This window comes from Amblyomma americanum, chromosome 4 (genome assembly GCF_052857255.1).
Source record: "Amblyomma americanum isolate KBUSLIRL-KWMA chromosome 4, ASM5285725v1, whole genome shotgun sequence".
In the NCBI taxonomy this organism is placed as follows: domain Eukaryota; kingdom Metazoa; phylum Arthropoda; class Arachnida; order Ixodida; family Ixodidae; genus Amblyomma; species Amblyomma americanum.
The window spans coordinates 79,371,970-79,443,735 of NC_135500.1; the positions used below are offsets into that span (position 1 = coordinate 79,371,970).

General features: G+C 47.3%; 8 non-coding genes across 8 annotated transcripts; all 8 read left to right on the forward strand.

Moving 5' to 3' along the window:
* Window positions 1-20,478: 20,478 nt before the first annotated feature.
* Window positions 20,479-20,549, forward strand: TRNAG-GCC (transfer RNA glycine (anticodon GCC)). The gene has a single exon. It is a non-coding gene; the product is annotated as a tRNA-Gly (tRNA).
* A 7,144-nt stretch (window positions 20,550-27,693) lies between these two features.
* On the forward strand, window positions 27,694-27,764 carry TRNAG-GCC (transfer RNA glycine (anticodon GCC)). Its single transcript has one exon. It is a non-coding gene; the product is annotated as a tRNA-Gly (tRNA).
* A 4,046-nt stretch (window positions 27,765-31,810) lies between these two features.
* TRNAG-GCC (transfer RNA glycine (anticodon GCC)) lies at window positions 31,811-31,881 on the forward strand. The gene has a single exon. It is a non-coding gene; the product is annotated as a tRNA-Gly (tRNA).
* A 4,047-nt stretch (window positions 31,882-35,928) lies between these two features.
* TRNAG-GCC (transfer RNA glycine (anticodon GCC)) lies at window positions 35,929-35,999 on the forward strand. The gene has a single exon. It is a non-coding gene; the product is annotated as a tRNA-Gly (tRNA).
* Window positions 36,000-40,046: 4,047 nt separating this feature from the next.
* On the forward strand, window positions 40,047-40,117 carry TRNAG-GCC (transfer RNA glycine (anticodon GCC)). Its single transcript has one exon. It is a non-coding gene; the product is annotated as a tRNA-Gly (tRNA).
* Window positions 40,118-44,164: 4,047 nt separating this feature from the next.
* TRNAG-GCC (transfer RNA glycine (anticodon GCC)) lies at window positions 44,165-44,235 on the forward strand. Its single transcript has one exon. It is a non-coding gene; the product is annotated as a tRNA-Gly (tRNA).
* Window positions 44,236-55,902: 11,667 nt separating this feature from the next.
* TRNAG-GCC (transfer RNA glycine (anticodon GCC)) lies at window positions 55,903-55,973 on the forward strand. Its single transcript has one exon. It is a non-coding gene; the product is annotated as a tRNA-Gly (tRNA).
* Window positions 55,974-59,028: 3,055 nt separating this feature from the next.
* Window positions 59,029-59,099, forward strand: TRNAG-GCC (transfer RNA glycine (anticodon GCC)). The gene has a single exon. It is a non-coding gene; the product is annotated as a tRNA-Gly (tRNA).
* The last annotated feature ends 12,667 nt before the right edge of the window (window positions 59,100-71,766 follow it).

The window sequence follows — 71,766 nt, forward strand, 5'->3', positions numbered from 1 at the left end:
ACTAAGAAATAAGCACTTTACGAAGTTTTATAATGAATACATTCCTTTACACCCAGCGCTGCTTTTAGGCGAAAATGCCATTGTTAACATATCTTCCGTTTTTAGCTTTTTAAAAGAAGCAGATGTTCTTCAGAAACTGTAAACTTTGATTCACAGCTTTGCTTTAAAATAAGATGCATTTCAGCCATTTTCTGATTCCATGAGAAGAGGGCTGAGGTGGTTATTTGAATGGTTGGGAGCTTCAGGATCCTTGCCCAGCCAAGGATGGCTACTGAGGTTATCTGACCTTCTTGAAAGCGTTTATTTTTAGCCATTTATAAAATTTCTTCTTTCTCTTATTACTACCAGAACGAAATAGCAATTTAAGTCCTCTACACAACCATGTTTCCTCCCACCTACAGAAACGTGTTCATATACCTTGAGCCTGGCGCATGATAGCCTTAGCTGCTTATGTGCCATTAAACCCAACACAACACAACACAAACTCTCCGCCCATCTTAGCCCATTTTGACCCGTCGTCTCCCACAGAGGTTCGCACCGACGCCTCCGGATATGGGATCAGCGCCGTGCTAGCCCAACGTCAACAGGGACAAGATCGCGTCATCGCTTATGCCAGCCGCCTACTTTCCGCCGCAGAGCAAAATTACTCCATTACGGAGCGCGAATGTCTCGCTCTTGTCTGGGTTGTAGCTAAATTCCGCCCGTACCTGTTCGGCCGCTCATTCCCTGTTGTCACTGATCACCACGCTCTATGTTGGCTGTCTTCACTAAAAGATCCAACCGGTCGCCTTGGTCGCTGGGCTTTGCGACTCCAAGAATATTAATACTCTGTAGTGTACAAGTCCGGTCGTCGCCACCAGGACGCTGGCTGTTTATCCCGGTACCCTGTGGAGCCACCTGACCTAGAAGACGCTGAGACCCTGCCCTGCCTCTTAGCTATCACTCCTCTCACCGATATCGCCAACGAACAGCGCCACGACTCATCTTTACGCCCTATCTTTGATGGCCTCCGATCTGCAAACCGATCTTCGTCTCTGCAAATTTATGTGCTCCAGAATGGCATTTTATATCACCGCAACCTACGCTCCGATGGTCCTCCATTGCTGCTCGTCATACCCCAACATCTACGCTCTTCTGTCCTTGAAGAATTGCATGATCTGCCGACAGCAGGCCACCTTGGCGTGTCCCGCACGTACGCTCCAGTGCGGCACCGCTTCTTTTGGCCTGGCCTGCATCGTTCCGTCAAGCGTTACGTTGCCGCTTGCGACCTGTGTCAACGTCGGAAAAGGCCCTCCACTTTGCCTGCCGGCCTCTTACAACCCATCGACGTACCTCCAGAACCTTTTCATCGTGTTGGCATCGAACTTCTTGGCCCTTTTCCCACGTCCCTCTCCGGCAACAAGTGGATTGCGGTCGCAACTGATTATACGACTCGGTACGCCATCACGCGTGCTTTGCCTACCAGCTGCGCTACCGATGTCGCCTTTCTTCTCCAAAACGGCATTCTTCACCATCGCGCCTCTCGTCAACTGCTCACCGACCGTGGTCGTTATTTTCTGTTCCGAGTGATTAATGACATTCTTCGTTCGTGTGCCACGCAGCACCAGCTCGCGACAGCTTACCATCCACAAACCAACGGGCTTACGGAGCGGTTCAATCGCACGCTCACCGGCATGTTAGCAATGTACGTCTCCCCAGACCACCGAGATTGGGACGCTGCCTTGCCTTATGTGACTTTGGCATATGACTCTTCACGGCATGACACAACCGGTTATTCCCCTTTCTACCTTTTGTTTGGTCGGCACCCCGTCTTGCCTTTGGACACACTCATGCCGTCTTCTTCAGTCGCCACCACTGCTTACGCTCAGGACGCCATCGCCCAGGCCTCGCTGGCGCGCCAAATAGCCCGTAGTCGGCTCCGTGCCTCACAAGCTTCCCAGAAGTCCGCTTACGACCGCCATCACCAGGCGGTCGAATATGAACCCGGATCACTCGTCCTCCTCTGGACGCCGTCACGCAGAGTCGGTCTCCCCGAAAAGCTCCTTTCTCACTACCGGGACCCTTACCGTGGGGTGCGCCGTGTCACCGACGTGAACTATGAAATTGCACCCCTTGCGTGCTCGCCGTCGTCCTCCGGCCCCTCCACCGACGTCGTCCATGTCTGCCGCCTAAAACCTTATCACGACGTTCATACGGCGCCACTCTAACGCCGAGACGGCGTCTCATCAGCCGGGGGTCCTGAAGCGGGAAGACGACGACGAGATTGAGCGAGTGAACGGGTGGACGAAGACGACAACGAAGTTCTGACTGTGTTCTGAGTGCCGCTCTTTGCTGTTCCTTCGCTGGTGTACATAGCTGTAAATACATTCTTTCCGGCAACAATATGAAAAGGCTTGTTTGCCGTGGGTCCATATAGGAATATCGGGTAGCAGTGCCAAGCATATATCGGGTGCCACGCGAGTGGGGATCGAGCTGGAATATTAGCCTTCACTATGTTCCTTCCGAATATAGGAGGGTTTCTTGTACAGCACGGAGGCCACAGTGAGACAACGGTTGCAGAGTGTCATGTCTCGCGTTTTTTAAAGCGTGAGATCTTTTTGCTAGTTCCTTAGTTTTAAGCCGTTGGCGACGCTGTCACAGCACAGAACTTGAAACGCGCCAAATAGCTGCGCCGCGATCACAGGAGTGGCGTGCTTGATGGCGTGTTCCAATCGGCGATCAGGTGCAGCTCTCGAAATCCGTTAAGCACAAAGGTAACTGTTGTTCGGTCTAAAGAGGTCTCGAGATATGATTCCAAAACGACCTTTCAAGCTTTCTCTTCTGTTTCGTGAAGCGAGAAAAATTGTTCCGGGTCACCGACTGAAATGCACCATAGGTTTTAGCGTGACACACAGGGATCCAGTAGCTGCAAGGCGTGTTTATGAAAAGTTCTTTCCTTTGACGTCACAGTTAAAGTTCAATTCGCATTACGCACTGTAGCCGTCCTGTCAGCATTTATTTGTGCTTTGATCGCGATTGGACGTATGATTAAAAAATTACTGCTCTGGCACAACAGAGCTAAATTGAATGACATAGCGCAACAAAAACAAAACTGTACACGAGCTTTAACCACAACGAATTTTCCATATACCTAATAAGCATGATGGTGAAGGATAATAGAAGATAAACGTTTTTGCCTTATCTTCATATTCCACTCGAAATTTCCAGAAGCACCAATGGCCAGTGAGAGAGCAATAATGAAGAAACTGCGAGCGTACTAAATACAGATTCATTTGAGCCACTAATTAATATGCACTTTCAACACAAACTGAGTCACTGGTGCCGTTTGCAGGCAGTCTGTCACGCGGGCCCGCGGCAATGATTTGGGGTGTGCTTTGCTACTTTACTCTAACGGTACCGATGGACACTGTTTGCCACCCGGCAGTCATCGCATGTAGTTTCGGATGTTTATGACCGCAATTAGGCTCCTGGCATCCGCTTATATTGCTGTCTGCTTTATGTGTGTCATATGCGATACTTCTTAGATAACTCGCGTAAAAGCATTGCCGAGATTTTTCCGGCTTAATATTTTTCCATCACTTGTACCATAGCGCTTGGACAGACCAGGGCAAGAAAGAGCCAAAAAATGCAACGTCCACCAGTGCTTGTTTTCCCCTTCGTTCTTCTTTTCACGTTGTTCAGCAAGTTGTGCAAATCTGTGCGGAACGTTTACTCTGTGAGTAACTCGTATAAGGACAAATGGATTACCGCCTGCTGCTGGTTGTGTAAAAGCAGCGTTACGTAATTTTCATTTTGGAGACGGGGGTTTGGATCGGAGCGTGTAGTAGCTAGCGAATATGTATTAGAAGATGTAAAGAGAACTGGAGCGTGGTATTTTAGGCCGACAGGGATGCGGTGCCTGCCATGACTGAGAATACCAACACAACTGCACTGTTCGGTTCGCGGAATAAGTGAATTTTCTGGTCTAGGGCTGCACAGGTGTAGGTGCTGTTGTCAGATTAGGAAGCTTGAGGAGACAGGGCTACCACGACTGGCACTAGGTCCTGTTTATTGGAGCTTTTTCGGGGTGGCCTCTGTGCTACGGCAGATTTAGATATAAAGGTTGATAATGACAATAACATTAACGCTGTGCATTTACCTTTGGTTGATGGAACCGTAGCTTGCAGTACCTTCGGAGTTAGATGCGACGTGTTCGTTGTGAGCAGATTTTGACTGCAGGAAGCCGGAAGGTTTTCTGGCTAGCAAGAGGATCGGAGTGGAGTGCATCGTAATACCACCGAAGACAAGCATTACTCCAGCGAACCCGTAAGTGTCGAGGAGGCCGGTGAGCACAACCGGGCTAATTATATAACTTGATCCCATAGCGGTAAGCATCAAAGATGATGCTATGGAACGGTATTTGTCGAAGAAAAGCGAAAGGTATATGATACCTGATGTTAGAAATAGGCCGTTCCCGAGACCTGCAAAGAGATCAAATTGTGTACACATTATTCCTGAATTCTCATCAATGCTTTGCTTGCCTTCTGAAAACATGTGCCCATTCTCTCAGAGCAGTGTTTTGACACCCACGTTCAGTACACGGTGCAGAAGACGAGGACGTAGATAAAGATGAACAAAGAGGAGTGTCTATGATTTTTTTATTCTACATTGAAATCTCGGCAGCCCTAATGCAATGCAGCCGTCGCGGCTGAAATTGGAGGCATCTAAATCGCAGTAAGCACCCCGAGGCTACAGCCACTGAGCGAGTTTGAAGAGTCCTACTCAGGGGAGTCTCCCCGGGCCCGTTCCCCCGGCGATGGGTCGCTTGTAGCACTTCCCCCCCTTTCTTTTATTTTTCCACCTACGGGTGGCAAAACGATGGATTGCCTTCGGGCCTTTTCATTTATTTTACGATTGGGTCAAGCCCTGTTATACGTCACTGGTGCAGGCAGGAGCTTATTGGTTTACATTCTTTTTATGGCAGCTCCACCATACTATATATATGTCCCTAAAACATGTGCCGAATAGTAAGGTAGTTATATGCAGCCATCATAACAAATCTGCAGAGGGGCAGAGGTTCAAGTACGTTTATATTTGTGCAGGTATTCAATATTATATTCTGTAATTTGCGACTGCTTCCGTCACGGACCGCTGCGCGAGGGGATGACAACGATGACGACTATGCTCTCTGTCCTCATGTTTACAATGGATGAGTGAAAGCTTAAAGCGATTACAAATGTCAAAAGGGCACGTGAAGAAAAGAACCGGCAGAACTGGACGGGACGAGCCTTACTCTCAAGGCCATTTGTGCAGAGAGTTTTCGGTAAACAGCCCGCCTGCACTGTCGCATTCAGTAACGACTTTCACAACGTAATCACCAAAGACCAGTAATAAGACGTAAAAAATAAAAGTAAAAACAAAAATCCAGCATACAGTATAAAGAATGCGGCTGCATTGATGCATCACTTGATATGACATCATAGCGCGTGCCAGAACCACCAAAATTTTATTTTCGCATAAACCGCTGTTATTTCTGCTGCAGTGTCAAAGGATTATGTGTAGAGACTTTTCATTTGGGACTGCCTTCAACGATTAGTCTTGTGCAGTTCAGGGAAGCATCCGCGGTGGTTATTACAACTGAGTGAAAAATTCTTTCCGCTAAGGCGGAGGACGCGGTAGTAAACAGCTTGAGAGAAAAATTGGAAACGTCGCTTATTTATGCCTCAGGTGAGAAATACGTGAACGAAGCCTCTGTGAGACTGATTAAAAGAACAACTTCTGTTTCTGTGGAAGTAAGATTTGGCGGTTCTGGTACGCAATTTGGAGTCCTATCAAACGATGTTCGCGCGTAGCATCGTTCTGTACTGTGGGGTGGTGGTGGTGGTGGTGTATATGTGCAGGCGGGATTAGCCGTACAGTGGCCTGTCGGCCATTGATCCGTTCGAGTCACTGATTTAAGCGATTGCGTCTGTGACACTGTTCCAAAGGCCTATATCCTCTAAAAATTTCAAGAGGAACCGTGTCACACATCGCGGCACAGTTCGGGAGCCCTCAGGGTACATGATGCGATACACGTCGCCGAAGGGAACTTTCATGCTCTGCATGTTTTCCAGGAGTGTGTCAACTCGGCACAAAAACGCTGGCCCGCTAAAACGAAATGGTTCACGTCCCCCACAACATCACAGTGTACGCGCATAGGTGAGGTGGCACGGTGAATGTTGTGCATCCATACCGGCGTATGGGCAGAGTTCGTGCGCAGTCGATACAAAACAGTAGCTCTATTGGGCGACAAGCCTCACGTAACGCTAGGGAGGTGTAAAGGTGACTGCAGTGCAGAAAAGTATTGCACCACCAGCTGCCTACCAAAGATCTTCTTTGGGGGCAAAGGGGGGCACATGAGCATTCATTGTATAAATGCAAAAGCGAAGGGAAATAGTGTTGTCGTCCTCTTTTTCACAAGCGCAAAGTCCTTTACGGGAACAACTGTCAAATTACGCGAGAAATTGTTGAGCCTTTGGAGATAGCGCGAGCTGGCGATAATTGCGTAAGTGCTCCGTCAATTCTGCTGTCACAAAACGAGATGTCCTATCTTACATCGTTCAAGTGTGACGCTCGATGACTTATCTATCTTTCACCACTCTGTGGTAATGCCTTGAATACATTATCGAGAGTATAAAATTACGTTTCTTGCATGAAATAAATCAGTTGGAAGTAAGCGCTCGTTTTGTCTGTCTTATTCTATGTCCTTGCTTCTTGCGCTTTTACGTGCAGCATGGAAAACCAACTCGCCCAAACGCGGCCATTATTAAAGCGTGCTCGGCGGTCGTCGAACAGTATCCGCGCCGCTCTCGGGCGTGCTCAATTTAAAGCTAATAGCCAACTTTTATGATACGGCGTGCAAAGTTACTGCAACACTCTGGAACAACGTGGAATCGACACCGCCTGAATGCGATAAGTCGAGATAAATCTGGTCGTGCCTTGCACCACAAACAAAGCGATAAAGCGGCGTGCTGGCAGCTTTGAAGAATGAACAAACAAACACTACGAATATTCGCGGCAATATGATAGGACTGCTGCAAGCAACCGGGTCCCTAGAAGACGTGCCAGAACTCCTTCAGGGGACGACATTATCAAGCCACGTTCAACACATTCCCAATATGCTGAACCAATAACGAGGCTTCACTGGCTCCTAGCCTCATTATGGGTTGGCGACCATTCTTGACAGTGAAATGTTTCACCGCAATCTGGGTATTTCCAGCACGCACTGTTGTTGACACTGTATCAAAACACGTTATGACACCGCCTTTATACGCCGGGAGCACTGTGCCCGTCGGGCGTAGTTAGCAGACGGCACCTTTCGATAGACTGAAAACGGCAAAAAGCTTGCTTGCGACCCCATGCCTATTCTGAAGGTGATTTCCTGATCATTTATTTGAGCTTTTACACTTTACTCATTCGTGCTTCCACCTTTAGCGCTGACATCGAGGGCGTCAAAGTCGTTCTCTTCAAGTCTGTCAACTTCGCTCACTTTTTTGAGTTCCTACAGATATAGCGAAGTGATTAAAACCTTTGCACACGTACTACGTTTTACCCAATGCTGTGCACTGCATCTGTCTGCTCTTGCGGTTGCACCTTCTGCACTGCAGCTGTTCCCCGCCGACCTTGCCCTCATTTGTACGCCTTGAAATGGCACAAACGCTGCCGTCTGCTCTGCGCCACACCTCATTTTTTTGTGCGTCTGGCTGCAATTTTTCTTATTTCTTCCGCTTTTAGAACGTCGACCCTTTCTCACAAAGCAGTTTTTCGTGTAGCCTAGGGCTGTTGGTACCAAAGGCGACGTGGTCCCTTACCGAGAAGTCGTGCAACGTCCCAAAGTTACATTGCGATGCTTGCTTTTTGAAGTCACGCAGAAATTTCTCGAACGGTTCTCCTTCCGCTCAGTTTCTTGTGGGGAACAGGAATCATTCATGCACATAGTTGCTCACGCCTGTGCAATATGCGTCGAACTTTCGCATTCCAGAGCTGCAGTCATCCTTGCTCTCGTTGCGCTCCAACATGAATTTGTTGAACACTTGGAGCGCCTCATCAGCGGCGATGCTTAGCAGAATCAACAAAAGGGCAGCTTTCGAAGCCCCGCTTTCCGGCTGGCCCTCAACTGCCGATGCTTGCAGGAACAGCTAAATCCTTTTCTCGAAACACTTCCGCGACGCCGAGACGTTTTCTTGCTAGACACAGTGGTTCCGGTGTCTTCAGCATTTCTATGCTTCGTAGTACATGGCTGTGAAAACTACACCTTTGCAGCCACTTTTTACGCCATGTATCCGAGCCGCAAAGGAAGTGACCACACCTTGATAACAGGAACAAGAATAAAGAAAGTTTTCTGGCAAGTGTTGCTTATAGTGTAGCCCACCAAGTGGTAACGAGCCGGTCGCACTGCGTTTGTGAGCGACAGAGGCATGCGTTCATGCACGCCGCGGCAGTAAAATTTCGATGGGGGCGAAATTCTAGGCACTCGTGTATTGAGCGATGTTAGTGCACTTCAAATAACTCCGGACGGTAGAAATTATCGCGCGGCCTCCACTACGGCGTCCCTCATTTCCTTAGTATATTTGGGACGTTCAATCCCATAAACAATCATTAACACCCCGACTACTTTGGCTACTGTATAGCTGAGAGGGAGAGAGAGAGTAACCTTTTATAAAAAAGGAGACACATATCTGATTTTAGCCTATACCTGGTTTCCTCTTGATCGCTTTCAGGCTACCTCCGTTCTTTAGAGCATGCTAGCGTGCATACATCCTTACGCAGGTTACCTTGCGCCTATTGATTAGATTTTACAGCTAAGCCAGTTCTATTCTGTCTGTGCGGTTAAAGACCTTCATCATTTGGCGTTTCTTAATGAGGTCTTTCGCCTCTTCAGCTGGCTTGCCGGCATCCTGCCCAACCATCCTACCACCTACTTCTACTGCACACTCCTCAATGTTAGATGTGCGATTATTGTTTATTGTTTAAACACTGAGGCTTTCGTCCTCGGTTCAAGCTAATTGGTATCCTGAATGCCTCTACTTTCCCCCGTACCGCTAACTCGTTGATGGGCTTCTTCTTGACTACAGTGACGACGTCACATACTACGCAAGTCCGCACGGGACATAGAGTCATACAGACACCGCTAGACTCATTTGGACCAAAGAGATGTATTCAAGAAAATTTTCATTTCATTTATTGAACCCTCAGGGCCAAAGGCATTAAAAAGGGGAGTGGTTGCAACACAAAAATACATAAATAGATACAATGCATATTACAGAACAAGTATTATCATCATCCGGTTATACAATGTTAGCTAGTGCAGAACGAAAATGCTGGTCGTCAATTATGTCGACGATACCTGCAGGAAGGCGGTTCCATTCACGTGATGTACGAGGCAAGAAAGACTGAAATGCCGTTTTAGTGTTACATATGTTTCAATGCCAACTTTGTGACGATGATCAATGCGATTTGACACGTATCTGGGGGACGAAATGAGGGTATCGCGTAGCGTGGGGTGATGGTATAGTTTATGAAAAAGGCTCAAACGAATTGTCTGCCGGCGGGATGCTAAAAGAGGTAAAGAAAGATTAGCCTTCATGCTTGTTACACTAGCGGTACGGTTAAAGTTGGACAGGAAAAAAAGAGCAGCGTTATTTTGAACCAGCTGAAGCAAAGTTATCAGTTTTTCATGAAGCGGATCCCATATCGCTGCGGCATATTCTAGCTTAGAACGTATTAGTGTTTTATAAAGCAATAATTTTAAAGAATATGGAGTTTTGGAAAAGTTACAGCGCACGTATCCCAAAATGCGGTTAGCTTTGTTAGTAATGTACTGTATATGGCGCGTCCAGTTAAGGTCAGCAGAAATATGACTACCCAGGTATTTATTTATTTATTTAAATATCCTAAAGGCCCAAGTGGGCATTACATAGGGGGGGAGGGCATGAAAACAACACAATACAGATTATTGGCACACAGTAATTAACAAATACAAAGAATAACTACATATACAAATTGCAAGTACACATCACTGCAGTCGCTGAAAGATACATAGGTTGAGCGTATAAGACTTGATGCTTCAACAATACTGAAAATATCACGGTGAATTTTGTAGGCCAAGGTGCGATGAAAGTGTTGTTTGGAAATGTGATAGCTCAGTTTCAGAAACTATGTCAGCCGGTAACGAGTTCCACTGTGCCATAGATAATAGTAAGGGTGATGTTTGATATTTCAGTGTTCGTGCGAAGATGGGTTGCACTTTGTGGGAATGATCAGACCGGGATCATGAAACCGAAGAACAACGTGCCGTTAGCCTAGAGAATAGGCGTAAGAGTGACGCGACCCCTTCAATCCTTGGATAGCCTCGGTGCAGAAATCAAACATGGAGGCACATGTAATAGTGGACGTTTATGCCTGTGCTTCATACGTTGTGGAATGTGTGAACAAGGCCAACCGGGGAGTTTCACACTTGCTTTCGCTACACATATCCTGGCATAGCCGAGCTAAGCCACTGCCATTTTTTTTCTTATCGAGTTGAAAAGTGTCACGGACGGGCGGACATACGGACACCGCGAGTATGAGCCATTAAAGGCTTTCGCCGTAAAAGAGGTGGGCGTCCGCAGCACAGAAGCGGCCACTCGCCGCCATGTGACCCACAAAGCGAGGGAATTGCGTAGGAACACTCGCTACGCACGCATTGCGCTCAGCGAACTGGTCTATGGGCGTCGGTGGTTCAGTGGTAGAATGCTCGCCGGCCACGCGGGTGGCCCGGGTTCGATTCTCAGCCGAAGCCGTTAATTTTTATGTAATTCGTTCTCTCCTAAACGTATTCCTCCTCAGAACTCATACATTGCAATCCGGACAATCCTTTAAGGGTGCTCCTGTTTCCAGCTTTCGCTTGAACGAGGAGTATGCTTAAAGGATTACACAGATAGATACGAGTCTTTCGCTACAACAGGCAGTGCATTGCACAGCCGGCGGAGCAACTGTTGCACCGCGCTCCTAAAGATTGCTGCCGCCCAACGCTTGGGAATCGACAAACGGAAGAACATATTCTGAGCGATAAGAAGCGCGCTTGGCTATTTACATTTCTTCTTTATGTGCTCTAGGCTCTCGATGTAGTCAAGATGGAGGCTGGTAGCGAAGCTTTCATAGGCGCCTATGCGTTCTAGACATGGCGGCTCATGGGGCTCACCAGCAACCCTGGGTGATGGAAAAGGGGGACAGTTAATATGTGACGTCACGACTGGAATGGATTATAAAGCATTTTTCAGGGTTCGCAGCGTCCCCGTCCGACTTCAGGAATGTTGCTTTTCATCGCACGGCAACCTTTGCCGCTCAAATGTGTGTGGGTCGCCGCAATCTGTGTACAGTCGTCTCCCAAAGAAAGCGACTAGCAAAGAAAGCGGCTCAGAAAAGCCGCAATCATTCAAGAGAGAGCTTGAGCAGAGCATAAGCAGCCACACCTGTTCGTAAGCACTGCGCATCAAGCCCTGCAAATTCGCGCAACCAATGCAGACACCGTCATAACAAGGAGCTCATAAGAATGCTACAATGAAATTACAAAATTCAACATAGTGTTCATTCGTAAGACAAAGTATGTAAGTATTTAATCATGTTTCGTTTGTCCGCAGTGTTATAATTAGTATTTCAATCAGTTTATACAATGGGTGTTTCGCACCCCTATACCTAGACTTTCTGTAGTCGTTCTATAGACCTCATTTGAGCCTCACCTATGGCACCGGTTTTAACTCGCAGCCGGACGCCATGTGTGGCTTCGACAGAACGCGCTACCTGATGCCTATAACAGCAGGTAGGAGATGTGGCAAATGCACTTAAGCACTGCGGCTCCACCTCAAAAATGCCTGCACATGTCGCTACGCTGCGTGTTACAAACCTCCGAACTACACGAGAAACTTCACAGTATGCTGCCCAGAGCCCACTGGCGCTTGCTCAAGCAGCCCCTGGGAGTATGTCGGTCTCCTTGCTCAAAGTCAGTGTCAGTGACGCCACAGTATCTTCCCAGTGTCGTCAACGTTAGCCTGAGGAATCCGTACGTATCTCGGAGGTAGAAGGCGGTGTGAATGTGGTGAGAAAGAAAGCACTGCCTCAACGAAAAGAATGGCGTCCACAGTACAAACGGCTTTCTTTCCGCCCCTTTGGGTCCGCAGGAGCGGCTGCAGTAGCTGCTCAACACAACAGATACAAAAGAGAAATGCAAATGTGCGAGAGAGGCTCTACGGTGAACTTTTCCGTATTAAATTCAGCCGCGCAAGTTTCGTTAATCAGTACTTAAATCTCAGTTCAGGCACGTTCTGCCGTTCGCCTCTTCCCTATTGCAGCCGCTTCAGCCGGAACGAAGGACGGCACGGAATGGCGTCTCACGGAACCAGTCGGTGTTTTTTTTTTTAGTTTCAAGGTCGGGGACAGTGCCAAGGTAAAAAAGAGCATTCAAAGCAGTGAAATGTAAGCGGCGCGCCAAAGCCGTTATTGACAGCGGCAGGCGACAGCGGACGCCAATTTTTCGAAAGCTGTATTGTTACTGCCTCCCAATCCGAGCTTCTAGGAATTGCTGAGCTGCAGTACGGTGTTTAACGGAAGTAAACTATTTAGGTGCGCAAAGATGACCTATTTCTCAATTTGGATGCTGCCCCGCTAACCCGACCGATAACCGTTCTCTACTTTCGGTTACCGTTATCACGAACACAAAGTAAACATGACAACAACCTCGATGTTGCTTCGAAGTCGCCAAAAAGCGAAAGAGAATGCGTTCTTCTTTGCGGTCGTCTGCATTAAAATCCCACCCGTATTGTTATACCGCGTTCAGACTACGTGTGCTACGAACGGATCGTTGGTAAGGATCGTAAGCGTAAATGCAAAAAACGCAATGAGTTTGTTCAGACGAGTGTTGCATTGAGCGAAAGCTACGCAAAGTATGCTGTCAGCGCGGACGTAAATGTCGGTGGACCCGCGACCTTTACGACAAGCACAGATGCAACTGTTACCCCTCGGCCAACGCGTACATGAGTTTCAGTTTTCATTTTCTGATGACGGGGCTTACGGTGTTCCTAAATTTCGCGCTCAAAACGACGCTCCATCGGACACGTGCCGACACTGCCACATTGTCTCGGCTCGCTTGTGTTGTGTCACCGTGGCCTGCCCGCAGCTTCACCATGATCAATGTGGAAGGTCCTTCTATATCGTTTGATGAGCTGCTTATAGAAGAAGTGCGGCAGAGGCCGCTTCTGTACGACCAGCGACTCAAAACATACAGGGACAAGCAGCTCCAAAACGACGCCTGGCTCCAAATAGCAAACGCAGTGAATGAAAGCAGTAAGTGCTTTTCGTTTTTTGTGCCACCTGCGGACAAACTCGCAACGGTAAAATGTTTTCCCTCGTCTAGAAAAGTGCGATTATGGCGCTGGGCGAGCGTTGAAAATATTGTCTGCGGTGCGCTGCCCATTCGGTCTTGTGCATTCTTGCAGCTCGTAAGCCTGCGTAACATCAAGCGACGTGTCTACAACGGTGACCGTCGAGGCGTTTTCCTGGTGTTGTTGTTTCGCTGTCACGCTAGGTGAAGCGGCGATTTCTAGGGAAAAGATTGTGGGCCCCGGAATTGACGCACAAGTGCGTGACTGATTGCGTTGAAATCTACGTGAGTTGTAGCACAGAATTGCTAGTCGCAACTTTCGCCAGCCGTCGCTTCGGAGTCGAACTGTATACCAACACACGCAAGGTTGTCTATGAGAGTGGGTCACACTATGCGTCTCTATGGCACGAGTGTCTATAGGGACAGGCTATGTTATCGCTTTGTAGTTAATCAGCGATGAAGTGACCCCCTTTGTTTTTGATGTTCGCCTGCATAAATCGAGCTGGTAGGCTGAAAAGGACGTTCATAGCTCACTTCTACGGCAGTGCGCAGAAATTTTCATAAACCTCATGTTGGGCTGAAAAATGAGATCAGCGTAATATGGCAGCAGTGAGCTTTCTATAGACGAACCCATTTGTCAGAAATATATGTGCAATGTGTTGTTTGTGATATGTAAACACGTTCATTTCCTATGCTCAATGCAGTTCCAGTGCTACAGCATCGGTGGAGCTACCTGAGGCAGAAGTTCCTCGGCCCCCGGAAAGTATACACAATGTCCGGCAGTGGCTCAGCGGATGTGGAGAAAGGTTGGGCACTGATGCCAAAACTTATGTTACTGGCCAACGCAATACAACGTCGAAGCTAAAATCCAATTGTTAGCTTCTTTGCTACTCTCTGACTGTGGGGTTTTGCTGCTAAGCATGGTTGATATTTTTGGCAGCAGCCGATATACTTCGATGAAGAAATAAGACATGCTCGGTGTACCTACATTTTTGCGTGCACTAAGTGGCCCCTTGGTGAAAAAAAAATCTGTAGCCCACAGTGCGACATCACTTGTACTCTGAATTTCGGCATTGGGAATTTACAGGCGACCTGTTTTAATAGCATGTTTGATATGTACGAAGTAGTTCACTTCCTCACTTCCTAAAGTAGGAATGACGAGTAGGACACAACTTCCAGCACGCCACGCATAAAATGAACTACCACAAAGCAGAAGTGTCTTTTTTAGGAAATCTGTAATGTATTTGGAGAACATATAAGCCCCTTTATCTCGCTTACTGCATGTTTGTAATATTTTACTCTCCTGTACTCTACTTTCGAACTTCCCTTCAAGTAATAAAAACCGGTGACCCATTTATATGTAGTGCTGGTGAAGGTTTACTTTCCACTGCAACCTACTTCATTTGAACCCAACATATTTTTGGAAATGTGGCGGAGTGCTTCAAGGTTGCTTCACTTCCGCCATCGGTTGGCCCGGTATTGCACTGCTTCCGGGATCGGCCTGGGGCATTATAGCGCGCGTCTTTTGTATGCTATCTTTCTATCCTATCTTTTAACTCTCCTACTTTCTGCACGTGGTAGCGATTGTGGCTCAGCTTGAGCCAGTGGGCAGGCCTGTGCACTTTCCTTTTCATTTTTCCTTGCAACAACAGAAGAAGGTTTTGTGTTTCGCCTCCATCGAAACGCGGCCGCCGCGGTCGGGTTCGAACCGGGGTACTACGCATGGTTTTAAGTAACGGTCCTGCATGCGACTGATAAAACTACTTAACCAACTAACTCCTCTTAGCGGGTCGTGGTTGTGAACAGATGATTTTAATATCATCATCATCATCATCATCATCATCATCATCATCATCATCATCATCATCATCATCATCATCATCAGCCTTTCTACACCCACTGCTGGGCAAAGGCCTCTCCCATGTCTCTCCAATTAACCCTATCCTTTGCCAGCTGCATCCACCCTTTGCTTGCAAACTTCTTAATCTCATCCGCCCACCTAACCTTCTGCCGCCCCCTGCTACGCTTACTTTCTCTTGGAATCCACTCCGTTACCCTTAAGGACCAGCGGTTATCTTGCCTTCGCATTACATGCCCTGCCCAAGCCCATTTCTTTCTCTTGATTTCGACTAGGATGTCATTAACCCGTGTTTGTTCCCTCACCCACTCTGCCCGCTTCCGTTCTCTTAACGTTACACCTATCATTTTTCTTTCCATGCCTTGCTGCGTTGTCCTTAACTTAAGCTGAACTCTTTTCGTTAGCCTCCACGTTTCTGCCCCGTAGGTGAGTACCGGTAGGATTATGTTGTTGTACACTTTCCTCTTGAGGAAAATTGGTAAACTGCCACTCATGATCTGCGAGAATTTGCCATATGCGCTCCACCCCATTCTTATCCTTCTAGTTATCTCCCTCTCATGATCCGGATCAGCTGTCACTACCTGCCCTAAGTAGACGTATTCCGTCACAATTTCTAGGCTCTCGCTGCCAGTTGTGAACTGTTGTTCCCTTGCTAGGATGTTGAACATTACCTTGGTTTTCTGCATGTTAATTTTTAGACCCATCGATCTGCTCTGCCTGTCTAACTCATTGATCATGATTTGCAGTTCACCTCCTGAGTGACTCAGCAAGGCAATTTCATCAGCAAATCGCAGATTATTTAGGTATTCTCCATTTATTCTTATTCCCAACTGTTCCCAATTCAGGCCTCGAAATACCTCTTGTAAACATGCGGTGAACAGCATTGGCGAGATCGTGTCTCCTTGCCTGACGCCCTTCCTTATTGGAATTTTATTGCTGACTTTATGGAGGACTATAGTAGTGCAGTTGCTATATATATATCTTCCAGTGTTTTGACATAAGGCTCTTCTACCCCCTGATTACGCAATGCATGTATGACTGCTGAGGTTTCCACTGAGTCGAATGCTCTCTCGTAATCAATGAAAGCTATATATAGAGGTTGGTTATATTCTGCGCATTTCTCTATCACCTGATTGATAGTGTGAATATGATCTATTGTGGAATATCCTTTACGAAAGCCTGCCTGATCATTTGGTTGATTAAAGTCTAACGTTGCCTTGACTCTATTAGCGATTACCTTAGTAAACACTTTGTAGGCAACGGATAGTAAGATGATCGGCCTGTAATTTTTCAAGTCCTTGGCGTCTCCCTTCTTATGAATTAAGATAATGTTTGCATTCTTCCAAGCTTCTGGTACAGTCGAGGTCATAAGGCATTGCTTATACAAGGTGGCTAGTTTTTCTAGCCCGATGTCCCCTCCATCCTTCAACAGATCTGCTGTTACCTGATCCTCCCCAGCTGCTTTTCCCCTTTTCATTGCTTCTAAGGCTTTCTTTACTTCATCTTTCGTTACTGGCGGGATGACGCATTACTGTGCACTGCTGTCTTTCTCATTAACGCTCTGATTACATTGGCTGCTGTACAGGTCTGTGTAGAACTCTTCGGCTACGTTAACTATCTTATCCATATTGCTAATGACATTGCCCTGCTTGTCTCCTAATGCATACATCTGGTTTTTACCTATGCCTAGTTTCCTCTTCACTGTTTTTTGGCTACCTTCGTTCTTTATAGCATGCTCGATTCTCTCCATATTAAACTTCCCTATGTCGGCTACCTTGCGCTTATTTATTAACTTTGATAGCTCCGTTAGTTCTATTCTATCGGTAGGGTTAGATGCCCTATTGTTTTGGCGCTTCTTAATCAGATCTTTCGTCTCCTGAGATAGCTTCCCGGTATCTTTTCGAACTGTACTACCGCCTACGTCTACTGCGCACTCCGTAATTATTGATGTCAGATTATCGTGCATTGAATGAACATCAAGATCATCTTCCTCAGTTAAAGCCGAATATCTGTTTTGCAGCATTATCCTAAACTCCTGTGCTTTCCCTCTTACGGCTAACTCGTTAATGGTCTTCTTCACTAGCTTCTTCCGTTCCCTCTTCAAGTCTAAGCTAATTCTAGACCTTACCACTCTGTGGTCGCTACAACGCACCTTTCCGAGGACGGCCACATCCTGATTGATGCCAGGTTTAGCGCATAGTACGAAGTCGATTTCATTTTTAATCTCACCATTGGGGCTCTTCCAGGTCCACTTCCTGTTTTCTCGTTTGCGGAAGAAGGTATTTATGATCCGTAAATTATTTCTATCCGCGAATTCGACTAATAACTCTCCCCTGCTATTTCTAGAGCCTATTCCATAGGCCTGCACCTCTTTCAGCTTGTACCTCCTATTCAGCCTAATTAATATAGCTGCTACCCTCTCGTTAATACTGTAGAGTTCCTCTGCGTTGCCAGCTATACCCTTATTAATGAGGAATCCCACACCTATTCTCGTCTATCCTCTAACCCGCGATAGCACAGTATGTGTCCGTCTTTTAGTACTGTATACGCCTCACCTGTCCTCTTAGCTTCGCTAAGCCCTATCACATCCAATTTAATTCCCGCTAGTTCCTCAAACATCACTGCTAGGCTAGCCTCACTAGCTAAAGATCTAGCGTTAAACGTTGCCAGGTTCAGATTCCAATGGCGGCCTGTCCGGAGCCAGAGATTCTTAGCACCCTCCGCTGCGTCACAGGTCTGACCGCTGCCGTGGTCAGTTGCTCTGCAGCCGCTGGGGACTGAGGGCCGAGGGTTAATTGGTTTGATCATAGAAGGTTGTAGGCAAGTACTACACCAGGGTGGCCAAGTCCTGCTCTGGTGAGAGAGTGCGTTGTCGGTTCTGGTCACCGAGATCAGGCCGCACTCCAGGCCTGGGTATGCAATTCCATCGACACGCGGATTTTTTTTTAAACCCGGTGGAGAATTGCGCGGCACCAGGATTTGAGCCCCGGTCCTCTTGCACGCGAGGCGGATGTTCTACCTCTACGCCATCGCTGCATCTGATTTTAATATATATATATATATATATATATATATATATATAGAGCAGGTAGACAATAGGCGGTTCTTCTCGGTATACAGATGCGTGGAAGCTAGAAGAGCAATCCCTCAAAGCGCGAAACTCATTCTCAAATAGGACGGTGTGTAACAGTTACTTAAGAGCCAGCTAGCTATGCCTTGCCTGCGAAGAATTCTGACAATTTTCGGTTGAATCGTAATTTCGGAAACCGAATTCGGCGTACTTTCATCGCTTTTTTTTCGGCTTAAATCGAGAAGTTCAATCCCTATATATAACCTTATTTTCGATGATTAATCTTAAAGTATCATCACAAATTAACATGTAAGTTTACTAGCACTCATATGAGAGTTTTAAAGTATTATTCAAATGGTCGGTAATATCTGGAGTGTGGTGACGTGGTATAGCACAAGGGCGTTATTCCAGTTCACCTACGTTTTAAGGCCGGGGATCGTTTCTGTGGCCCTGTGACCAGCAGAACAAAATATGCGAAATGTGAACATTTCGCATCAGTGCTCACATTTCTTTCTTCTTCCGTGTTTTAGCGAACACCTTCCTTCCTGTGGCAATATAGACCATGAACTGCCAGCATACATGCTTAGTTCCGTTTCTATTCTTAGGGAGTGGGAAGGGGAAGGATTCTTTTTTAAAGTTTCATGTTATTAAACAATATATCTTGCATATTGAAGAACGAGGCGATTTGGCCTGATATATGTCATGGGGCATATGAGCTCTCTATGTTATGCGTGAATTAATGAAGATGCGCTTGAGATGAGGGACAAGGAAGCAACAAAATAAGTTCCCTTAAGCAGTGTGTTATGCAGGCATTGCGGAATCAGGGTGCACAAGAGCATTCTGTAAAATTAATGCAAGATATCTAAAGCGTGCGCACAACTACCACAGTCCTCCGTTGGGTGAGTAATAGATCTCCGATAAGAAAGTGTGCCAGAGAGGGAAACATTATCTCACCAATGCTATTCACCGCCTGTTTCAGGAGGTACTCCGAGGTCTTGACTGGGAACAGCTGGGGTTAGCAATTAATGGAGATTGGCATAGTAATCTGCGATTCGCTGATGACATTCCCTTGCTAAGTCACTCAGGAGACGAATTACAATGCGTGATGAATGAGTTACGCAGACAGAGCAGAACGGTGTGTTTAAAAATTAAAATGAAGAGAACCAAAGTACTGTTAAACAGTCTAGCAAGAGAACCGCAGTTCACAATTGGCAGCGAGGTGCTGGAAGTGGTAAAAGAATACGTCTATTTAGGGCAGGTATTGACCAGAGATCCGAATCACGAAAGCGAAATGCTTGAAAAGTAAAAATCGGTGGAGCGCATTTGGCAGGTTCTCTCAGATCATGAATGCCAGTTTATGGATATACCTCAAGAGAAAAGTATATAACTGCTCTATCTCACCAGTACTCACCTATAGGGGAAAACGTGGAAGATAACGAAAAAGATTAAACCCAAGTTATGCACAGCGCAGCGAGCTATGGAAAGAAAAATGATAAGCGTAACGTTAAGAGTCAGGATAAGTGCAGAGCGGGTGAGGGATCAAACAGGCGTTAATGACATCCTAGTCGAAAATAAAAAAAACGAAATGGGCTTGGGCATGCCATGTAGTGGTAAGGCAAGATAACCGATGGTCCTTAAGAGTAACGGACTGGATTCCAAGCGAATGCAAGCGTAGCAGGGGGCGGCAGAAATTTAGGTAGGCGCATGAGATCAAGAAGTTCGCGGGGATAGGGTGACCATCACAGATGGCACAAAAAAGGGTTAATTGGAGAGGTAAAGGAGAAGCCAAGCTGATGATGAAGCTGTGCTACAATGAATCGCCGACGTTTAGCGAAAAACATATACCCAGCAGGTGCGGCGATCGAACATCGGCCCATATATGGGCGTGTATCAGTCCAACGGTACTATTGTTTTGTGACCGCTGGGAATTCTAGCAAAATTTTCGCTCTTGGCCCATTAAACGCACTGCACAGCACAATAATCTGCAATATAGCTATATAGCATGCTACGCTAGTGGCGCATTGGCTTGAAGGTCCGCGTTGCTACGACAGTTGCCCCTCGACGAAGAGACGCGTCTCTGCTGAAGGCGTTCGTCGCCCGTGTGACCCAGATAGGGACGGCATTGCGCAAATGCACTCGCCACGTGCAGAATTGGCCTTGAGGACGGCATCGTCGGCGTCGGTGGTTCAGTGGTAGAATACTCGCCTGCCACGCGGGTGGCCCTGGTTCGATTCCCGGCCGACGCACTCTTTATTGTTTTTCTTTTTAAAAACGTCAAGCGCAGCTTTCAACAACACGCTTACCAAGCACAACGCAACAGCGACGGCACGAAAGCCGCTTAATGTCCCGATGAGGCACGTGGGCTGTGAGGAAGGTGTGTTAGAGAACTGCCCATTTATTTCGATCACCTGGGGCTCCTTAACGTCCAGGTAACATCAGAACGTCACAGCAAGGTTGATTCTTTCATTTCGGCACAAGTTATTTAATTGTTTGTAATTTCGTTTACTGCTAACGCTTGTGCAACATTATGTATTAACGTTAATATATTTTTATTTTCATTCATTCAAATACCTACATATCACCCTTTTACCTAAATAACGCCATTATTGAAGGATGTGACATGAGCCGTATTGGTAAGTGGGCAATGATGAAAGCTATGTAACAAAAATAAAGCGGAACATGCAAGCTATGGCAGGCATGATCTAACAGAACAATTGCGAAGGACTACCAGTTGCGGCGGAGCTTTACAGTAAGAATAATGGGGAAAGTTCGCGATTACAGTTCTCGAAATATGTTTGTAATGTTGATTTATAGTTATGCCTCAAAGATTGCTAACACATTTAGAACCCAGAATAAAAAATGCTGATTTCAGCGATGAAGTAATGCTTATAATAAACAGGGAACATATTTGTTCATAATTAGAATTAATTAACATTTGTAAACCAAGGTTAGCAATATGTTTACTTTTAACTTTTATATAGTGTTTCCGATAGAACATACAGCTATTAGTAGGGCCTTTTGGTTTCTAGTGTTTGAAAATTGTGCGGAACTTTTTTAGGCGCTTATATAGGAAAGAAAGTATATATTTTTTATTGTCTAATATTGCCGTTGGCGAAAGCTGTACTGACTTTTTTCGGTGATTTAATAGGATAATCATGTGAGCTAAAAAGTCAGAATCTATTTAAATACCTTTATTAATTTGTTTAGCAGTAATGAACTTGCAAATATGAAGACTTGGAGCTGAGCTTGTATAACGGCTTGCTATCGTTATAAAAACAGTAAGACAAAAAATGCAACAGGCGGCAGACAAAAACGCAAGCGGGAGTGTGGAGTTCGCTGACCTTTCCGCGAACTCGTTGATATTGTGTCCGCAAGGAAGGCCGCTCCAGTGGGGCCGGAAGTCCTCAACAAAGGAGCCCGTCCCGTCCCTGCCTCCCCTTCGTGCAGCGGACGTCCTCGTTTACGCCGCGCCGTCACGGGGATGACCCGCCAGGAAAAACGCTAACCATGTACAGCTGTCGACATGTGGTTGTTAAGGGGTTGACGAGGTTTCGGGGGCGCACGAGATACGGCTGAGTATTAGCCGAGTGACCGGAAACGTGGCCACTATTCCCGTAACGACTGTGTTCGTCTCGTGCGGTGTATTCAGTAAACACTTTAGCCGAGTGACCGGAAACCCACTATTCCCGTAACGACTGTGTTCGTCTCGTGCGGTGTATTCAGTAAACACTTTAGCCGAGTGACCGGAAACCCACTATTCCCGTAACGACTGTGTTCGTCTCGTGCGGTGTATTCAGTAAACACTTTAGGGATCGTTTTGTCGCGCGTGCGAAAGAAAGTGGTAACGGCTGGGCCGTGGGTGCCGTGGGAGAGGGTTGTCGCGTTTGTGCTGTTTGTCTATTTGATTGCAACCTCTCCTTTCCCAAATGTTTAATCAGCACTCTTTCCCCAATCTGTGATTAGTTGGCGGAAATCCTTATTTTCCTTTCCCTGACCACTGATTGGCGAGATGGGTCGTTTGTTATCTTATTGGTTGCTGTCCCCGCTAAGGGCGGAGACAGAGGGTTTAAAACCAAGCGCTCTAGGTTGATCGGGGGCTGAATTCGTCTGATCCACGATTTAGTCATGTAAATGATTTTCTCCTTGCTTTGTTTCTTCTCGTTTTTTTACCTATGTTGTAAATAAATAGTTAACCTTCTCCTTTCCTTGAGTAATGTGAATGTTAGCGAGTAGAACCACCGGGTCATCAAGAAACCCCGATTTCATCATCAAGTAGTTTCCTCCCATCGCCACCGGAAGTGGAAACTCAACTGGCGCAGTCGACACAGGATCTCAAGTGGCGCAGTCGACACAGGATCACAACTGGCGCAGTCGACACAGGATCGCAACTTCTTTCTACTCAAGGCAATGGACGGAAGGTGAGAAGAACAAGTCGGTGGACAAGCTTTTTGTCCTAAAGGAGAAAACGTGAAGCTGCGTCGCAAGACTGACGTCGAAAGCTTCAGGATCACGGGTCGAGTTCGGGAGGACGTCGGAGGCTCAAGTCAGCTAGGAGCTGAAGGAGCCGGGCAACAACAAGCCATCGAGGGTTCGAGTCAGCGAGCTGCTGAAAAGAACCAGGCGTCCACATCGAACGGGTTCGAGTCAGCGAGCTGCTGAAAAGTAACCAGGCGACCAAGTCAAGCCAGTCAAACAAGGCAGAAGTCAGCGAGCTGCTGAGAGATCCAGAGCTCAAGTCGTCCGCATCGAGGAGCCTGTCGTCATCACTGAGAACGACGAGATCACCGGGGCAGAGAGCAACCAGTAAGGTAGGAGACCTTTCTGCTTTCTCCGAATTCACCATGTCGGTGTAGTGTTTAGTGCTAGAAACGATAGCACGGAAAACGGAGATGGCTGCCGTACGGTATGATCAGGAGGGCAGGATGCGACGTGTTGAGCAGGAGGAGGCTGAACAGCTGAGTGAAATTGAAAATTTGAAACTCCAAATTGAACTAGAAAAGAAAAAACTTGCACAGATGCAGTTGAAATTAAGTCAAGGACGAAAGTTGATAGCGAGGTCTTATTCGCAGCAGTTCAAAGTTATAACTGCATGAAATTTGGACATTCGATGATTGACTGTCCGAACTCAAAGCAAGAACCAGATGTTCCCGCGGTGAGGGCAGATGTGTGCAAACTAGCAGCTCAGGTAAAGATACTGGCGCCTGATAAGCTACATTCCCAGTCGGAGATGACTGTTAATAAGGTCAGTCAACCAGATGGGATGGATGATCCGGCATGCGGCGACTTGCAAACCGAAGGTCTGAGTTCTGAAGCCTGTGTGGATTCAGGGGCTGAAATAACAAAACAGAAGGGTGATCTAACGTTGTGTGCGGAGAAAAAAGACTGTACTGTAGGCATAGGGGTGTTAGTCACACCTGTGAAGCATTCGCTGTCAGAGCGAGCACATATAGAGCAGACCAAAGAGGGGCAGGAGTGTACTTCTCGTGAACAAGCGTTCAGCGTTGCCCAAGAGCAGGTCGGCGCTAGCTCTGAGGCAGCGGGAACGCGCGAGGACGATGTAAATCAGGATCTGATAGCGGGCACACTCCTTGCAGGTGATGGTAAGCTAGCTGCCAAAAATGAGTTGGTTAGCAAGCTGGAGCTGACACTGTGCGCAGTGACAGCAGATGTAGCTGCAGGTGTAGGGAAGTTGATAACACTTGAGACGCCCGCGCTGCTAGAGCAGGCAGAAAAGGTGCAGCTGCAGGAAGAAAATGAGAAAGCTGATGTCAAAGAGCATTTCAAAATTCCGCGCGAATCCGTTAGTGACAAACCTGAGGCTTCAGTAGAGCTTCAAGCAGATTCGGAAGCTGCAAATGTCTCTGCAGCAGATTGGGAGTTAACAGCGACAGCTGCAAAGAGTTTCACAGCAGGTAGGGAACTCGGAGATCCGGAAACTGCATTCATCCCTGTAAGTCTAAACATGAAGCATGATACCTCATTACCAGAAGTGCGGAACCAAGCTGGTCAAGGTAACTGTGGGGCAATAAAGCTTGAGGAGATGCTTTTTCTTCATGAGAACATCGGCTGCAAGCTCTGCAAAGAGCTAGCCTCACCTGAAACCCGATGTGAAGCTGCATGCGAAGTAGCAAATCTGAGAACTAACTTTAGTGCGAGATTCAGAGAACGGGAGAATGCAGACGCGATGACAGCAGCAATCTCTGTAGAGTTCAGGGAGCTGGTGAGCTCTGTCGATTTTGAGCAAGCTGACAATGCAAATCCGAAAGCGGCGGCAGCCTTTGCAACCGGCGATGTGCCGGATAATTCGAAATGTAGAGCCAATCTGGTTGACGAAGCTAAAAACAAACATAAGCTTCTGTTTCGAGATGTAGGCGGCTAGAAATTATTTCTGCCAATTTAGTGCACCGATCTGACATGGTGAATTCTGGAATGTGCAGATTGGTGTCCTAACCTTGTGTGCACGGAACGAATTGAGGCTGTGTATGTGTGTGCGCAGTGCTGCTTGGAACCTTGTGGCCGGACTTTAATGTCACACTGACAGCAAGTGTCCGCGTGACATTCTTGGTTGGGAGGTGTGGAGTTCGCTGACCTTTCCGCGAACTCGTTGATATTGTGTCCGCAAGGAAGGCCGCTCCAGTGGGGTCGGAAGTCCCCAACAAAGAGCCCGTCCCGTCCATGCCTCCCCTTCGTGCAGCGGACGTCCTCGTTTACGCCGCGCCGTCACGGGGATGACCCGCCAGGAAAAACGCTAACCATGTACAGCTGTCGACATGTGGTTGTTAAGGGGTTGACGAGGTTTCGGGGGCGCACGAGATACGGCTGAGTATTAGCCGAGTGACCGGAAACCCACTATTCCCGTAACGACTGTGTTCGTTTCGTGCGGTGTATTCAGTAAACACTTTAGGGATCGTTTTGTCGCGCGTGCGAAAGTGGTAACGGCTGGGCCGTGGGTGCCGTGGGAGAGGGTGGTCGCGTTTGTGCTGTTTGTCTATTTGATTGCAACCTCTCCTTTCCCAAATGTTTAATCAGCACTCTTTCCCCAATCTGTGATTAGTTGGCGGAAATCCTTATTTTCCCTTCCCTGACCACTGATTGGCGAGATGGGTCGTTTGTTATCTTATTGGTTTGCTGTCCCCGCTAAGGGCGGAGACAGAGGGTTTAAAACCAAGCGCTCTGGGTTGATCGGGGGCTGAATTCGTCTGATCCACGATTTAGTCATGTAAATAGTTTTCTCCTTGCTTTTTTTCTTCTCGTTTTTTTACCTATGTTGTAAATAAATAGTTAACCTTCTCCTTTCCTTGAGTAATGTGAATGTTTGCGAGTAGAACCACCGGGTCATCAAGAAACCCCGATTTCATCATCAAGTAGTTTCCTCCCATCTCGACCTTGAAGGGGGATCGCAACTGGAAGTTTACGTCCAGGAACTAGGTTGACATGTTGGGTTGTGGCGCTGCGTTGTGCGAAAAGGCCTTGCAGCACATGGTCTGCGTGTTGATGGCGTTGACGAATCGGCAGCTGAGTTGTCGCCTGTACATGATACTTTCTGTGGCCTATGCACGGCTTCGTTCCAATGTGCTATGTGCATTTGATGAACCTACTTATCCGAGTAACTCCTCTAGGTCGGCCACGTTAGCTAACAAACCATGATTTAGCAGGCAGTAAAGAGGTGGTTGTTCTATGTATGCAGATGCGTGGAAGCTAGCGGAACAATACCTCACATCGCTCAAATGCTCTGCTTATCCAACAATACCACTGATGCATGACACCCATGGCTTACTGAGTTCGTTTATTCCCAATTTCGACTGAGCTAACCCTTACTAAACGGTGAACAACCTATGCCTCGCATGCCAAGAATGCTGATATTACGGTTAAAACCGAATTTCATGAACTGAATACGGCGTTGTTTCGTCGTCTTTTTCTCCGGCTGAAATCGAGTCAAACGTTCGATAATATCTGCAGTGCGGCGACTTTTTATAGCAGAAGAGCGTTTCTCCATTTCACGTCCTTCGAAAGGCGGCCGCGACGGCCGTGACTTGTTTCCGTGACCTTGGGATCAGCTGTGCAAAATGTGGGAAATGTTCTTTTATTGCTGTGATTTACGTGAAAACTACCCCATTTTATCCTTACAACAGCCTGATTGAAGTTGTCGTTGCTGTTGGTGTTGTACTCAACGAGTTAATGGCGGATACCAACTGCGGGGGAGTGGCCATGACACGGGTGGCGAATGACAGGCGCTCTAAATGGTTTTCAAACTCGGAAAAATATTAATAACAAAGAATAAGGACAATAAATAAAACAGAGAACAAATTGGAAGCTTTGAGACTAGTGGCTGAAAATGGGAATGGGGCGATACGTGCGGTGTTTCTGACCACAGACGAGTTTTGAACATGAGTAGCGACAAGATGGAAATCGGAACGGTTTCAGGACGGCAGCCGTTTCGTGTCTAAAAGGAAACTTAGAATGGCGGGGAGCACATTCCTGTTGCTGTCGTAACGGGTGTTCTAACAGGCACCTCCGTAAAGAGGAGAGTCTGCGTCAGAACCGCATTAAATGATCTATCGTTTCGAGTGCAGTGCTCATACTGCTTTATCCTTCCATTCTTTTGTGAAGACCTTCCTTCCTGTGGCTAACCCATGCGCTGCTAGGAAACATGCTTTTTCATGGTTTCCGAAGGATTTATATTATTAAACAGCATTTCTTGCGTCCTGAAAAATGAGGAAGGCATTTGGCCTACTTAAGTCTTTGTGCATATCAGCTCGTTACGTAATTTGAGTACCGGTGAATTTACGCTTGAGTTGATGCACAAGGAAGGAGCAATACAAGTTCTCTAAAAGTGCGCTGGAATTAAACGCCAAAGTTTAGCGAAAATTTTGTACTCTGCAGCGGCGGTGAACGGAGATATACGCCTGTACCAGTCACAATGGAGCCATTGCTTTGTGGCCGTTGAGACTTCCAAAAAAACATCCGCGTTGCCCCGTTTACATAGCCCAAAATTTTCCTTGGGGGCACTTACATATTTCTCAAGTGCGGGAAGGCGAATGCTGTTTGCGACTCATTGCACCGATTTTAATTTGCTGCGCTTTCAATTCATTTCACGACAGAGAAGAGCAGCTGGCGCGAGCGGGGCAGAGAGATCACGTGACCTAAAATATAACGGACGGACGCGAGCATGAGACATTGAAAGCTATCGCCGTAATACTCTGTGGCTTACGTAGCAAGCTATGTTACAGTAGCGAGTTTGCGAGAGGGTCCGCTTTTTACAACAGTTGCCCCCTCGACAGAGAGACGTGCCTTCGCTGAAGGCGCTCGAAGATTGCGTGATCTAGATACTAAGGGTATTGCGTAAATGCACTCGCCACTTGTAGAAGTCGCCTGGTGACTGCAGCTTCGGCGTCGGTGGTTCAGTGGTAGAATACTCGCCTGCCACGCGGGTGGCCCGGGTTCGATTCCCGGCCGACGCAGTTTCTTTTTCGCGTGCAGTTCAACGGAGCTCTTAAGCTAGAACACCAGGCGTGCCTTCAACTTCCGTGTGGCGTTTCACAGTAGTGGTATTGTGTCTGTTTCAATGGCCTACGCACTGGGAGATCGGTGCATCCATTCGCTGTTGCTTTAGAAATAGTTTCTGGTGTTTAACGTCTTAAAGCGATACGTGGACTTTTACGACGGCGGAGGAGTCCACATGAACTTATATCTCCTGGGATTCTTTAACGTCAAGGCAACACCAAAACGTTAAAACAAGGTTGTTTTTCTTTGTTTTCTTTAAACACGTTTTCTCCGTTAAGAGGATAATTTTTTCTAATGTCTCAGCAGCATTATTATTTACCGTTCAATTTAGCTTTCCGTATGCGTATTCCAACATTTAAACTCCATAAATGCAGCATTCTCTAAAATAATGAAATTAGCATGCAAGAGCGTGGAAGCCTGCTGATTGTGAAATTGCAGAGCTTATCAGTTGTCTTTCAAGGCCCTACATGGAAGGCAACGCCGGAGCTCTACAATACACCACCACCAATACAAGCAAGTGGAGGAGGAGGTGGAACGACAGGAAAATACAAGTAAGTCGCTTTCTAAAAATATGATGGAGCATAGCTAGATTATATAGCAATAATAGAGGGTGCCATAAGCGATAGAGGTGAGTAGGCTGTAAGCAAACTTTTGTAACAAAATAACAGGGTTCTGCATGCAATCTAAGGCAGGCATTATCTTATTGATTTAATTGCAAAGTGGAACTAGTTGAGGAACAGTATTACTGTAAAAGCCATGGGAAAAGTTTTTCGGACACAATTCCTGAAATATATTTGTAACTTGTTTTATAATTTTGACTCAAAGATTATAACAACACTACAATAGTGTAGAGTTTGTAAGGTGAAATTTTGTTTATAATTAAAAAAATTATTTTTAATATTCAACATTAAATAGCATTTGCAAAGAATGGTTAGTAAAATGTTTACTTCAAACGTTAAAATAACGTTTGCTATGAAGATTAGGCGGACGTTTGAAAATGATTTTAAGAGAACGATAGTTTCCATTTTTTGTCGACGGATATTGCAATCGGCGAAAGATTTAGTGACTTTTTCCGGGGATTTAATCGCGCAATCTTGTGCGGCCAAAAGTCACTCAGAGTCTATCTTGTGTTTTTGTCTATTTGTTTTACAGTTTTCAAAGTGCGAATAAGAATACTTGGAGCAGAGTTTGTGGAAGAAATTGTTATCGTTAGTAAGAAAGTATGGCGAATTAAATGAGGCACCCTGCAGACAAAAACTCCAGAAGTTTACGTCCAGGAACTCGGCTGTCATGTCATCGTTGGGTTGTCGCGGTGGATTAAGCGAGATGATGTTGGAACACATGGCCTGCGTGTTGGTGGCAGCGATGAAAAAGGCGCTTAGTCGTCGCGGTATGAAATTTGAAATTGGTTTTGGAGGATAGAACATGGCGCAATATCTGCCTCACACATCGGCGGACACCTGAACCACGCAGTAAGGGAAGAGATAAAGGAGGGAGTGAAATAAAAAATGCAGAAATAGGTGCAGCAGCGGAGGGCTGCGGAACAATTTCGGCCACCTGGGGATCTTTAACGTGCACTAATATCGCACAGCACGCGGCCGCTTTTTTTGTTTCGCTTCCATCGAAACGCGGCCGCCGCGGTCGGGTTCGAACCGGGGTACTATGCATGGTTTTAAGTCACTGTCCTGCATGTGACTGATAAGACTTCTTAACCAACTAACTCCTCTTAGCGGGTCGTGGTTGTGAACAGATGATTTTGTCAAGGCGTTTATTTGAAGCACAGGTCGGTTGGTCTTGGTTGACCGGCGACACGACGGGCACACTCACAGGCGTCGTTCGAAAAACCCAGCTGCACTTCGTCTGCTTCTTCGTTGTCCCGCTTGAACTCGTCTGCTTCTTCGCTGCGCTGCGCCTGTCGGTCCCATTACAATTACTCTCCCTCCGAAAAAGGAGCCATCCTGGCGACTTACGGAGAGGATAGGATGGGCGGGTCATAGTAAGGCTTGAGGCGCTCAACGTGCACAGTTTCGCGCCCCCGGCGACGGTGGTCTGAAGACGGAACGAGCGGCTCAACTATATAAGTCACCAGAGAAGTTTGGTGGACAACCCGGTAAGGTCCGTGAAAGCGAGACAGTAGTTTCGTGGCGAGGCCGGGAGTGGAGGAAGGCACCCAGAGCCAAACGAGGGCGCCAGATGGGTATGACGCTGGAGGGTCTGGGGAATCCCGACGGTGCTTCTGATCCCATTGTTGCTGTGTGGTGAAAGAGCGGGCAAGTTGCCGGCATTCTTCGGCGTACAGGTGAGCTTCGGAGTGTAAGGTGGTCTCGGAAGGGTCAGGGTGATAAGGAAGGATGGTGTCCATGGTGGATGTAGGCTCCCGGCCATATAAGAGAAAGAAAGGAGAAAACCCCGTTGTTGTCTGAGTAGCTGTGTTATACGCGTACGTGACGAACGGGAGCACTTGATCCCAGTTGGAGTGGGCGGTGTCAACGTACATGGCGAGCATGTCACTCATAGTGCGGTTGAACCGCTCAGTCATGCCGTTGGTCTGGGGGTGATAGGCGCTGGTGTAGCGATGAACGATTTGGCATTGTTTGAGCAGGGCCTCGACGGCGTCCGAGAGAAAAACACGGCCGCGGTCACTTAGAAGTTCTTTCGGGGCGCCGTGACGAAGAACAAGACTGTGTAGAATGAAGTGAGCGACATCGTTTGCGGTAGCAGATTTGAGAGCCGACGTTTCGACGTAACGGGTGAGATGGTCAACGGCAACGATGATCCACCGATTATTAGCCGAAGTAGTTGGAAGCGGGCCATAAACATCAATGCCGACGCGGTCAAAGGGACGGCCAGGGCAAGGTAACGGCTGCAAAGGAGCGGCGGCGGAGTGGGGAGGTTTCTTGCGACGTTGGCAGGCGGTGCATGACCGAATGTTCTGACGTATGTAGCGGTACATACCTCGCCAGTAGAATCGCTGACGAAGGCGAGCATATGTTTTCAGTACACCGGCGTGGCCGCATTGTGGAGCGGCGTGAAAAGAGGCACAGATTGTAGCACGTAGGTGTCGAGGGATGACCAACAGCCACTTCCGGCCGTCGGGGAGGTAATTACGGCGGTATAAGAGGCCATCACGAACGGCGAAGTGGTGGGCTTGGCGGCGAAGGGTCCGGGTCGAATGATGCGGCGAGGGAGTGTTCAGGAAGTTTAGCAGCGAGGTGATCCAAGGATCCTTCAGTTGTTCGGAGAGCATATCAGGGATGTTGAACGAAGAGAATTCGTAGGCCCAGACGTGGGCAGAGGTTGACTCGCATGGGAGTGGTGAAAGAGAAAGGGCGTCGGCGTCCGAGTGCTTGCTGCCGAAGCGATAAATGACGTGTATATCAAACTCCTGAAGGTGAATTTACGCTTGAGTTGATGCACAAGGTAGGAGCAATACAAGTTCTCTTAAAGTGCTCTGGAATTAAACGCCAATGTTTAGCGAAAAATTTGTACTCTGCAGCGGCGGTGAACGCAGATATACGCCTGTACCAGTCACAATGGAGCCATTGCTTTGTGGCCGTTGAGACTTCCAAAAAAGCATCCGCGTTGCCCCGTTTACATAGCCCAAAATATTCCTTGGGGGCACTTACATATTTCTCAAGTGCGGGAAGGCGAATGCTGTTTGCGACTCATTGCACCGATTTTAATTTGCTGCGCTTTCAATTCATTTCACGACAGAGAAGAGCAGCTGGCGCGAGCGGGGCAGAGAGATCACGTGACCTAAAATATAACGGACGGACGCGAGCATGAGACATTGAAAGCTATCGCCGTAATACTCTGTGGCTTACGTAGCAAGCTATGTTACAGTAGCGAGTTTGCGAGAGGGTCCGCTTTTTACAACAGTTGCCCCCTCGACAAAGAGACGTGCCTCCGCTGAAGGCGCTCGAAGGTTGCGTGATCTAGATACTAAGGTTATTGCGTAAATGCACTCGCCAGTTGTAGAATTCGCCTGGTGACTGCAGCTTCGGCGTCGGTGGTTCAGTGGTAGAATACTCGCCTGCCACGCGGGTGGGCCGGGTTCGATTCCCGGCCGACGCAGTTTATTTTTCGCGTGCAGTTCAACGGAGCTCTTAAGCTAGAACACCAGGCGTGCCTTCAACTTCCGTGTGGCGTTTCACAGTAGTGGTATTGTGTCTGTTTCAATGGCCTACGCACTGGGAGATCGGTGCATCCATTCGCTGTTGCTTTAGAAATAGTTTCTGGTGTTTAACGTCTTAAAGCGATACGTGGACTTTTACGACGGCGGAGGAGTCCACATGAACTTATATCTCCTGGGATTCTTTAACGTCAAGGCAACACCAAAACGTTTTAACAAGGTTGTTTTTTTTTGTTTACTTTAAACACGTTTTCTCCGTTAAGAGGATCATTTTTTCTAATGTCTGAGCAGCATTATTATTTACCGTTCAAATTAGCTTTCCGTATGCGTATTCCAACATTTAAACTCCATAAATGCAGCATTCTCTAAAATAATGAACTTAGCATGCAAGAGCGTGGAAGCCTGCTGATTGTGAAATTGCAGAGCTTATCAGTTGTCTTTCAAGGCCCTACATGGAAGGCAACGCCGGAGCTCTACAATACACCACCACCAATACAAGCAAGTGGAGGAGGAGGTGGAACGACAGGAAAATACAAGTCGCTTTCTAAAAATATGATGGAGCATAGCTAGATTATATAGCAATAATAGAGGGTGCCATAAGCGATAGAGGTGAGTAGGCTGTAAGCAAACTTTTGTAACAAAATAACAGGGTTCTGCATGCAATCTAAGGCAGGCATTATCTTATTGATTTAATTGCAAAGTGGAACTAGTTGAGGAACAGTATTACTGTAAAAGCCATGGGAAAAGTTTTTCGGACACAATTCCTGAAATATATTTGTAACTTGTTTTATAATTTTGACTCAAAGATTATAACAACACTACAATAGTGTAGAGTTTGTAAGGTGAAATTTTGTTTATAATTAAAAAAATTATTTTTAATATTCAACATTAAATAGCATTTGCAAAGAATGGTTAGTAAAATGTTTACTTCAAACGTTAAAATAACGTTTGCTATAGAAGATTAGGCGGACGTTTGAAAATGATTTTAAGAGAACGATAGTTTCCTTTTTTGTCGACGGATATTGCAATCGGCGAAAGATTTAGTGACTTTTTCCGGGGATTTAATCGCGCAATCTTGTGCGGCCAAAAGTCACTCAGAGTCTATCTTGTGTTTTTGTCTATTTGTTTTACAGTTTTCAAAGTGCGAATAAGAATACTTGGAGCAGAGTTTGTGGAAGAAATTGTTATCGTTAGTAAGAAAGTATGGCGAATTAAATGAGGCACCCTGCAGACAAAAACTCCAGAAGTTTACGTCCAGGAACTCGGCTGTCATGTTATCGTTGGGTTGTCGCGGTGGATTAAGCGAGATGATGTTGGAACACATGGCCTGCGTGTTGGTGGCAGCGATGAAAAAGGCGCTTAGTCGTCGCGGTATGAAATTTGAAATTGGTTTTGGAGGATAGAACATGGCGCAATATCTGCCTCACACATCGGCGGGCGGACACCTGAACCACGCAGTAAGAGAAGAGATAAAGGAGGGAGTGAAATAAAAAAGGCAGAAATAGGTGCAGCAGCGGAGGGCTGCGGAACAATTTCGGCCACCTGGGGATCTTTAACGTGCACTAATATCGCACAGCACGCGGCCGCTTTTTTTGTTTCGCTTCCATCGAAACGCGGCCGCCGCGGTCGGGTTCGAACCGGGGTACTATGCATGGTTTTAAGTCACTGTCCTGCATGTGACTGATAAGACTACTTAACCAACTAACTCCTCTTAGCGGGTCGTGGTTGTGAACAGATGATTTTGTCAAGGCGTTTATTTGAAGCACAGGTCGGTTGGTCTTGGTTGACCGGCGACACGACGGGCACACTCACAGGCGTCGTTCGAAAAACCCAGCTGCACTTCGTCTGCTTCTTCGTTGTCCCGCTTGAACTCGTCTGCTTCTTCGCTGCGCTGCGCCTGTCGGTCCCATTACAATTACTCTCCCTCCGAAAAAAGGAGCCATCCTGGCGACTTACGGAGAGGATAGGATGGGCGGGTCATAGTAAGGCTTGAGGCGCTCAACGTGCACAGTTTCGCGCCCCCGGCGACGGTGGTCTGAAGAGGGAACGAGCGGCTCAACGATATAAGTCACCAGAGAAGTTTGGTGGACAACCCGGTAAGGTCCGTGAAAGCGAGACAGTAGTTTCGTGGCGAGGCCGGGAGTGGAGGAAGGCACCCAGAGCCAAACGAGGGCGCCAGATGGGTATGACGCTGGAGGGTCTGGGGAATCCCGACGGTGCTTCTGATCCCATTGTTGCTGTGTGGTGAAAGAGCGGGCAAGTTGCCGGCATTCTTCGGCGTACAGGTGAGCTTCGGAGTGTAAGGTGGTCTCGGAAGGGTCAGGGTGATAAGGAAGGATGGTGTCCATGGTGGATGTAGGCTCCCGGCCATATAAGAGAAAGAAAGGAGAAAACCCCGTTGTTGTCTGAGTAGCTGTGTTATACGCGTACGTGACGAACGGGAGCACTTGATCCCAGTTGGAGTGGGCGGTGTCAACGTACATGGCGAGCATGTCACTCATAGTGCGGTTGAACCGCTCAGTCATGCCGTTGGTCTGGGGGTGATAGGCGCTGGTGTAGCGATGATCGATTTGGCATTGTTTGAGCAGGGCCTCGACGGCGTCCGAGAGAAAAACACGGCCCCGGTCACTTAGAAGTTCTTTCGGGGCGCCGTGACGAAGAACAAGACTGTGTAGAATGAAGTGAGCGACATCGTTTGCGGTAGCAGATTTGAGAGCCGACGTTTCGACGTAACGGGTGAGATGGTCAACGGCAACGATGATCCACCGATTATTAGCCGAAGTAGTTGGAAGCGGGCCATAAACATCAATGCCGACGAAGTCAAAGGGACGGCCAGGGCAAGGTAACGGCTGCAAAGGAGCGGCGGCGGAGTGGGGAGGTTTCTTGCGACGTTGGCAGGCGGTGCATGACCGAATGTTCTGACGTATGTAGCGGTACATACCTCGCCAGTAGAATCGCTGACGAAGGCGAGCATATGTTTTCAGTACACCGGCGTGGCCGCATTGTGGAGCGGCGTGAAAAGAGGCACAGATTGTAGCACGGAGGTGTCGAGGGATGACCAACAGCCACTTCCGGCCGTCGGGGAGGTAATTACGGCGGTATAAGAGGCCATCACGAACGGCGAAGTGGTGGGCTTGGCGGCGAAGGGTCCGGGTCGAATGATGCGGTGAGGGAGTGTTCAGGAAGTTTAGCAGCGAGGTGATCCAAGGATCCTTCAGTTGTTCGGAGAGCATATCAGGGATGTTGAACGAAGAGAATTCGTAGGCACAGACGTGGGCAGAGGTTGACTCGCATGGGAGTGGTGAAAGAGAAAGGGCGTCGGCGTCCGAGTGCTTGCTGCCGAAGCGATAAATGACGTGTATATCAAACTCCTGAAGGTGAATTTACGCTTGAGTTGATGCACAAGGAAGGAGCAATACAAGTTCTCTTAAAGTGCTCTGGAATTAAACGCCAATGTTTAGCGAAAAATTTGTACTCTGCAGCGGCGGTGAACGGAGATATACGCCTGTACCAGTCACAATGGAGCCATTGCTTTGTGGCCGTTGAGACTTCCAAAAAAACATCCGCGTTGCCCCGTTTACATAGCCCAAAATATTCCTTGGGGGCACTTACATATTTCTCAAGTGCGGGAAGGCGAATGCTGTTTGCGACTATTTGCACCGATTTTAATTTGCTGCGCTTTCAATTCATTTCACGACAGAGAAGAGCAGCAGGCGCGAGTGGGGCAGAGAGATCACGTGACCTAAAATATAACGAACGGACGCGAGCATGAGACATTGAAAGCTATCGCCGTAATACTCTGTGGCTTACGTAGCAAGCTATGTTACAGTAGCGAGTTTGCGAGAGGGTCCGCTTTTTACAACAGTTGCCCCCTCGACAAAGAGACGTGCCTCCGCTGAAGGCGCTCGAAGATTGCGTGATCTAGATACTAAGGGTATTGCGTAAATGCACTCGCCACTTGTAGAATTCGCCTGGTGACTGCAGCTTCGGCGTCGGTGGTTCAGCGGTAGAATACTCGCCTGCCACGCGGTTGGCCCGGGTTCGATTCCCGGCCGACGCAGTTTATTTTTCGCGTGCAGTTCAACGGAGCTCTTAAGCTAGAACACCAGGCGTGCCTTCAACTTCCGTGTGGCGTTTCACAGTAGTGGTATTGTGTCTGTTTCAATGGCCTACGCACTGGGAGATCGGTGCATCCATTCGCTGTTGCTTTAGAAATAGTTTCTGGTGTTTAACGTCTTAAAGCGATACGTGGACTTTTACGACGGCGGAGGAGTCCACATGAACTTATATCTCCTGGGATTCTTTAACGTCAAGGCAACACCAAAACGTTTTAACAAGGTTGTTTTTCTTTGTTTTCTTTAAACACGTTTTCTCCGTTAAGAGGATCATTTTTTCTAATGTCTCAGCAGCATTATTATTTACCGTTCAAATTAGCTTTCCGTATGCGTATTCCAACATTTAAACTCCATAAATGCAGCATTCTCTAAAATAATTGACTTAGCATGCAAGAGCGTGGAAGCCTGCTGATTGTGAAATTGCAGAGCTTATCAGTTGTCTTTCAAGGCCCTACATGGAAGGCAACGCCGGAGCTCTACAATACACCACCACCATTACAAGCAAGTGGAGGAGGAGGTGGAACGACAGGAAAATACAAGTAAGTCGCTTTCTAAAAATATGATGGAGCATAGCTAGATTATATAGCAATAATAGAGGGTGCCATAAGCGATAGAGGTGAGTAGGCTGTAAGCAAACTTTTGTAACAAAATAACTGGGTTCTGCATGCAATCTAAGGCAGGAATTATCTTATTGATTTAATTGCAAAGTGGAACTAGTTGAGGAACAGTATTACTGTAAAAGCCATGGGAAAAGTTCTTCGGACACAATTCCTGAAATATATTTGTAACTTGTTTTATAATTTTGACTCAAAGATTATAACAACACTACAATAGTGTAGAGTTTGTAAGGTGAAATTTTGTTTATAATTAAAAAAATTATTTTTAATATTCAACATTAAATAGCATTTGCAAAGAATGGTTAGTAAAATGTTTACTTCAAACGTTAAAATACCGTTTGCTATAGAAGATTAGGCGGACGTTTGAAAATGATTTTAAGAGAACGATAGTTTCCTTTTTTTGTCGACGGATATTGCAATCGGCGAAAGTTTTAGTGACTTTTTCCGGGGATTTAATCGCGCAATCTTGTGCGGCCAAAAGTCACTCAGAGTCTATCTTGTGTTTTTGTCTATTTGTTTAACAGTTTTCAAAGTGCGAATAAGAATACTTGGAGCAGAGTTTGTGGAAGAAATTGTTATTGTTAGTAAGAAAGTATGGCGAATTAAATGAGGCACCCTGCAGACAAAAACTCCAGAAGTTTACGTCCAGGAACTCGGCTGTCATGTTATCGTTGGGTTGTCGCGGTGGATTAAGCGAGATGATGTTGGAACACATGGCCTGCGTGTTGGTGGCAGCGATGAAAAAGGCGCTTAGTCGTCGCGGTATGAAATTTGAAATTGGTTTTGGAGGATAGAACATGGCGCAATATCTGCCTCACACATCGGCGGACACCTGAACCACGCAGTAAGGGAAGAGATAAAGGAGGGAGTGAAATAAAAAAGGCAGAAATAGGTGCAGCAGCGGAGGGCTGCGGAACAATTTCGGCCACATGGGGATCTTTAACGTGCACTAATATCGCACAGCACGCGGCCGCTTTTTTTGTTTCGCTTCCATCGAAACGCGGCCGCCGCGGTCGGGTTCGAACCGGGGTACTATGCATGGTTTTAAGTCACTGTCCTGCATGTGACTGATAAGACTACTTAACCAACTAACTCCTCTTAGCGGGTCGTGGTTGTGAACAGATGAATTTGTCAAGGCGTTTATTTGAAGCACAGGTCGGTTGGTCTTGGTTGACCGGCGACACGACGGGCACACTCACAGGCGTCGTTCGAAAAACCCATCTGCACTTCGTCTGCTTCTTCGTTGTCCCGCTTGAACTCGTCTGCTTCTTCGCTGCGCTGCGCCTGTCGGTCCCATTACAATTACTCTCTCTCCGAAAAAGGAGCCATCCTGGCGACTTACGGAGAGGATAGGATGGGCGGGTCATAGTAAGGCTTGAGGCGCTCAACGTGCACAGTTTCGCGCCCCCGGCGACGGTGGTCTGAAGAGGGAACGAGCGGCTCAACGATATAAGTCACCAGAGAAGTTTGGTGGACAACCCGGTAAGGTCCGTGAAAGCGAGACAGTAGTTTCGTGGCGAGGCCGGGAGTGGAGGAAGGCACCCAGAGCCAAACGAGGGCGCCAGATGGGTATGACGCTGGAGGGTCTGGGGAATCCCGACGGTGCTTCTGATCCCATTGTTGCTGTGTGGTGAAAGAGCGGGCAAGTTGCCGGCATTCTTCGGCGTACAGGTGAGCTTCGGAGTGTAAGGTGGTCTCGGAAGGGTCAGGGTGATAAGGAAGGATGGTGTCCATGGTGGATGTAGGCTCCCGGCCATATAAGAGAAAGAAAGGAGAAAACCCCGTTGTTGTCTGAGTAGCTGTGTTATACGCGTACGTGACGAACGGGAGCACTTGATCCCAGTTGGAGTGGGCGGTGTCAACGTACATGGCGAGCATGTCACTCATAGTGCGGTTGAACCGCTCAGTCATGCCGTTGGTCTGGGGGTGATAGGCGCTGGTGTAGCGATGATCGATTTGGCATTGTTTGAGCAGGGCCTCGACGGCGTCGGAGAGAAAAACACGGCCGCGGTCACTTAGAAGTTCTTTCGGGGCGCCGTGACGAAGAACAAGACTGTGTAGAATGAAGTGAGCGACATCGTTTGCGGTAGCAGATTTGAGAGCCGACGTTTCGACGTAACGGGTGAGATGGTCAACGGCAACGATGATCCACCGATTATTAGCCGAAGTAGTTGGAAGCGGGCCATAAACATAAATGCCGACGAGGTCAAAGGGACGGCCAGGGCAAGGTAACGGCTGCAAGGGAGCGGCGGCGGAGTGGGGAGGTTTCTTGCGACGTTGGCAGGCGGTGCATGACCGAATGTTCTGACGTATGTAGCGGTACATACCTCGCCAGTAGAATCGCTGACGAAGGCGAGCATATGTTTTCAGTACACCGGCGTGGCCGCATTGTGAAGCGGCGTGAAAAGAGGCACAGATTGTAGCACGGAGGTGTCGAGGGATGACCAACAGCCACTTCCGGCCGTCGGGGAGGTAATTACGGCGGTATAAGAGGCCATCACGAACGGCGAAGTGGTGGGCTTGGCGGCGAAGGGTCCGGGTCGAATGATGCGGCGAGGGAGTGTTCAGGAAGTTTAGCAGCGAGGTGATCCAAGGATCCTTCAGTTGTTCGGAGAGCATATCAGGGATGTTGAACGAAGAGAATTCGTAGGCACAGACGTGGGCAGAGGTTGACTCGCATGGGAGTGGTGAAAGAGAAAGGGCGTCGGCGTCCGAGTGCTTGCGGCCGGAGCGATAAATGACGTGTATATCAAACTCCTGAAGGTGAATTTACGCTTGAGTTGATGCACAAGGAAGGAGCAATACAAGTTCTCTTAAAGTGCTCTGGAAATTAACGCCAATGTTTAGCGAAAAATTTGTACTCTGCAGCGGCGGTGAACGGAGATATACGCCTGTACCAGTCACAATGGAGCCATTGCTTTGTGGCCGTTGAGACTTCCAAAAAAACATCCGCGTTGCCCCGTTTACATAGCCCAAAATATTCCTTGGGGGCACTTACATATTTCACAAGTGCGGGAAGGCGAATGCTGTTTGCGACTATTTGCACCGATTTTAATTTGCTGCGCTTTCAATTCATTTCACGACAGAGAAGAGCAGCTGGCGCGAGCGGGGCAGAGAGATCACGTGACCTAAAATATAACGGACGGACGCGAGCATGAGACATTGAAAGCTATCGCCGTAATACTCTGTGGCTTACGTAGCAAGCTATGTTACAGTAGCGAGTTTGCGAGAGGGTCCGCTTTTTACAACAGTTGCCCCCTCGACAAAGAGACGTGCCTCCGCTGAAGGCGCTCGAAGATTGCGTGATCTAGATACTAAGGGTATTGCGTAAATGCACTCGCCACTTGTAGAATTCGCCTGGTGACGGCAGCGTCGGCGTCGGTGGTTCAGTGGTAGAATACTCGCCTGCCACGCGGGTGGCCCGGGTTCGATTCCCGGCCGACGCAGTTTCTTTTTCGCGTGCAGTTCAACGGAGCTCTTAAGCTAGAACACCAGGCGTGCCTTCAACTTCCGTGTGGCGTTTCACAGTAGTGGTATTGTGTCTGTTTCAATGGCCTGCGCACTGGGAGATCGGTGCATCCATTCGTTGTTGCTTTAGAAATAGTTTCTGGTGTTTAACGTCTTAAAGCGATACGTGGACTTTTACGACGGCGGAGGAGTCCACATGAACTTATATCTCCTGGGATTCTTTAACGTCAAGGCAACACCAAAACGTTAAAACAAGGTTGTTTTTCTTTGTTTTCTTTAAACACGTTTTCTCCGTTAAGAGGATCATTTTTTCTAATGTCTCAGCAGCATTATTATTTACCGTTCAAATTAGCTTTCCGTATGCGTATTCCAACATTTAAACTCCATAAATGCAGCATTCTCTAAAATAATGAAATTAGCATGCACGAGCGTGGAAGCCTGCTGATTGTGAAATTGCAGAGCTTATCAGTTGTCTTTCAAGGCCCTACATGGAAGGCAACGCCGGAGCTCTACAATACACCACCACCAATACAAGCAAGTGGAGCAGGAGGTGGAACGACAGGAAAATACAAGTAAGTCGCTTTCTAAAAATATGATGGAGCATAGCTAGATTATATAGCAATAATAGAGGGTGCCATAAGCGATAGAGGTGAGTAGGCTGTAAGCAAACTTTTGTAACAAAATAACAGGGTTCTGCATGCAATGTAAGGCAGGCATTATCTTATTGATTTAATTGCAAAGTGGAACTAGTTGAGGAACAGTATTACTGTAAAAGCCATGGGAAAAGTTTTTCGGACACAATTCCTGAAATATATTTGTAACTTGTTTTATAATTTTGACTCAAAGATTATAACAACACTACAATAGTGTAGAGTTTGTAAGGTGAAATTTTGTTTATAATTAAGAAAATTATTTTTAATATTCAACATTAAATAGCATTTGCAAAGAATGGTTAGTAAAATGTTTACTTCAAACGTTAAAATAACGTTTGCTATAGAAGATTAGGCGGACGTTTGAAAATGATTTTAAGAGAACGATAGTTTACTTTTTTTGTCGACGGATATTGCAAACGGCGAAAGATTTAGTGACTTTTTCCGGGGATTTAATCGCGCAATCTTGTGCGGCCAAAAGTCACTCAGAGTCTATCTTGTGTTTTTGTCTATTTGTTTTACAGTTTTCAAAGTGCGAATAAGAATACTTGGAGCAGAGTTTGTGGAAGAAATTGTTATCGTTAGTAAGAAAGTATGGCGAATTAAATGAGGCACCCTGCAGACAAAAACTCCAGAAGTTTACGTCCAGGAACTCGGCTGTCATGTTATCGTTGGGTTGTCGCGGTGGATTAAGCGAGATGATGTTGGAACACATGGCCTGCGTGTTGGTGGCAGCGATGAAAAAGGCGCTTAGTCGTCGCGGTATGAAATTTGAAATTGGTTTTGGAGGATAGAACATGGCGCAATATCTGCCTCACACATCGGCGGACACCTGAACCACGCAGTAAGGGAAGAGATAAAGGAGGGAGTGAAATAAAAAAGGCAGAAATAGGTGCAGCAGCGGAGGGCTGCGGAACAATTTCGGCCACCTGGGGATCTTTAACGTGCACTAATATCGCACAGCACGCGGCCGCTTTTTTTGTTTCGCTTCCATCGAAACGCGGCCGCCGCGGTCGGGTTCGAACCGGGGTACTATGCATGGTTTTAAGTCACTGTATTGCATGTGACTGATAAGACTACTTAACCAACTAACTCCTCTTAGCGGGTCGTGGTTGTGAACAGATGATTTTGTCAAGGCGTTTATTTGAAGCACAGGTCGGTTGGTCTTGGTTGACCGGCGACACGACGGGCACACTCACAGGCGTCGTTCGAAAAACCCAGCTGCACTTCGTCTGCTTCTTCGTTGTCCCGCTTGAACTCGTCTGCTTCTTCGCTGCGCTGCGCCTGTCGGTCCCATTACAATTACTCTCCCTCCAAAAAAGGAGCCATCCTGGCGACTTACGGAGAGGATAGGATGGGCGGGTCATAGTAAGGCTTGAGGCGCTCAACTTGCACAGTTTCGCGCCCCCGGCGACGGTGGTCTGAAGAGGGAACGAGCGGCTCAACGATATAAGTCACCAGAGAAGTTTGGTGGACAACCCGGTAAGGTCCGTGAAAGCGAGACAGTAGTTTCGTGGCGAGGCCGGGAGTGGAGGAAGGCACCCAGAGCCAAACGAGGGCGCCAGATGGGTATGACGCTGGAGGGTCTGGGGAATCCCGACGGTGCTTCTGATCCCATTGTTGCTGTGTGGTGAAAGAGCGGGCAAGTTGCCGGCATTCTTCGGCGTACAGGTGAGCTTCGGAGTGTAAGGTGGTCTCGGAAGGGTCAGGGTGATAAGGAAGGATGGTGTCCATGGTGGATGTAGGCTCCCGGCCATATAAGAGAAAGAAAGGAGAAAACCCCGTTGTTGTCTGAGTAGCTGTGTTATACGCGTACGTGACGAACGGGAGCACTTGATCCCAGTTGGAGTGGGCGGTGTCAACGTACATGGCGAGCATGTCACTCATAGTGCGGTTGAACCGCTCAGTCATGCCGTTGGTCTGGGGGTGATAGGCGCTGGTGTAGCGATGAACGATTTGGCATTGTTTGAGCAGGGCCTCGACGGCGTCCGAGAGAAAAACACGGCCGCGGTCACTTAGAAGTTCTTTCGGGGCGCCGTGACGAAGAACAAGACTGTGTAGAATGAAGTGAGCGACATCGTTTGCGGTAGCAGATTTGAGAGCCGACGTTTCGACGTAACGGGTGAGATGGTCAACGGCAACGATGATCCACCGATTATTAGCCGAAGTAGTTGGAAGCGGGCCATAAACATCAATGCCGACGCGGTCAAAGGGACGGCCAGGGCAAGGTAACGGCTGCAAAGGAGCGGCGGCGGAGTGGGGAGGTTTCTTGCGACGTTGGCAGGCGGTGCATGACCGAATGTTCTGACGTATGTAGCGGTACATACCTCGCCAGTAGAATCGCTGACGAAGGCGAGCATATGTTTTCAGTACACCGGCGTGGCCGCATTGTGGAGCGGCGTGAAAAGAGGCACAGATTGTAGCACGGAGGTGTCGAGGGATGACCAACAGCCACTTCCGGCCGTCGGGGAGGTAATTACGGCGGTATAAGAGGCCATCACGAACGGCGAAGTGGTGTGCTTGGCGGCGAAGGGTCCGGGTCGAATGATGCGGCGAGGGAGTGTTCAGGAAGTTTAGCAGCGAGGTGATCCAAGGATCCTTCAGTTGTTCGGAGAGCATATCAGGGATGTTGAACGAAGAGAATTCGTAGGCACAGACGTGGGCAGAGGTTGACTCGCATGGGAGTGGTGAAAGAGAAAGGGCGTCGGCGTCCGAGAGCTTGCTGCCGAAGCGATAAATGACGTGTATATCAAACTCCTGAAGGTGAATTTACGCTTGAGTTGATGCACAAGGTAGGAGCAATACAAGTTCTCTTAAAGTGCTCTGGAATTAAACGCCAATGTTTAGCGAAAAATGTGTACTCTGCAGCGGCGGTGAACGCAGATATACGCCTGTACCAGTCACAATGGAGCCATTGCTTTGTGGCCGTTGAGACTTCCAAAAAAACATCCGCGTTGCCCCGTTTACATAGCCCAAAATATTCCTTGGGGGCACTTACATATTTCTCAAGTGCGGGAAGGCGAATGCTGTTTGCGACTATTTGCACCGATTTTAATTTGCTGCGCTTTCAATTCATTTCACGACAGAGAAGAGCAGCTGGCGCGAGCGGGGCAGAGAGATCACGTGACCTAAAATATAACGGACGGACGCGAGCATGAGACATTGAAAGCTATCGCCGTAATACTCTGTGGCTTACGTAGCAAGCTATGTTACAGTAGCGAGTTTGCGAGAGGGTCCGCTTTTTACAACAGTTGCCCCCTCGACAAAGAGACGTGCCTCCGCTGAAGGCGCTCGAAGATTGCGTGATCTAGATACTAAGGGTATTGCGTAAATGCACTCGCCACTTGTAGAATTCGCCTGGTGACTGCAGCTTCGGCGTCGGTGGTTCAGTGGTAGAATACTCGCCTGCCACGCGGGTGGCCCGGGTTCGATTCCCGGCCGACGCAGTGTATTTTTCGCGTGCAGTTCAACGGAGCTCTTAAGCTAGAACACCAGGCGTGCCTTCAACTTCCGTGTGGCGTTTCACAGTAGTGGTATTGTGTCTGTTTCAATGGCCTACGCACTGGGAGATCGGTGCATCCATTCGCTGTTGCTTTAGAAATAGTTTCTGGTGTTTAACGTCTTAAAGCGATACGTGGACTTTTACGACGGCGGAGGAGTCCACATGAACTTATATCTCCTGGGATTCTTTAACGTCAAGGCAACACCAAAACGTTAAAACAAGGTTGTTTTTCTTTGTTTTCTTTAAACACGTTTTCTCCGTTAAGAGGATCATTTTTTCTAATGTCTCAGCAGCATTATTATTTACCGTTCAAATTAGCTTTCCGTATGCGTATTCCAACATTTAAACTCCATAAATGCAGCATTCTCTAAAATAATGAACTTAGCATGCAAGAGCGTGGAAGCCTGCTGATTGTGAAATTGCAGAGCTTATCAGTTGTCTTTCAAGGCCCTACATGGAAGGCAACGCCGGAGCTCTACAATACACCACCACCAATACAAGCAAGTGGAGGAGGAGGTGGAACGACAGGAAAATACAAGTAAGTCGCTTTCTAAAAATATGATGGAGCATAGCTAGATTATATAGCAATAATAGAGGGTGCCATAAGCGATAGAGGTGAGTAGGCTGTAAGCAAACTTTTGTAACAAAATAACAGGGTTCTGCATGCAATCTAAGGCAGGCATTATCTTATTGATTTAATTGCAAAGTGGAACTAGTTGAGGAACAGTATTACTGTAAAAGCCATGGGAAAAGTTTTTCGGACACAATTCCTGAAATATATTTGTAACTTGTTTTATAATTTTGACTCAAAGATTATAACAACACTACAATAGTGTAGAGTTTGTAAGGTGAAATTTTATTTATAATTAAAAAAATTATTTTTAATATTCAACATTAAATAGCATTTGCAAAGAATGGTTAGTAAAATGTTTACTTCAAACGTTAAAATAACGTTTGCTATAGAAGATTAGGCGGACGTTTGAAAATGATTTTAAGAGAACGATAGTTTCCTTTTTTTGTCGACGGATATTGCAATCGGCGAAAGATTTAGTGACTTTTTCCGGGGATTTAATCGCGCAATCTTGTGCGGCCAAAAGTCACTCAGAGTCTATCTTGTGTTTTTGTCTATTTGTTTTACAGTTTTCAAAGTGCGAATAAGAATACTTGGAGCAGAGTTTGTGGAAGAAATTGTTATCGTTAGTAAGAAAGTATGGCGAATTAAATGAGGCACCCTGCAGACAAAAACTCCAGAAGTTTACGTCCAGGAACTCGGCTGTCATGTTATCGTTGGGTTGTCGCGGTGGATTAAGCGAGATGATGTTGGAACACATGGCCTGCGTGTTGGTGGCAGCGATGAAAAAGGCGCTTAGTCGTCGCGGTATGAAATTTGAAATTGGTTTTGGAGGATAGAACATGGCGCAATATCTGCCTCACACATCGGCGGACACCTGAACCACGCAGTAAGGGAAGAGATAAAGGAGGGAGTGAAATAAAAAAGGCAGAAATAGGTGCAGCAGCGGAGGGCTGCGGAACAATTTCGGCCACCTGGGGATCTTTAACGTGCACTAATATCGCACAGCACGCGGCCGCTTTTTTTGTTTCGCTTCCATCGAAACGCGGCCGCCGCGGTCGGGTTCGAACCGGGGTACTATGCATGGTTTTAAGTCACTGTCCTGCATGTGACTGATAAGACTACTTAACCAACTAACTCCTCTTAGCGGGTCGTGGTTGTGAACAGATGATTTTGTCAAGGCGTTTATTTGAAGCACAGGTCGGTTGGTCTTGGTTGACCGGCGACACGACGGGCACACTCACAGGCGTCGTTCGAAAAACCCAGCTGCACTTCGTCTGCTTCTTCGTTGTCCCGCTTGAACTCGTCTGCTTCTTCGCTGCGCTGCGCCTGTCGGTCCCATTACAATTACTCTCCCTCCGAAAAAAGGAGCCATCCTGGCGACTTACGGAGAGGATAGGATGGGCGGGTCATAGTAAGGCTTGAGGCGCTCAACGTGCACAGTTTCGCGCCCCCGGCGACGGTGGTCTGAAGAGGGAACGAGCGGCTCAACGATATAAATAACCAGAGAAGTTTGGTGGACAACCCGGTAAGGTCCGTGAAAGCGAGACAGTAGTTTCGTGGCGAGGCCGGGAGTGGAGGAAGGCACCCAGAGCCAAACGAGGGCGCCAGATGGGTATGACGCTGGAGGGTCTGGGGAATCCCGACGGTGCTTCTGATCCCATTGTTGCTGTGTGGTGAAAGAGCGGGCAAGTTGCCGGCATTCTTCGGCGTACAGGTGAGCTTCGGAGTGTAAGGTGGTCTCGGAAGGGTCAGGGTGATAAGGAAGGATGGTGTCCATGGTGGATGTAGGCTCCCGGCCATATAAGAGAAAGAAAGGAGAAAACCCCGTTGTTGTCTGAGTAGCTGTGTTATACGCGTACGTGACGAACGGGAGCACTTGATCCCAGTTGGAGTGGGCGGTGTCAACGTACATGGCGAGCATGTCACTCATAGTGCGGTTGAACCGCTCAGTCATGCCGTTGGTCTGGGGGTGATAGGCGCTGGTGTAGCGATGATCGATTTGGCATTGTTTGAGCAGGGCCTCGACGGCGTCCGAGAGAAAAACACGGCCCCGGTCACTTAGAAGTTCTTTCGGGGCGCCGTGACGAAGAACAAGACTGTGTAGAATGAAGTGAGCGACATCGTTTGCGGTAGCAGATTTGAGAGCCGACGTTTCGACGTAACGGGTGAGATGGTCAACGGCAACGATGATCCACCGATTATTAGCCGAAGTAGTTGGAAGCGGGCCATAAACATCAATGCCGACGAAGTCAAAGGGACGGCCAGGGCAAGGTAACGGCTGCAAAGGAGCGGCGGCGGAGTGGGGAGGTTTCTTGCGACGTTGGCAGGCGGTGCATGACCGAATGTTCTGACGTATGTAGCGGTACATACCTCGCCAGTAGAATCGCTGACGAAGGCGAGCATATGTTTTCAGTACACCGGCGTGGCCGCATTGTGGAGCGGCGTGAAAAGAGGCACAGATTGTAGCACGGAGGTGTCGAGGGATGACCAACAGCCACTTCCGGCCGTCGGGGAGGTAATTACGGCGGTATAAGAGGCCATCACGAACGGCGAAGTGGTGGGCTTGGCGGCGAAGGGTCCGGGTCGAATGATGCGGCGAGGGAGTGTTCAGGAAGTTTAGCAGCGAGGTGATCCAAGGATCCTTCAGTTGTTCGGAGAGCATATCAGGGATGTTGAACGAAGAGAATTCGTAGGCACAGACGTGGGCAGAGGTTGACTCGCATGGGAGTGGTGAAAGAGAAAGGGCGTCGGCGTCCGAGTGCTTGCGGCCGGAGCGATAAATGACGTGTATATCAAACTCCTGAAGACGTAAAGCCCAGCGGGCGAGTCGGCCCGAAGGATCTTTGAGGGAGGATAGCCAGCATAGGGCGTTTGTGGTCTGTGACGACATAGAAGGGCCGGCCGTAAATGTAAGGGCGGAACTTGGCAATTGCCCAAATGATGGCGAGACATTCTTTTTCTGTGACAGAATAGTTTGATTCCGCCTTGGTGAGGGCGCGGCTGGCGTAAGCGACGACGTATTCCGGATACCCAGGCTTTCGCTGGGCAAGAACTGCGCCCAAGCCCACACCGCTCGCGTCAGTGTGAACTTCTGTCGGACAGGCGGGATCAAAATGGCGAAGGATGGGGGGAGAGACCAGCAGGCGGCGTAAAGTGCTGAACGCGGTATCGCAGGCGGGGGACCAAGACGAAAGGTTCGGGCTGCCGGCAAGAAGCTGCGTTAAAGGGGCGATGATACTGGCGAAATTTCGGATGAAGCGGCGAAAATATTAGCATAAGCCTATAAAACTGCGAAGTTCTTTTAAGGTGGTTGGTTTGGGGAAGTCAGCGACGGCGCGAAGTTTGGCAGGGTCAGGAAGAACGCCGTCTTTGGAGATGACATGGCCTAATATTGTGAGCTGCGTTGCACTGAAGTAACATTTTTTCAAGTTTAGTTGGAGGCCGGCGTCAGTAAGGCTAGTGAGTACGCGCTGAAGGCGATGCAGATGGGAAGGAAAATCTTTGGAAAAAGCGACAATGTCATCTAGGTAACACAGACAAGTTTCCCATTTGAGGCCACTGAGAATAGTGTCCATCATCCTTTCGAATGTGGCTGGAGCATTGCAGAGGCCGATGGCATCACATTGAACTCATACAAGCCGTCTGGGGTGACGAAAGCGGTTTTCGGCCTGTCGTTCGCTGCCATCGGGACCTGCCAGTAGCCTGAGCGTAAGTCGAGGGATGAAAAATACTCCGCTCCGTGCAAGCAATCCAGTGCGTCGTCGATTCGGGGTAGAGGATAAACATCCTTGCGTGTGATCTTGTTGAGACGGCGGTAGTCCACACAGAACCTGATGGAGCCATCTTTTTTCGTCACCAAGACAACAGGAGAGGCCCAAGGGCTGTGAGAAGGCTGTATTATGCCGCGCCGAAGCATGTCGTCAACATTGTCACGGATGACGCGGCGCTCGCTCGGCGAGACTCGGTACGGTCGCTGACGCAAGGGAGCGTGGGTACCAGTGTCAATTGTGTGAGAGACGGCCAATGCGCGCCCCAAGGAGGGCTGGGAAAGGTCGAAAGAGTTGCGAAAGCGGCAGAGAACTTCCAAGATTTGGTCACGGTAAGCGGACGGAAGGTCGGGAGCGATGTTACGACGAAAGACGTCGATGGAAATCGGATCGGGCGCTGTTGCACAAAAGGCTAAGGCAGTAAGTGGGGAGCAGGCACGGGTATCGGAGAACTCGGAAGCAAGAGCAGGGTCCAGTTCTTCAATAGAGCCGAGGCATTCGCCGCGAAGAACAAACGACGGGCAAGAAAATGGGTTGGTGACATAGATGGCGCAGTGGCCATCGGAAATTGAGACAACGGCGAATGGAATGAGGAGGCGCTGATGGCGAGTGGCTGCTGCGGTAGGTGTGAAAAGAACAGGGCCGCTGAGGAAAGAGTCGGGGCGGAGCGGAACGAGGGCTGAAGAGGAGGGAGGTATGTCGGTGTCGGCAGCTACAAGAAGCTTAGCGGAGCGCACAGGTAGGCCACATAACGAAACATCACACAGGGGAGAAAGCTCAAGTTCCGCACGGGCACTATCAATCACTGCACGGTGGGTCGAGAGGAAATCGCAGCCGAGGATGACATCGTGAGAGCAGGCGGTCAGCACAACAAACTCGATGGTATAGGCGACATCGTTGATAGAAACGCGGACCGTGCAGGCTGCGATGGGGTGGATGCGCTGAGAGGTGACCGTACGTAGTGAAAAGTCAGACAGCGGCGTTGTCACCTTACGAAGTTTGCGGCGAAGAGCATCACTAATTACTGACCCTGCAGCACTCGTGTCGACGAGCGCGAGAACGGGGACGCCTTCAACTGACGCCTCAATCACGTTAGCAGGAGAACACGGAGGACTTAAAAAGTTGGCAAAACACGCAGTTCTTGCCTCCTGAACTGCGGCAGTCAGTTTTCCTCTGGGAGAGGGTCCGGGCGGCGGAGCATCGGAGAAATGGAACGGCGACGAGGGGAAGGCGAGCGGCGAGTAGGGTACTGGGAGCGATGTGTAGAGGAGGCAGAAGAGTCATTAGGCAAGGGCGGCCCGGAATCGTAGCGGAAATTTATTTCATTTCATTTATTTCATTTCATTTATTGATCCCTTAAAGGCCCGAAGGCATTACATAAGGGGGGGCATATTGGTTTCCAACGGCGATGATGGGAACATGCATAACAATAAAAAGAACAAACATACAAACAAACATAAAAAGGGTTGTAGTCATATCAGGGTTTTCCAGCAAGTGATACATCATTTAACAAAGATATGTCAAGCAATACTCGCTACAAAAGAGCGCAGAAGTGATCAAGATTTATGTGAGGTGAATTTTTATTTTCTCGCGGAATGTTTTGTGATCAGTGCATGCAGCGATGTCGTTAGGCAGTGAATTCCATAGTGCTATTGCGTTGGGGAAAAATGAGTTGTTGTAAGCTGACGTGTGGCCACTGATGCGTGCTATCGGGTTACCGTGACTAAGCCGGGAGGACGTTCGTAGTGGGGCGGTTAATAGAGCGTGCCGTGATCTTGTGTTATGATAAAATGTATGAAGTAAGCATAGGCGGGAAACGACGCGGCGTGATTCCAGTGTTGAGAGACGGAGGGACTGCTTGAGGGCGGTGACACTGGCTTCTCTTGAGTAACATGAAGTGATGAACCGAGCTGCACGATTTTGAATTGATTCCAATTCGATGGTGGGATACGATTGCCATGGGTGCCAGATGGATGATGCATACTGTAATTTTGGCCGCACAAATCGCCAGAACGAGGAGATCGCTGACGGCAAAAGCGTGCGACATGGCCCGGAAGACCGCAGGAATAGCATATCGGTCGATTGTCCTCGGTACGCCAGGGGTTCGGAGGGTTTCGGCGGGGTCGACGAACCGGGACCTGCGGCGGGGGTATAGACGGCGGTGGAGCATAAAAGGCCGGGCTGCTTGGGTAGGCGGCAGAGGTGGGCGAGCGCCGTGTACCGGTGACTGCTTCAGCATAGGTGAGCGGCGCTGCCACAGGAGGAGGTGGGGGACTGGATGGCAGAACTGCAGCGACCTGCTCCTGAATAGCACGACGGATAGTGGGCGTGAGAGATGGCGCCAGGTCGTGCGGAGGGCAGACGGGGTCGGGAATGTGATGCAGCAGAGAAAGCTGGCGAGCGATCTCTTCGCGGATGAAGTCTTTAACCTGCTGCATGAACAGGGACTGCTCAGCAGACGAGCCACCAAGGGCCAAGCCAGCAAGACCCCCCGCAGGCACGCCGGACTGCCGCGTAGATGCGCGTTGCTTGCGGAGTTCGTCGAAGCTTTGGCACAGCTGGATGACGGTAGCGACGGAAGTGGGGTTCTTCGCCAGCAGCATCTGGAAAGCGTCATCGGCTATGCCTTTAAGTATGTGGTTGACTTTATCCCCTTCGGACATGGAGGGGTTGACACGCTTGCACAGGTCAACGATGTCCTCGATGTAGCTTGTGAACGTCTCGGAAGGGAGCTGAGATCGAGCACGAAGACGTTGCTCGGCGCGAAGCTTCCGGACGGCGGGGCGGCCGAAAACGTCGGCGAAGCTCGTTTTAAAGGACGACCAGGTGGGAAGATCGGCCTCATGGTTGCGAAACCATAGGTTGGCAACGTCCGTTAGAAGAGGACGTTGCTAAGTTTCACGGAATCGTCCCACCGATTGTAAGTGCTGATGCGCTCATAGGAGGCCAGCCAATCGTCGACGTTTTGGTCATCGGTGCCACTAAATGGAGAAGGGTCACGCTGGCGCTGCACCCCGTGACAGAGTACGGTGGCAGGGATGGGCTGCGATGGTTCACTCGGACCTTCCGGCATGGTGGCGGAGACGAGGAGCGTTCCACTTCGAAGTTCCAGGATGAGGGCCGGGACGGGAACCGAGGCACCTCCACCAAGTGTCAAGGCGTTTATTTGAAGCACAGGTCGGTTGGTCTTGGTTGACCGGCGACACGACGGGCACACTCACAGGCGTCGTTCGAAAAACCCAGCTGCACTTTGTCGGCTTCTTTGTTGTCCCGCTTGAAATCGTCCGCTTCTTCGCTGCGCTGCACCTGTCGGTCCCATTACAATTTTAATATATATAGCAGGTAGACAATAGGTGGGTATTCCCGGTCTACAGATGCGTGGAAGCTAGAAGAGCAATCCCTCAAAGCGCGAAACTCATTCCCAAATTTGACGGTGTGTATCAGTTACTTAAGAGCAAGCTAGCTATGCCTTGCATGCGAAGAATTCTGACAATTTTCGGTTGAATCGTAATTTCGGAAACCGAATTCGGCGTACTTTCATCGCTTTTTTTTCAGCTTTAATCGAGAAGTTCAATCCGTATATATAACCTTATTTTCGATGATTAATCTTAAAGTATCATCACAAATTAACATGTAAGTTTACTGGCGCTCATATGAGAGTTTTAAAGTATTATTCAAATGGTCGGTAATATCTGGAGTGTGGTGACGTGGTATAGCACAAGGGCGTTATTCCAGTTCACCTACGTTTTAAGGCCGGGGATCGTTTCTGTGGCCCTGTGACCAGCAGAACAAAATATGCGAAATGTGAACATTTCGCATAAGTGCTCACATTTCTTTCTTCTTTTGTTCTTTAGTGAAGACCTTCCTTCCTGTGGCTATATAGTCCATGAACTGCCAGCATACATGCTTAGTTCCGTTTTTATTCTTGGGGAGTGGGAAGGGAAAGGATTCTTTTCTCAAGTTTTTATTTTATTAAACAACATATCTTGCGTCTTGAAGAACGAGGCGATTTGATGGGGCATATGAGCTCTCTATGTAATGCGTGAATTAATGAATATGCGCTTGAGGTGAGAGACAAGGAAGCAACAATATAAGTTGCCTTAAACAGTGTGTTATGCAGGCATTGCGGACACTGGGTCCAGAAGAGTATTCTGTAAAATTAATGGAAGATATTTATAGCGTGCGCACAACTACCACAGTCCTCCATTAGGTGAGTAATAGAACTCCGATAAGAATGTGTACCAGAGAGGGAGACGTTATCTCACCAATGATATTCACCGCCTGTTTACAGGAGGTACTCCGAGGTCTGGACTGGGAACAGTTCGGGTTAAGAATTTATGGAGAATGGCATAGTAATCTGCGATTCGCTGATGACATTCTCTTGTTAAGTCACTCAGGAGGCGAATTGCAACGCGTGATGAACGAGTTACACAGACAGAGCAGAACGGTGTGCTTAAAAATTAAAATTAAGAGAACCAAAGCACTGTTCAACAGTCTAGCAAGAGAACCGCAGTTCACAATTGGCAGCGAGGTGCTGGAAGTGGTAAAAGAATACGTCTATTTAGGGCAGGTATTGACCAGAGATCCGAATCACGAAAGCGAAATGCTTGAAAAGTAAAAATCGGTGGAGCGCATTTGGCAGGTTCTCTCAGATCATGAATGCCAGTTTATCGATATCCCTCAAGAGAAAAATATATAACAGCTCTATCTCACCAGTACTCACCCCATTTTACGAGGAGTGGGAGGAGAGGGAGAGATACTCTCAAACATGTGCTCTGCGCGACACTTCACTGTAGTTATCGTCCCCTGGACTGATAATCCGGCGTGCGGAGCAACGTTCGGCTGGTTATCCACCGGTCAAGCTCGTGTTTGCGTCTATGCAACAAAAGCTGCAATATTGTACGGAAACCCAACGTCATCTAGACATCAATGTTTTATTTCCGGTTGCGGCAATAGCCGACGGAAGAAAAAAAAAGCCGCAAGTATGTACGCGCACCATGTTATGGGAATGTCTCAGCGTGTTTGCGGTACCTGTTTCTTCACCGCTTTCCCTTCGGCCCTGAGTTGAATTGGTAGTGGACGTAGTTGGCGAACAGAAAACACTAGCGCCAACAAGAAGCTTACGCATCAGCGCATTTTGTGAATGAAATGCAGACAGAAGCAAACAAATTGCCCATGCTTAATATCGGGCGCGGAACGAAGCACAGCGCCTGGTTTGCCAAACTATACCCTGTACATAATTTTTAGAGATGAAGCTTTTGGATGGTCTTGGCAAAGCTGTTTTAGTTCAGCAGTACACGACGTAAGGACTTCGCAAATGTGACCACAACTTCGTTCCACCACCCCAGATGTTCACGAATATCAAGAGCATGTGGGCATCGCCACCTGAAAATAAAAAAAAACACGCTGTTAGTACAAAAAAGACTAACTTCATTTGCACAATGGCATGAATGATAGCGGCGACACGAACTTTTACCCAACTGCAAAGTGAGCATTCAAAAATGCATCCACGGCAACGTAAGAAGAAAGAACATTTGACATGCGCGGGTAATCACTTCGAATGCACTGTAAGAAAATCCACTATGCATGACCGTGACAGAGATAAGACAAACGCAACGACTTGAGTAGTGCCACTACCCACTGAGACTGGAATTCTCAACACAGATGCGGCTATTCGGCCTGTCAATAAGCGGCAATAGCATTTAATTAGCGTACCAACCTTTCAGTCCGTGTAATTACATATTTTATGGTATTTGTGGGCCATTGAGTACTGGCGGAAGCAGAGCAGACAAGAATGCTTGTTGCTTTCATTGAACTGGCTTGTAACACTCGTAGTATGAACAACCCTTCGCGAGCGGCAGGAGGGAGCGATAAAATTTCAATTTTATCGCACGCGTCGCCGCAAAAAAACACTGCAGTGATCAGACCTGGATTCGTTTCGGTCACAGAGCTCGCTGTTGTCTCCCGAATGTTCAGTTCGGGAGCACAGTGCTCTGTTGTAAGCTCTGCGTCTAAATTGTCACACTCGCCATGTCCAAGCAGGTAGCGCAAGCGTTAATTAGAAACTGTGCTCCACGAAAAACAAGATAATCGATTGATCTATGCGATCTTGAGTTTTAGCACATTTCTCTTTCGTTTTTCCAACATGCAACACTGTGCAACGTTTGCCGCACAGCCAACTGGCGACAAAAACTACACGCGTGAACTGCGAGCATGGCACACACCGATGCTGATCGTTCGCTCCGTCGAAGCATGATCGCTTGCTCCCGCTGGTTGTTGCAGGTGCTAATGGCACAGCACACACAAGGATTTACACGAAGTGAACCCCACGCACCATATCTCGGCTTGGCAGGAGTAAAACGGGCGGATGACACTGCTAGAAACCACACGCTGTTTCGTCTGCAGCCCACGGGCTTCAGATTATCAGCCCATGATAGCGTCGGCGGTAGGCGGCGCTCGAGTAAAACAAACATGGCGGCGCCCAGGTATCGAAACTAAAACCGTGTATAGGGCAAAACGCGGAGGATAACGAAAAAGATTCAACTTAAGTGGCGGACAGCGCAGCGAGCTAGGGAGATAAAAATGATAGGTGTAACGTTAAGAGACAGGATAAGAGCAGAGTGGGTGAGGGATCAAACAGGCGTTCATGACATCCTAGTCGAAATAAAAAAAACAACGAAATGGGCTTGGGCATGTCATGTAGTGCTAAGGCAAGATAACCGATGGTCCTTAAGAGTAACGGACTGGATTCCAAGCGAATGCAAGCGTAGCAGGGGGCGCTAGAAATTTAGGTAGGCGCATGAGATCAAGAAGTTCGCGGGGATAGGGTGGCCATCACAGATGGCACAGAAAAGGGTTAATTGGAGAGGTAAAGAAGAACTCATGCTGATGATGAAGCTGTGCAACAATGAATCGCCGACGTTTAGCGAAAAACATATACCCAGCAGGTGCGGCGATCGAACATCGGCTCATATATGGGCGTGTATCAGTCCAACGGTACTATTGTTGTGTGACCGCTGAGAATTCCAACAAAACTTTCGCGCTTGGCCCATTAAACGCACTGCATAGCACAATAATCTGCAATATAGCTATATAGCAAGCTACGCTAGTGGCGCATTGGCCGGAAGGTCCGCGTTGCTACGACAGTTGCCCCTCGACGAAGAGACGCGTCTCTGCTGAAGGCGTTCGTCGCCCGCGTTACCCAGATTGGGACGGCATTGCGCAAATGCACTCGCCACGTGCAGAATCGGCCTTGAGGACGGCAGCGTCTGCGTCGGTGGTTCAGTGGTAGAATACTCGCCTGCCACGCGGGTGGCCCGGGTTCGATTCCCGACCGACGCACTCTTTATTGTTTTCTAAAACGGCAAGCGCAGCTTTCAACAACACGCTTACCAAGTACAACGCAACAGCCACGGCACGCAAGCCGTTTAATGTCCCAATGCGGCACGTGGGCTGTGAGGAAGGCGTGTTAGAGAACTGCCCATTTATTTCGATCACCTGGGGCTCCTTAACGTCCAGGTAACATCAGAACGTCACAGCAAGGTTGATTCTTTCATTTCGGCACATGTTATTATTTTGTTTGTAATTTCGTTTACTGCTAACGCTTGTGCAACATTATGTGTTAAAGTTAATATATTTTTATTTTTATTCATTCAAATACCTACATATCACCCTTTTACCTAAATAACGCTATTATTGAAGGATGTGCCATGAGCCGTATTGGTAAGTGGCCAATAATGAAAGCTATGTAACAAAAATAAAGCGGTGCATGCAAGCTATGGCAGGCATGATCTAACAGAACAATTGCGAAGGACTACCTGTTGAGGCAGAGCTTTACTGTAAGAATAATGGGGAAAGTTCGCGAACACAGTTCTCGAAATATGTTTGTAATGTTGATTTATAGTTATGCCTCAAAGATTGCAACGACATTTAAAACCCAGAATAAAAAATGCTAATTTCAGCTATGAAGTAATGCTTATAATAAACAGGGAACATATTTGTTCATAATTAGAATTAATTAATATTTGTAAACCAAGGTTAGCAATACGTTTACTTTAAATTTTATATAGTATTTCCGATAGAACATACAGCTACTAGTAGGGCTTTTTGGTTTCTTTTGTTTGAAAATTGTGCGGAACTTTTTTAGGTGCTTTTATAGGAAAGAAAGTATATATTTTTTTATTGTCCAATATTGCCGTTGGCGAAAGCTGTGCTGACTTTTTCGGTGATTTAATAGGATAATCATGCGAGCTAAAAAGTCAGAATCTATTTAAATACCTTTATCAATTTGTTTAGCAGTAATGAACTTGCAAATATGAAGACTTGGAGCTGAGCTTGTACAACAGCTTGCTATCGTTATTAAAACAGTAAGACAAAAAATGCAACAGGCGGCAGACAAAAACGCAAGCGGAAGTTTACGTCCAAGAACTAGGTTGACATGTTGGGTTGTGGCGCTGGGTTGTGCGAAAAGGCCTTGCAGCACATGGTCTGCGTGTTGATGGCGGCGACGAATCGGCAGCTCAGTTGTCGCCTGAACATGATACTTTCTGTGGCCTATGCACGGCTTCGATCCAATGTGCTACGTGCATTTGATGAACCTACTTAACCGAGTAACTCCTCTAGGTCGGCCACGTTAGCTAACAAACCATGATTTAGCAGGCAGTAAAGAAATGGTTGTTTTAGGTCTGCAGATGCGTGGAAGCTAACGGAACAACATCTCACATCGCACAAATGCGCTGCTTATCCAACAATACCACTGATGCATGACACCAATGGCTTACTGACTTCGTTTATTCCCAATTTCGACTGAGCTAACCCTTACTAAACGGTGAGCTACCTAAGCCTCGCATGCCAAGAATGCTGAAATTTCGGTTAAAACCGAATTTTAAGAACTGAATACGGCGCTGTTTCATTGTCTTTTTCTCCGGCTGAAATCGAGTCAAACGTCCGATAATATCTGCAGTGCGGCGACTTTGTATAGCAGACGAGCGTTTCTCCCCTTCACCTACTTCGAAAGGGGGCCGCGACGGCCGGGACTTGTTTCCCTGGCCTTGGGATCAGCTGTGCAAAATGTGGGAAATGTTGTTCTTTTATTGCTGTGACTAACGTGAAAACTACCACATTTTATCCTTACAACAGCCTGATTGAAGCTGTCGTTGCTGTTGGTGTTGTACTCAACGAGTTAATGGCGGATACCCACTGCGGGGGAGTGGCCATGACACGGGTGGCGAATGACAGGCGCTCTAAATGGTTTTCAAACTCGGAAAAATATTAATAACAAAGAATAAGGACAATAAATAAAACAGAGAACAAATTGGAAGCTGTGAGACTAGTGGCTGAAAATGGTAATGGGGCGATACGTGCAGTGTTTCTGACCACAGACGAGTTTTGAACATGAGTAGCGACAGGATGGAAATCAGAACGGTTTCAGGACGGCAGCCATTTCGTGTCTAAAAGAAAACTTAGAATGGCGGGGAGCACATTCCTACTGCTGTCGTAACGGGTGTTCTAACAGGCACTTCCGTAAAGAGGTGACGCGGTGGCAGAACCGCATTAAATGATCTATCGTTTCGAGTGCAGTGCTCATACTGCTTTATCCTTCCATTCTTTTGTGAAGACCTTCCTTCTTGTGGCTAACCCATGCGCTGCTAGGAAACATGCTTTTTCATGGTTTCCGAAGGATTTATTTTATTAAACAGCATTTCATGCATCCTGAAAAATGAGGAAGGCATTCGGCCTACTTAAGTCTTTGTGCATATCAGCTCGTTACGTAATTTGTGAACCGGTGAATTTACGCTTGAGTTGATGCACAAGGAAGGAGCAATACAAGTTCTCTTAAAGTGCGCTGTAATTGAACGCCAAAGTTTAGCGAAAAATTTGTACTCTGCAGCGGCGGTGAACGGAGATATACGCCTGTACCAGTCACAACGAAGCCATTGCTTTGTGGCCGTTGAGACATCCAAAAAAACATCCGCGTTGCCCCGTTTACACAGCACAAAAAATTCCTTGGAGGCACGTACATATTTCTCAAGTGCGGGAAGGCGAAAGCTGTTTGCGGCTCATTGCACCGATTTTAATTTGCTGCGCTTTCAATTCATTTCACGACAGAGAAGAGCAGCTGGCGCGAGCGGGGCAGAGAGATCACGTGACCTAAAATATAACGGACGGACGCGAGCATGAGACATTGAAAGCTATCGCCGTAATACTCTGTGGCTTACGTAGCAAGCTATGTTACAGTAGCGAGTTTGCGAGAGGGTCCGCTTTTTACAACAGTTGCCCCCTCGACAAAGAGACGTGCCTCCGCTGAAGGCGCTCGAAGATTGCGTGATCTAGATACTAAGGGTATTGCGTAAATGCACTCGCCACTTGTAGAATTCGCCTGGTGACGGCAGCGTCGGCGTCGGTGGTTCAGTGGTAGAATACTCGCCTGCCACGCGGGTGGCCCGGGTTCGATTCCCGGCCGACGCAGTCGCATTTTGTTTCTCATTCCGGCAGCGTCTCGCGTGCAGTCGTGCAGTTCGACGGAGCTCTTCAGCTAGGACGCTTCACAGTAGTGGTATTGTGTCTGTTTCAATGGCGTACGCACTGGGAAATGGGTATATCCATTCGCTGTTGTTTCTGAAATATATGGCGATATGGATATATGAAATATATGGATGTATGAAGTCTATCTCCTGGGATTCTTTAATGTCAAGGTAACACCAAAACGTTGCAACACCGTTACTTTTTTTCTGCATTCGTGAAACGTGGTTTGTTATTATCGTTCAAATTACCTTGCCGTATCCTTATTAAACATTTAAACCCCATAAATGCAACATTCTCTAAAATGATGAAATTCCCATTCAAGAGCGTGGAAGCCCGCTGATTGTGAAACTGCATAGCTTATCAGTACCTTTCGAAGCCCTACAAGGAAGTCGAGGCCAGAGCTCTACATTACAGCAACACCAATATAAGCAAGTCGCTTTCTAAGAGATGTGATAGAGCCTAGATTATATAGCATTAATCAAGCGTGTGCCATAAGCGATAGTGGTGAGTAGACTATAAGCAAACATTTGTAAGAAAATAACAGGGCTGTGTATGCACTTTCAGGCACGCATCATCTTACAGATTTAATTGTAAACTGTTACTAGTTGACGAACAGTATTACTGTAAGAACAATGGGAAACATTTTGGGACACAATTCTTTAAAATTATTTGTAACGTTGTCTTGTAATTTTGACTTAAAGAATATAACAACTCTGAACTAATGCTTATAATAAACACGAAATTATATTTCTTAATAGTTAACAATAAATAGTACTTGGAAAGTAAGGTTAGCAAAATGTTTACTTCTAGCGTTAAAATAACGTTTGTGATAAAAGATATCACACGGGTTGAATTTTTCAGATTTTTTTAAAAAATGAGCTGACTTCTTTAGATCTATATGTCAGAACAAAAGTTGGCTTTTTTTATCGGCGAATATGGCATTCGGCGAAAGATTTACTGACTTTTTAAGGGGGATCTAATGCCGCAATCTTGTGCGGCCAAAAGTTGCATAAAGTCTGTCTTGTGTTTTTGTCAATTTGTTTTGCAGTAATGAAAGTGCGATTGGGAATACTTGGAGCTGAGGTCGTACGAGTAATTGCTATCGTTAATAGGAAAGTTATGATGATCATCATCACCTTGACTACGCCCACCGTAGGGCGAATGCCTCTCTCATCTCTCTCCGAATAACCCTCTCATGTGCCAGCTGCTGCCACCCTATACCAGCAAACTTCGTAATCTCATCCACCTGCCTAACTTTTTGTCAACCCTGGTACACTTACCTTGTCTTGGTATTCATTCCGTCCTCTTAATGACCACCATCGGCTACCTTGCCTTCGCATCACATGCCCTGTCCAAGCCCATTTCTTCCTCTTGATTTCGACTAGGATGTCATTAACACGCGTTGGTTCTCTGACCCACTCTGCCCTCTTCCTGTCTCTTAAAAGTTGCAGCTATGATTGTCCTTTCCGTACCGCGCCGTGTCGTCTGTAACTTAAGCGGAAGCATTTCATTGTCTACGTTTCGGCTTTAACGATGAGCACGGGTAAGATATAGCTCTTTTATACTATTTTCTTCGGGGATATTGATATTGAGAAAAGTATATAATAGCTGTATCTTGCCAGTTCTCACCTATCATTCCATACAATACAGCATGCCATACCATTCCGAAGACGCCCGTTTCCGTCCGGATATTAGGAATGTAAGGCAAAGAAAATAAAACTGTCATACAAACACAGAATTTATTTATTATTTTTTTTATTTCCTCAGACACCGTGTATGGGGCATTACATAAGGGATGGGCCTGACAGACTACAACATAATGGCCTCTACCGTTTTCTTGAATTCAATGGGGTTGGTAAGATGTATGGCTTCTGGCCGCAGATCATTCCAGTAATCAGATGATTAGACCAAAAAAAAAAAGATAGGAAATGAGATGTAGTTCTTGCAAGGGGAGGGTACATGGTCTTGTGGTGAATTCGGCTGGACAGATGATGTGCTGCTGATTTGATTGATGCCCCTAAAGATGAACGGCAAAACTTATGGAACAGGCATAATTGAAATATTTTTCTCCTCTTTCCAAGATTAGACAAAGAGCCTCTAGATTTTAGAGAAGACACACTAGTATAATATGAGCAATCACAATAAATCAAGCGGATGGCGCCATTTTGTATTTTTTCAAGCGGTAGTGAGAGGTTTGACTGATGAGCGTCCCGTACTGCTGAAGCGAATTCTAATTTAGGTAGGAGGAAAGTTTGGTGAGCTAATAATTTGATGGAAGGGGTAGGAAAACGAAGATTGCGACGTAGAAAGCCAAGGGTGCTGTTAGCGTCATTAGCGATGTTCGTTATATGTCAAGACTATAAAAGGGTATGAGTTAAAGTAATGCCCAAATACTTACAGGTAAGAACGTAACACGCTTAAGAACCAAAAAGAAGATACTTAGAGGGAATGTGGGATTTCCTGCGATGAAAAGAATTCATACATGTTTTAGCAATTTTAAGGCAGAGTAACCAATGCCTGCACAAAGTTTCTTCAATTCTGGTTAGATCTTGTTGAAGTTTGATGGCGTCAATGCGTGCAGTAATCGGGCGGTAAATTACGCAATCATCGGCAAATAATCAGATGTTTGAAGTAACGCCGGAAGGAAGACAGGTTGCGTGATCTAGATAGGGACGGGATTGTGCAAATGCACTCGCCACGTGCAGAATACTCCTTGCGGACGGCATCGTCGGCGTCGGTGGTTTAGGATTCTACTTCCGGCTACCGTTCGGTGTCGGACGAAGGATAATGAGCTCCGGCGGAGCGGCGATAGCGGCTGTTGCTCGCCGCGGAAACAGGTTCAATGCCGATGGGGATAACGGTACGAGATTGTTTTGCCTACTCTGCCAACAGGACGTGTTGTGCTTAACACGGTGTTTCTGCACGGTGACGTGCGAGCGAGGCCCTACACGGTGGAAGATTTTCTGGACGCCCTCGCCAACGCTGGTGCGCTCCCCGACGTCGTGGCGTTGGCGGCGTATCAGATTAATCATGTGTGGGCGGTGACGTTCAGCAGTGCTGAAGCCACGGAGAAACTTGCTGCCTTCGAGGAGCCACAAGTGAATGGACGCCGGTGCATCATCTTCGACCCGGAGGATCAGCAGGTTAAGCTGCGCCTGCATTGGATGTTGCACGGTGTGGCTGACGACGACATTTGGACTGCCTTCGCGGCGTTCAGAAACGTGACAGAGGTGACGCGGGAGCGTTGGCGCGTCCAAGAGATGAATGAGAAAGGCTCAACCACCAGGACCGTGCTACTCAAGTTGAAGCCGGGAATGAAGGTGGATGATTTGCCAAACCAGGTGCGAGTAGCCGGTGAGCTGGCCCTCGTGGTTGTGCCCGGGCGACCGATGCAGTGCCTGCGTTGCCACGGCACGGGTCACGTTCACCGCAACTGCACGGTGCTCAGGTGCTCCCAGTGCAGGCGCTGCGGACACGCGGACTTAGTCTTTACCTACGCGTCGGCTACCGGGCTCGGAAAGGCGAACGAAACCGCAGAACTAATGGAAGTCGCAGAGCAGAGGCAGCAACGACTGGTACGGACGAGGCGGGCAAGTCGGTTTCAACGCTTGCCACGTCTGTGAGTTCCAGGGATAGCACCAAGGCGGCCGACGAACCAGCGAGCTAACCGCCGACGGCAGACTCCCTCCGCTTCGCTAACGAGACGTCAGGGAACGGGGCGTGCCCAACAGAGCCCGAGGGCGTTGAAGCAAAAGAGCCGAGCGAGGACAACCACGAGAAGAGCGGCGCCCGCACAACTAGCGTCATGCCCCCCCCCCCCTCCCCCCCGTCACCGCCCCGGCGAAGCGTCCCCACGACCAGACCAGCCCCGAAGGCGACAAGGTGGTAGCGCCTGGCGTTGAGGAACCCCCTGCAAAGACGGCTCAAGCCCGGCGTCCGAAGTTCCGGCCGCGCGCAAACTATTCGACTGACAAGCTGGCCGGCGACAAGGTACTCCTCGATCCGGCCGATGTTCTTCCGCCGGATGATACCGGCGGCAACAGTGGCGTCTAGACGCGATCTAGACGTGGGAGGATAAGCACCATGCTGTTGGGTACTTCCTCTTGTATAAAAATGGCTCCCGCCTCGGCCTTTAATGTCGCTACATTAAATGGCGACCACGAAAAAACAAGGTCAGGTGTACCGACTTATTACGGAGCGGGAGATATATGTATTCGCCGTGCAAGAGACTAAAGTTGACGGCATCGAAGGAACCGACAGCATGGTGCGACGTTTCACGACTAGATTTTTTGCTGTCGTCAGTCATGCAGTGGGGACATCGGCTGGTTGCGTGCTCTTTGTAAAGAAGATGCCGGGGTTAGAGGTGCAAGCGTATTTTTCGTGTGTGTCTGGCCGGTGTATTGTCCTTGATTTTTCACTAACAGCATTGAGTGGCGCATTGTTGCTGTGTATGCGCCGATTGTGGTTGAGGAAAGAGTTGGGCTTGTTCAGATAAGAACGGTAATCGAGGTCCCATGACAGTTTTTGTTTTCAATGAAATTTTTATATGTGATTGGTAAATGTGTCCACACAAAGGAATGAGCCTTAGTTTTGCAAGAAACTGAGTAGTTTTCTCCGAAAAAAAATCGTATGTCACAAGAGGTGGAGAATGTCGTTTTTGCCACTTCGCAAAGTTGCAAGTTTGGAGTATCACTGCATGCACAATAAATTTTTTCCGCACATCAGACTTCTTTCAGTACCTCTTTGCAACTTGTTCTACGCGAAAGTATAAAAAAACGTTTTCTTGCTGTGTTAATCTTCTGAGTAAAAAATCACAAACTTCGCTTCCGGAGCTATGCGGTGAAAAAAAAAGGCACTTTTCAGGGCAGCCTTAGGGCAAGATGCGTTAAGATCTTCCCACTAAATCTTTTTCTAAGTATTTTTCAGCTACTTTTGTACACTTCAGGCAAGTTTTGTAGCTCTACAATTGACAGATATTTTTCAATATGGCCTCAAAATTGGTAGAAGTTCAAAAACGTCAAAAAAGTGACAACTTTGACTTGGATTTAAAAAAAAAAACATCATCATCAAATTTTATTAAAATTTGCCTGAATAGTCCTCAATACTTGAGAATTTGAAGGCACTAAAGAAGTGTTGCATTATATTGTTTTAAAGTATGAAAATAAATACAAAACTGAGTTCATGTTTTTGTTATCTATAATTGCTTATTACTGCCTCTTAGAAATAGTAACTCTCAGAAATTTGATTTAGCACTCACTGAACGTGGTTACATTTCATTTACCACAATATGCGAATAATCCTGAATGTTTTTACAGCTTCTACTCGCTTGTTAGCGGCGTTCTTAATCCGTCAAAATGGGAATAAAGTCGCTATTTTCCTGATGTCTCAAGAACTGGCTGGTGGCGGTCAAACTTATTTTGTATTCTCTAATTTATCATCGTAAAATTCATTGGTATGTAATCGATTCTTTAAAAATATAAAATCATTTCTCGGTTCTTAAAAAAAATTTTATATATAAAAATTAATATTAATGTGTTTCTGAAGCCGACGTTTCCGTACCTGCATCTGTTTACCTCTGTGTTCAATGGTTCTACAGGGCACTGTCAGGAGACAGAACGTCGTCTTCCGAGAGGAACAATTTATCTGCAAGGTTTTTAATCAGGAGAAGTTTTAATCGGGACACAATTTACAAATCGTATGCCGCTTTATGTGCAGATTGCAATTCAGAAAGTCGTAACGAAATAAACGGCAGCATTTGAAGTCGGTATGCGCACAGTATATTGTCCAGCACGAAGCACAAACCAGATCACAGTCTCTTCCATTCCGAAGCAACGGTGGAGGCCACGTAGGATGCACTGCCTTCATTTGTTTGAACATACTTCCACATATAGAGCGTCTGAACCCCAGGCACTTTCTTTCCCATTTTCCATTCTTCCTTCTTCATTTCGCGAAAGTCTGCAAGCTCCCTCTGTGGGAGCTCCAGAATGGTGATGTTCTTTAGCGTTGCTTGAATTGCGTCTACGAAGCCGCTGGCTGTTTGTATGGCCTCACTTGCAGGCTTCCTCAAGTTGTTGTGTGATGCTTGATGTTTCACAAGCCCACCAATGCCATCGCAAGCATTTTTTGCCGTGTCCAGTGGCCGAAATCATCCATTTCGTCTCTTGACATTCCCTGCTTTGTAGCTCATGAAACTGACACTTATGCCCGAAGTGAGTGGGAGCCCCGTCGCTCACATATGTTATCTTGGTGTATATTGGCGCGTAGTCTTCGAGGTGTGCTTTAATTTTTGACAGAGCCAAGCATGCATGGGCTGAATCATGAGACATATCGTCAGAAATAACGGCGTAGTTCCGAGTTGATTTTCTTGACGTGACAACGCAGGTAAACACGGTGATCTGCTTTTTCTGCCAGTGATACGCTTGTACTGCGTCTGGAAGCACAAATGTCCAGTTTTTGGCGAAATCAAAATGCAAAACAATTACACCGCTCTTGCAGCTGTGTTTTTCTTCATTTATTGCTCTTGCTTGCACAAATCTAATATAGTTGCGGGGAATCCATTTCATGGTGTTTCTTAGAAATTCTCTCATAAATGATGAAGCGATCAGAGTTTTTTTTAACTAGCTCACCGTATTCCCATGTAGCAATCAACACCTGTCCTTGCTGCTCATTTCAAAATTTTCCGAAGCGAAAATGCCATTTTGTGGACAGTGCTCACAATTCCTGAGGAAACATGACACAGTAGGTTCTTGGTATACGTAGAGACTCTGCATATCCTCGGGAGAAAGCGACCTTCCGGACGCATTCTGCAGTCCCACGAGGCACAACTGATAATTTGCACAGCATACGCCAACACACACTTGCCGCTGTGGCGAGGCTTTCACCCACTCAGGTGGCAAGGTTATGAATTTTGTGAGGCCAACCTGGGAGGCAGGGTAAGCTTGCTTGTAGAGCCTGAATGTTTCTCTCAAGGACCGCGCCATGAAGCATTTAGGTATCCATTCTTTCTCTCCCTCCTTTTCGATTCTCACAACATCCTTTTTGTTCGGAGTCTGTCTAGAGCAATGGAGTTCATCCATGGTGGAATATTCTAAAACGGTGGTAATGTCTTCATGTTGTAGTTTACATCTTGTATATCTATCCTGTGTTGACCATACGCCTTCTTCACCAACCATCTTCTTCGATTTTCGGATAACGTACCTCGTTGCCTCTGGAATAACTTCCTGCACATATTTCATGGTTAGGTTGCGTGGTAGCAGTGTCAGCAGCTGGCAACGCTCTTGAAAGGACGTACACCTATTGTAGGCAGCATGTAGGTTGTCTTCCCAGCTGCTGCATTGTGCACAATTTTCTTCTGACGCACGCGAAGTCTCTGGGATGATATATGCTGCCTTTTTCCCCGATCGGATTTTCGTCACCGTAGCTCTTGCCACCTCTTCCTGCTTTCGCTTTGCGCAGGAAAGTCTGAGGCATTTTTTTCTTAGAGCGCTCGGTGGCTTTAGGGGCGAGATTTCGGAGGTAAGGCTGACACTTGAGTTTAAATTTTCTACGATTTCTTCCCAAGGGTGGAATTCTTCGAATGTTTCAGTTGACTGTGCCTGCATAATATCTATGTCTTCCTTGAACCGACGGTAACCGTTCTGACAGATGAAGTCACTTTCTCGTACTCGGAGAGTTTCTTCGGGAAGTAGGACCTTTTTGAGAGCAGCGACATTGAGTCTCTTTACACTGCGAAAATTACGTCATTTTTCAATTCTCTGTTTGTGCCTTTTTGAGTAGTCGGCACAAAACGTTCGCCGCGGAAATCTCTTCATGAATGCAAAAGCTGAACGCTTCCGAAGATTATCGCGGGACAGAGGAGCAGGTGACGGATGCAGGGCCCAGGACTGCTTTTCCAAAAAAGGAAAGGCACAGATGGATGGATTTCTAACACAGGCTGCCCACCGTCGACACTGATGCCGTTTTGGTCTGGTGTACGAGCTGAGACTGAGATACCAAGTACGCTTGTAGAGGGAGCCCTTCAGCGCAGAGAAAACACATGAGTACAGAAAACGACCCCACCGGGTCTACCAGGCCTGGAAAACGACTCGCGAAACTCGAGATCCGAACAACATCCGCTCACCAGGGCTATCTCGGTCGAAAGCTGAGGCATAACTGCCAGGCGATCGGTAGCATTTGGTTAGTTTCCCGTGAACACAATGTAAGAGAAAAAGTAATTTAGGACGAATCACTTCGCAAGTCTATTGTTTAAGAGTAACTGTCGCATTGACCATAACCCCAGAGTGGTACTCAGTGGTACTCTTGAGGAGAGGATAGAAGAAAAATTCAAAACGTTTTCCTGCACATTCGTGCAATGGTATGGGGTAGCGTCTTTGAAGGGAAATTTTCCTACATACCTAGCTATAGGAGCGGCTGCCAAGCGCAGTTCATCCCTGGAGCGGCGGTAGCAGTTAAAGGCAGTGGTTAAAGGCATCTTGAGAGTAGCGACGGGTGGATTAATTGTTTGCATAAACTACCCCTACACACGCGTCACTCCAAAAAAAACGTGCTAAAATATGCCTACAGTAATTTAGGTCCCACTGTTATAACAGTACGAAAGCAAGTAGGAGCTTTACACCTTTGAGTGTAAGAGCAGAAAAAAAAACACTTAAAAATTGCACTTATAAACTCAGCAACCGTAGCGCTTAAAATTTACCCACAAAAAACCAAAACTAAATCCAGCTTCTGACGATTGCGCATCCTAAGAGGGAATACTGAGCAGTCGTAGGGATTGAAATCATGAAGTCTGCTTTGTATTTATTTTCATACTTTAAACAATATAATGCAACACTTTTTTGGTGCCTTCAAATTATCAGGTATTGAGGATTATTCAGGCAATTTTTAATGAAATTCGGTGATGATTGTTTTTTAAAAATCGAAATCAAATTTGTCACTTTTTTGACGTTTTTGAACTGCGGCCAATTTTGAGGCCATATTGAAAAATATCTGTCCATTGTAGAGCTACAAAACTTGTCTGAGGTGAGCAAAAGTAGCTGAAAAATACTAAGAAAAATATTCAGTGGGGAGATCTTAACGCATCTTGCCATAAGGCTGCCCTGAAAAGTGCCTTTTTTGCACCGCATAGCCTCGGAAGCGAAGTTTGCGATTTTTTACTCAGAAGATTAACATAGCAAGAAAACGTTTTTATTATTTTTTCGTGTAGAACAAGTTGCAAAGAGGTACTGAAAAAATACTGATGTGCGGAAAAATTTATTGTTAATGCAGTGATGCTCCAAACTTGCAACTTTGCGAAGTGGCAAAAACGACATTTTCCACCTCTTGTGACATACGATTTCTTTCCGAGAAAACTACGCAGTTTCTTGCAAAACTAGGGTTCATTACTTTGTGTGGACACATTTACCTATCACATATAAAAATTTCATTGAAAACAAAAAATGGTCATGGGACCTCGATTACCGTTCTTATCTGAACATGCCCTGTTGCTTTTTTCCAAAGCCTCCAAGAGCGCGTTTGCACGGAGAGGCAGCTCATTGTCTTAGGCGACTTCAATTGTGTTCTTAATGCACGCGATTAGTCAAGCATCAGTGGGTTTCGAGACAGGAGCACTGAAATGTTGATGAGAATGATTGAGAACGGAAACCTCGAGGATGTGGCTGAATGTCTTGAGGGTGCGCGGGCAGTGAAGTTCGCTTATTTTCAGGGCTCAAGCCATGCACGGCTGGACCGCATTTACGCATCAGTTGACCTTGCCCCTGAATGCAGCCAGTACGAAGTTGTGGGAGTGTCCTTCTCAGACCACTGTTTAGTTGAGTGCTGCCTGGGCAGTGTCAAGCGAAGCAAGGCATTTTCATGGGAAATGTGGAAGCTAAACAACACGCTTCTTCACGACGATGTCTACTACCCAGCAGTAAAGGAGGAAATAGGAAAATAAACCCGTGCAAGAACTTTAAGATTTGGCAACAGTGGGAGCTAAGTAAAGAATCTTTAAAAATCAAAGCAATAGAAAGGGCCACTTGTATCCTGTATAAAGGAAAACAAGACGAAGCTGAGTTAAAGGCAATACTGCAAACATTGCTGAAGCAGGAGTGCAAAGAGCCTGGGAAATGAATAGAAGATGCCAGGAAAACAAAACAAAAGATATAGCTTATGAAAGAACGGCGTTATCGCGGAGCACTGAGGAGAGTGAGGGCGGAAGACACAGCTGCTGGCGAAGCGCCATCAAAACGTGCTCTCGGTTTAGAAAAAGCCCACGGTGAATGGAATCACATCGGCAAAATAGAATGGGGGGGGGGGGGGGGGTATCTTATCGGCAGACACTGACCACATCAAAGCAGCCTTTAATGAATTCTACCAGAGGCTTTTTTCATCGGACCCGGTAGACACAGTCACATTTAAGCATCAGTGTCTTGGTGCAATGCCACGGCTGGACGAAGAAAGGAAAAAGAAAATCGAACAAGCAATAACTCAAAGCGAAGCAGAGTACGCGATAGATGAATTAAACCTCGGAAAATCACCAGGACTAGATGAATTGAGTGCAGCATTTTATGAAGAATTTAAGCATGAACTTGCCTCGGTGTTGTGTACAATGCTTAATGAAGCGTATAGAATAAATCTATTGCCTCCGTCTTTTGGGACTTCCCATACAGTACTCACACCTAAAACTGATGATATAGAGTCTGTCTGTCTGTTGTCGCCAGGAAGAAAGGAAAGAAAAGTGCACAGGCCTGCCCACTGGCTCAAGCCGAGCCACATTCGCTACCACGTGCATATAGTAGGGGAGTTCAAAGACGGGATAGAAAGACAGGATAGAAAAGACGCGCGGTATAATGACCCCGGCCGATCCCGGAGGCAGTGCAATACCGGGCCAACCGGCGGCGGAAGTGAGGCAACCTTCAAGCACTCCGCCACATTTCCGAAAATAAGTCCAATTGGGACCCGTATCAGATATTCTACGGGGTCCTTTCCCTCTGACACTGTACTGGACAGTGCCGAAAGGAGGTGTGATATAGAGAAATTACAATTGGTTACAGCATATATACCGAGAGCACTCACCAATGTGGAATACAAAATTTTTATGAAGGTATTGGCGCGAAGACTGCAGACAGTGATATCGGATATTGTTGTACCCCACCAGACATGTGCAATAAAAGGGCGCACAATTTTTTTTTTAACTTTCACAAAGCGCGCAGTGTACTTGAAAGCTGCGATTACATAAATGGGCGAGTGGCCATGCTTCAGATTGATCTCTAAAAGGCATTTCATTGTGTTTCTCATGAAATCTTGTTCACTGTTTTAGACCACGTGAACATAGGTATTGTGAGGGTGTAGCCCTGGCGTATCAAAACTGCACCACAAGGTTGATAGTTAACAAGAGTCTGGGGGCCCCCAATAGCGTGCAGCGTTCGGTGCGTCCGGGCTGCCCCCTCAGCCTTCTACTATTTTGTATTTACATCGAAACGCTGTGTATGAAAATAATAGAAAACAATTGTATTAATGCCTCTAGGTTACAAGCAGCTGAAGTTAAGTTGATCACAGTTGATCAGAGGAGCATAAGCGAAGCTGTCGGGTGTGTACGCGAGTTCAGCGAAGTCACCGGTAGGGGGGTTAACTAGTCCAAGTGCCTCGGACTCTGGCATGGATGGTGGCCATCCAACCTGAACCATTTTGCCAACGTACCGTGGGGGACGACCCCGGGCAAGTATTTGGGTGTACCGCTGGATGCTTATCACAAAAACGAGGAATATTGGAAAGAGCAAACTAAAGAAGCACGTGACAGAGCTGGAAAATGGAAAGGCACCATTCTCTCAATATTCGCGAGAGCTACAGTCTGCAACCTGTTTATTAGCAAGCTCTGGTATGTGATGCAGGTTTTGCATTGCTCTCATGTGAACATTCAGAAGATACACATTATTTTTGCCGTCTTCATATGGGCTTTCGAATGGGAACGTTGCAGTCGAACAAACCTGTTCTGGCGGGTAGAAGTCCGGGGCTTGGGCTAGGGCACCTCTTTTTAAGGCAGCTGGTGAACCGTTTTTTTGTTTTTTCCCGACGCCACAGACCCGTTCTTGCGCACCGTGTGCCAAGTCAGGCTGCGGCGATTGCTGCCGGAGTTTGTTGTATCCACAGAAGAGCTCTCGGGTGGAATGTTCTGATACTACAAAAAGATTGTAGCAAGTGTTAGGTTTCTTTCTGCACGTTTATCCAGCGATTCATTGTACAAGACTTGAAGGAAAAAGTTGTACCATGATCTCTCTCTGTGATATTGTCTTCCTAGAGTTCATGTAAAGGGCCTTGTACAGCGGGGGGCCCGGGAGGTGATGTTTTAAAAAGGGTGAAAAAAATGCCGGTACCACCAGGAGTAAAGACCTTCTTCTCTAAGTTACACACCGAGGCGCTACCACTTAAGAAGTTTTTAGAGAGAAAGGATTTCTTTTTACCATGGGGAACGAACTGCTTAATTTGTAAAGAGCTCGAAACAATAGACCATGTTTTCTTGCATTGCTGGCAATGGGTTTATTTTTGGGATGTGTTACAAAGGACAATAAAGAAAAACCTACTACTTGACGCGCAGGTAATTCGTTATTTCAGCACTGATAATGAGCATGGGGTACCA